General features: G+C 40.1%; 1 protein-coding gene across 2 annotated transcripts; it reads left to right on the top strand.

The window, feature by feature from the left end:
• The first annotated feature begins 24,475 nt into the window (after positions 1–24,475).
• Positions 24,476–31,766, top strand: LOC147612127 (cytokinin hydroxylase-like). Of its 2 annotated transcripts, XM_086783994.1 has the most exons (7): positions 24,476–24,872; positions 25,097–25,326; positions 25,522–25,772; positions 28,865–29,225; positions 29,683–30,014; positions 31,461–31,497; positions 31,614–31,766. In XM_086783994.1, exons 1-7 carry the CDS (start codon positions 24,569–24,571, stop codon positions 31,620–31,622), a joined length of 1,524 nt encoding a protein of 507 aa, XP_086640120.1. In that variant the 5' UTR covers positions 24,476–24,568; the 3' UTR covers positions 31,623–31,766. The 2 variants fall into 2 exon arrangements, with proteins under 2 accessions (XP_086640120.1, XP_086640119.1); XM_086783993.1 differs by lacking the exons at positions 31,461–31,497; positions 31,614–31,766 and having other exon boundaries at positions 24,477–24,872; positions 29,683–30,516.
• The last annotated feature ends 40,323 nt before the right edge of the window (positions 31,767–72,089 follow it).

Raw genomic sequence — 72,089 nt, 5'->3', positions numbered from 1 at the left:
GCTGAAGGTCTTGATCGTCCTCCAAGTTACTAACATCATCACTGGGATTCTCTCCATTCATCAACATCATGACTTAATTCAACATATCTTCTTTCAACCAGAATTCTAAAATCATATCAACCAGCATTCAAAAAATCATCATCTAGGACATCATTTTTGCTTATAACTTCAAGGTCTTAGATTCACTCGTATATATTGTCAGTAAAGAGCTGCAGTATATCCACAGTATATACGGGTGGTCACGGTCCTTGGTGTCATAAGGCAAATGTCATCATATCTAGGCCTCAAGCAAGTCACGGATTCCACACAATTGTGGTACTTCCATCTAAAAACCCAATTTCCAATTTATGAATTTCCATCTTGAATATCAATTAGTACGAGTTTTAACACACAATTATAATCTTTCACTAGTAACTCATAAATTTTTGACATTTCTTGCTTCTTGGTTTATTAACTTCAGCCAATTCACTTTGATACCAGTTGTGGGATCCATGCCCCCTCTCTGTGCATTGAACTCTGGGGTGCTGACAACGGAAGTAGCAACCTCATGCGCAGGGTAGAGCTTCCCACTTGGGGCCTCGCCCACGAATGTCTCCAACAAGAGACTAATCTAGCGGTTTTTCCAAAACCGAACTTAGAAAAAACTTCCCTTGTCCAGAAAGCATAGGCGATTCCTCTAGGAAGAAATCTTCTAACGTAGTCAAGGACCTTAACTAACCTTTGTATTCTAACCGAACCCGCGAGGTCACATGGCTGAATCAAAAGAGAGGAACTTGCACTTGGTTCATAGAGACCAATGCTTTTTTCCCCATCAAAGAGGCACATCCGTTGATTCTTTTCCATAGAACAAGAATTATCATGTGACTTACTTCAACTATGGTCAATTGAACATAATTGAATTTTATTATAGGAATCCATCATTCCAGCCTAACCCCATCCAATCCCATGGGTTAGCCAACCGCCCATTCACCGTATTGATAGGATCCATTATAAATATTTGGTTATGTTTTGTCCCGCGTACCAGGGAAAAGAGTTCCCAGGCCCCCTAGCTGACACCCATACAAAATTTAAATAGATACATCACTTACGCACCCAATAGGAAATTGCCTTTTCTTTGATTCAACTATTTCCAAAACAGCAATGCAATAAAACCACGGTGTTTCCATCCTAATCCTCAGTATTCCATTTCCAGGTCCAATTTCCAACTTTTCTACTTTCCAACCAAAAAAATCCAATTTCAGACATTCCTTCCTCAATGTACCTATGGCATCATCGGTAACCAGAACGCTCATCACACATGCTCACTCAGGGGCCTTTTCAATAGTTCCTAGCCCATAGTACTTAGGAATATAATCACATAAAATCCATATAGACTCTCCATTGAAGATCAACTAGATCAACCAACAAGATCCATGTAAAAGAGCCATGAACTCATCCGTTGAAGACTAGCAAGATCAATCAACCAGATCCATGCCTGTGTTTAGAAAACAAACTCCAACTCATTTTTCTTCCTCGACGGACGCGTGGGTATCCTGGGTGAGCACCGTATGGTCAGCAACCTCTAGGCTCCTTCGCAGGTCACCTAGCACTTCACTCATAGGCTGCTTCCTCGGACCCTCATCCACCATACTGGAAGCTCACCATTTTAACCGAACCGAGGCTGTGCAACATTCCACTTAGGTCCTAACAACCTCATTCCATAAGATAGTCAAAATGCTTCCCCCTAGCATTCTTGACGTGAAACAATCCTTTAAAAACAGGTTTCACATACAAATGCAGTTTCCAAGTAAAATTTCCATCTTTCCACATCATTACTCCTCATCATTACTCATCATTCCTCATTATTTCTTATCATTCTATATCATTTCTCATCATTCCATATCATTATTTCTTATCATTCCATATCATTTCTCATCATTCCTCATTATTTCTTATCATTCTATATCATTTCTCATCATTCCTCATTATTTCTTATCATTCCATATCATTCCACATCAATTCACATCCATTCACATCATCCCACATCCATTCACATCCATTCACATCATCCCACATCAATTCACATCCATTCACATCATCCTACATCAATTCAGATCCATTCACATTATCCCACATCATTCCCACATTCATTCACATCATCCCACATCATTCCCACATTCATTCACATCATCCCACATCATTTTCACATTTGTTCACATCATCATACATCATTTCCACATTCATTCACATCATTCCTCATCATTTCTTATCATTCTATATCATTTCTCATCATTCCATATCATTCCACATCAATTCACATCCCTTCACATCATCCCACATCAATTCACATCCATTCACATCATCCTACATCAATTTAGATCCATTCACATTATCCCACATCATCCCACATCATTTCCACATTTGTTCACATCATCATACATTATTTCCACATTCATTCACGTCATCATTCATCATTTCCACATTCATTCACATCATCCCACATCATTCCCACATTCATTCACATATTCATTCACATCGTCCCACATCATTCCCACATTCTTTCACATCATCCCACATTCATTCACATCATCCCACATCATTCCCACATTTATTCACATCGTCCCACATTCATTCACATCATCCTACATCATTTCCACATTCATTCACATCGTCCCTCATCATTTCCACATCCATCTCTGTATGATAGTTCTTTTGTGGGAATCCCAAGGGACCTAGTTTATGTTAGCCCATTTGGTTAGCCATGCCAATGATAGTTGTGAAGAGTGAGGGTGCATGCTATGGGATGCTTGAGGGTGCGGCCTTCCCAGGATTGTGTTGGTCTCTAGCTTGGGCATGGCTTAGTGCCACCACTGCATATGGCTTGAAGCCTATGGTTGAGTATGGCGAGTGCTAGCTGAACCCTTTTATGTCCCCTTGTTTGCATGTCCATGTGTTGATTGGATGTGCTTCTCATGCATACAATTGTGAGAATTGGTCTTGGGTGGAGACACATGTAAGTGGATTCTCTTGGGGCTCTTGGCCCTTATGATATCTCCACTAGTCTTGATGAGTTATTTCAAGTTAGGTACTTACACTAGGCACTTTCATAGAATTTTTCCCATTAGCACATGATAGGACCATAGATTAAGGTTCAAGTCTTACCACACCATTTCTACTTCACCTTCACTTGGTAACATGGTAGAATCACCTACACCTAAATTTGTGGCTAATTGATTGCTTATCAAAATCATAGGAAGGAGACTTGTGCATTCTAACAAGTTGTAAACTACAACAACATCCACTTTTGAACTGCTAGTATCTCTCAAATGGTGTCAAATTTGAAGAAGTTAAAAACAAGAAAGTTGTAGTCAATCATATGGACTACCATCATACAAAGCCTCATCAGCACCATCAGTATCTCTCAAATGGTGTCAAATTTGAAGAAGTTAAAAACAAGAAAGTTGTAGTCAATCATATGGACTACCATCATACAAAGCCTCATCAGCACCATCATCATAAGTGTGGAGATATTATAGCTGTAAACAACCATAGTTATGTAATAATTTTAGGATCTCACCTACTACTAATCAAGCTCAAAGATCTATATATAGCTAGCGTAATTCATTGTGGTTTAGGGTGTATCAAGGGTTCATCAACAAGCCAGTTAGGTATTGAGGGATTGAGTTAATGCTCCCATGTGTTGAGTTCATCTAGTTCATTCTATTTTGTAGTGCACAAGCATTAATCTTTCATAAGGGGACGAGTAGTTTCTGAGCAAAAAAATACAAACAATCCAAGCGATAAGTTTCAAACTTCATAAAACAGTATTCTTCATATAAATTATGAAAATCATGTATATAAAACCATTATTTGACATTATCCAAATCATGCACATTGAATCACTAAAATTCTTTAAATCAAAGATACATATCTGAATATTACTTCGATCAAAACATTGTTGGAATTTCTCTAATACTTATAATTTCAATATGCAAACATAAAAGCAAGAAAAATGGTTTTGCATATCCAAATGGTATACTCATATCAAGAAAAATGAATGTTAGGATTTCTACATCCAAAATGCTACCCAAATAGCATGGATAAGCAGAAATGCAAAACAAGTCAAGGCAAGGCTCTACTGTCAATGCTATCCACCAAGGGTATGTAATGCCTAGTATAGCTCATGCTTGGTTAAAGCTGCTTGGTGAACAAACATATGTTTCTCTGCATCAAGTCCCAAATATGTGAGGTAGATGTAATAAAGGTGTTTGCATGGCACATATTCTCCTCCAGAGCAGCGTACCTTCTTACAAAGTCGTCACAGTTGCATGATGGAAAAATAGACACCACAAACTTGTACCTCTAACCCTTTTTACGTGACCCAATGGTTGAGAGAGTGAACTCCACATGCTCCTTCTCCACAATCACATTGACATGCTGCACATCACACTCCAAGCCTATGGATGATTTGATCCTTTTTTGTATATCTTTAGTAACTTTTGTAGTCTATTCCACATCCATCATGTAAGTGAGTTCTACACCACTTGCACTTCCATCTCTATTTTTCCCTACATCTGGAAGTACTTCTTGATTACTATTATTCAGCTCAAACCCTCCTACCTTGAGTGTAGAGATTTCGTCATTCCTCAAGAATGTCCCCAACATTATCACCACAAAACTAGATCATTTGTTGGCGTATGCCTACATGTGTATTGATTCTCCCAAAGAAACAAGGTGTGGGCACACCTTGTTTTCCTGACCTTCCCTTAATGTCAATGAGCTTGTTGCATTTGACCCCTTTGTCCTCTTGGTATCCTTGACACTTTACTTCACTGCCAACATTAATTCTTCGAATAGCCCATGCTGTTTTATGGATATTTGCTTCTCCATGGTGTGATTCACTCTTCATAGCTCCGCTTTGTTTCTTTGTTGATCTTGCCACATTCACATATTGGTATTCTAGGTGATGAGAGTCGTTGTCATGTATGCTTCCTTGAAAGGAATGGGGCCTCTTCCTTCTTATAGTTTTCATGTTTCCCATGCAAGCATCCACACCTGTAATGTTCATATCAACAGCCACCTCATTTGTAAGGTCAATGAACTTAGTTGACACAAAGCTACAACCTATAGTCGAATATCTTCTGCCAACCTATCAAGACTGGGACCACTTCCCAAGTGCACTCCCTTCATATATTTCATATACCATGAACTTTGAAGCAACACACTTGTTAAAGTAGTGGTACACACATTCAGAAGTGTGGGTACCTCTAGGAATTAAATATCCATCGAGCATTTCCATACCATAAATAACACAATAAAGATGTCAACGCATGTTGAAAAAGAAAGGGAGGGCAAGCTAACATCATAAGTTGAATATTGATAGAGATTACCTTTAGCATGCATTCACTCCGTGCGCGCAACTCTTGCATGCCACCAAGTAATCCATGTCTCCAACATGGAGATCTCTTTTTTGTTTACATGTCCCTTTTTGAACCGTGCATGAAGGTTATTGAGTTCTATCTATGCTATCTCTTGGGATGGTGCATCTTTCCATTGCCTGCACCTAAATTTGAATTCTTCTTGGTGACAAGGAGGTATGCACTTCTTTGAGTTATTTTCAAGGCTTTGTTCCCAATGGAACAAGAAAGATCTCTCCTTGTCTTTCAAAACTTTGTTTGGGTCTCCACTAAACACAGTTCTAATGGCTCTCCAATTGGCTTGAGCTTCATCAACCACCATGAAGTCTCTAAAATTTGCCTTTGGGTAGCAAATAATCAATCTGCATTGACATTCAAAAACACAAAGAGGTGGCAAACCACAATGCAGACACATTGACCACCAGATGTAAAATTTCTTGCTAGTCTTCCTTCCCAGTGCTTTTCATTACCAGTTTGGGTCCGTTCAACGAAGGGGAAAAAATTGTTGGAGCATTGTAAATGGCCTCCATATCTTCTCATTTTTACAACACCTTAAAACCAATATATATTAATTGTTACCTCATATGTCCATACATGACTATTATACTTACTTTCAATCCCTTCACCCCTACCCCATGCAATTTAGGTGGAAGCTCAAATAGTAGATTCCCTTGTGTTAGTGGATGATGACCTTTCAATAGAGGGAGGAGATCTCTAACAATCCCTTCACCCCTACCCCCATGAAATTTAGGTGGAAGCTCAAACAGTAGATTTTCTTGTGTTAGTGGGACAATGACCTTTCAGCAGGGGGAGGAGCCCTCTCTTCCTCACTTGCGAAGCAGGCCCCCTAGGGATATTCTGCTGGTGGAATACCCTTTGGGCCCACTTGGTTGCCTTTGAGCTGCCTTGTGGGTTTCCAATATAGAGCATGAGAGCGCCAAAAAGTAGCCCACCATGAAGGTAATGTGAGCAGGAGGCAATGGGCACTGGAGCCTAGGCTGTTCGGGTGTCACATTCTTGCATGTAGACTAGACTAAAAGATGTCCATGGGCACCCTTCTCAGGCAGCCATTCCTTAATTTGGATTTTGGGATAAGGTTAGTCCTCTCTCTCTCTCTCTATTTGAACCCCCCAGATACAGAGCATGAGAGAGCCACAAAGGAGCTCAATATGAAGGTAATGTCAGTGGGAGCACTGCAATCTGGGGTTGTTAGGGTGTTGCTTCATCAATCTGGATTTGTTGATAAGGTCAGTCCTCTCTCTCTCTCTCTCTCTCTCTCTCTCTCTCTCTCTCTCTCTATTTGAACCCCCCAAATACAGAGCACGAGAGAGCCACAAAGGAGCTCAATATGACGGTAATGTGAGTGGGAGCATTGCAATCTGGATTTGTTGATAAGGTCAGTCCTCTCTCTCTCTCTCTCTCTCTCTCTCTCTCTCTCTCTCTCTCTCTCTCTCTCTCTCTATTTGAACCCCCCAAATACAGAGCACGAGAGAGCCACAAAGGAGCTCAATATGAAGGTAATGTGAGTGGGAGCATTGCAATCTACGGCTGTTAGGGTGTTGCTTCATTAATCTGGATTTATTAATAAGGTTAGTCCTCCCTCCCTCCCTCCCTCCCCCCCCCCTCTCTCTCTCTCTCTCTCTCTCTCTCTCTCTCTCTCTCTCTCTCTCTCTCTCTCTCCGTCTCTCCGAATAAGGCCATTAGGGTGTTGCTTGTTAACCAAAATATACTACCTTGCACAAGAGAGGGAGAGAAGAAGAGAATGAAACCATGTAAGGGTCGATTCGGAGACTTGCATTTAGCAAACCCTAATGAGGGTTAACTTCCCTATATGTGAGGCCACTAGGGGCTCACTCCACCATCACTTGTGTCACCCAAGTGGAGATCCACAAGCTAGGTAATGAGCAAAGAAGAAGAGAGATATGGAGAGCTCTACCTCCACTCAATGCCAGTGTGCAAGCAAGAGGGTTTAGACATAATCTTCTACAAAAATGACATCCCTACGATTGATAATAGTCCTCTTTTTCAGAGGATTATAGAGACGAGAATCTTTTCTTTCAGCACTATAACCAATAAAAATACATTTCACTGTCAATCAAGCTTAGTTTGTCTCTATGTTGGCATATGTGCATATGCCAAACAACCAAAAATACACGTGTTCAACCTTAGGTTTTCAATTGAACCAAGCCTCATAAGGAGTGATATTCTTCAAAGTTTTAGTGGGTCACCTATTTAGCGCATAGGTAGTGCAAATAACTTCTTCCATCTAAAACTTGTGTGGAAACTGCTACCCTTTAACCATGTATCTAACCAACTCCATAAGAGTCCTATTTCATCTCTCAACAACACCATTTTACTATTGTATATAAGGAATTCCACATTGATGCTTAACGCATATTTATGCCAAAAAATCTTCAAATGCATTAGACATATATTCCCCCTCCCCAGGTCTGAATGGAGAGTTTGAACTTTTAAGATAGTTTTATTTTCAACTAAGTTTCCTCCCCAAAGAAGTAGTCCTCATTGGACCACACACATCACTATGTATGAGATGCAACTTGTGATCAGCTCTATCTACTACATTTTTTAGGAAAGTTTGGTGAGAAAGTTTACCAAAAGGATGCATCCTTCACAAATATACTCTTGGGTACCATGCCAAGTAGGATGCATTTTAAGGCATGTCGATTGAGTAGACTTTTTGGTAGAGGGATATCTTCCTGGGACAGCTTTTGTCCTCAGTTTGTGAGGCCAAAATAGGTGTGCTTGGATGTTGGAAGTTAAGAAAAGATAGTAAGGCATTGTACAAGTTGAAACAATCCCCTTGAGCTTGGTGTATGAGTGGATATACACATATTTTATGAGTATTGGTCTTTTCAAAAGTTTGTCAAATGCAAATTTATACATTGTCTCGTAGGGGGGTTCGCTTAAAAATATGTAAGTCTACTACGTGCGATCACTATTAGGAGGGTTTTTTTAAACCAAGATTTTAAGAAAAGTTTACAAAAATCTACTTACATAAGGGGGTTTTAAATAAGGGGGTTTTGAACCAAGATTTTAAGAAAAGTTTACAAAAATCTACTTACATAAGGGGGTTTTAAATGGCATTTTGAAAAAAACCCCGTAAGTTTATAAATAAAAAAGGAGTCATTTTCTTAAGTCAAAATTCATTAAAAAATGTATTTTTTAATACCCTTTGAATGCACGTTGTACAAAGAAAAAGAAAAAAAAATCACTATGGCCTTATCTAACCTTCCCCCCATTGGATCCCCCCCGCCCCCGCGGCCCTGCCCCAAGTCCACTAGGCATGTCTACCCCAACCACACCTCCATGTGTGTCCCCCACCCCCTACCTAACCACGCCCCACCATAAATCTACACGTGTCAACCACGACGGTTCAACCCCGTCGCTCTACCACACTCGCCTTCACAGTGGCCATCGTGTTTCCTTCTACGCCATGTGCCCATTTTTATTTACACTACCTAGCCTTCTAAGCTGGCCTGTTGAGACTCACATTGCCTTCTTGCTTATGCAAAAATACTCATGTCATTCATAAGCCCACCTTGCTTGCACATGAACCACCCTACTCATCGCCCGCCTATGTTTTCTCATTTCACAAACCTTACACACAAACCACCCTTTACCAAAAAGAAATGTCATGTTTTCCCTTCATATCCACAAGTGGAGAAGTATCTTTTGTTTATAATGCTCCATAGGATTCTCTCTGCACCAAGCATTGCCATGTTTTCCCTTAATATCCACAAGTGGAGAAGTATCTTCTGTTGAATGCCTCCATAAGATTCTCTCTAGGCAATGCTAAAGTTACCTCTTTGGTCTCTTATGGGCCATCATTGGCAACCTCTAAACCATTCTTGTGAGATCTCTTGGCCCTTGGTAAGCCTATTAGAATACTAACTTTAGAAAAAAATTTAAGGTACATTGGAACACATCAAGCTTCTTGGTTCTCTTTCATGATCTTAAAGTCAAAGACCTTGTTGAAGATGATGTCCAAGGACTCCAAGTTATAGCTGATTGGTTCCTTCATTGAGTTCTTGTGTTAACTTCTGGTCCTACGATATTTGGCACAATGTGGTAGAGGCGCCATAATGCACTTAGCTTTCCAATGGCATGTATTGGCCAATTAACACTAACATTTTGATAGCTCCATCTTTATGATAGCACAAATCTTTCCCAAGATTCATGGTCACGAAGGTAGGACTTGAATAAGGTGAAGGGTGCTTCATTGGGCCTATTCATACCTTCCACTTCTAATTATCACGTAGAAATCGTACAAAGAAACGTTGGTGATTCCACGACAAAATTACCTACCGCTAGTCCTAGGGTTCACTTTCTCAATCCTCATCTTCCTCAACTAAGTGATGATTACTTTGTCCATGGGAATCTTTCCACATAAGTGCTCATTCCCACACAAAGTTCCTTGGGGATGTGAGAAGATTATTTTAACTCCTGCGCTTGATTGGGGGTGAAGGAAGAAAAAAAAGGTAACCGGGAGGGATTTGGAGGTAGAACATTAGTTGGTTGGCGAGACTCTCTTCACGATCCTCATTGGGAGACTCAATCTCCTCGAAAGACTCCTGACTGAGAACCTCATTGGGAGACTATGAAGGAATAATTGCACTAATTCATAAACTAACCACAAGCCTTGTGCTTAGGATGTTAGAAGTCAAGCTCAGTTCCCGTGTGTTCCTTCTTTATGTGTTAGATCATGACCGACACCAGCTATAGCTAGATACAACTGGACATGTGTGCCGTAGTTAATAAGCTGGTCTCACAGATAGATATTAGTGAGATTAGGTCTTTTCTATATACATGTGTGTGAGTGTGAAAGTAATGGATAGAACAAAAGGTGAGCCTGTAGGCTCTGGTTTTTGCTGTCTCTCCCTCTCTTCCAATATGGTATCAGAGCCTAACCAATTTGGCCTGCAGCTCCGGTAAAACAAGAACACGGACGGGATCCTTGGCCATGGCGAAGCTCGTAGGAGGTAGAGTTAGGGTTAGATCTTGGCTTGTTTTCTGCTCCTTTGTGTAGTGGAGGGCTGAAAAGATTGGTTATGAAGAAGAAGAAGATGGGGTCATTAGGTTGAGGTCTATGGGGGCCCTTTAAGCTGCCATATTATGCTTTTAAGTACTTTTGCTTAAGGACTCTAAGAAAACTTTGACTAGGCCTGACAAGGGGATCTTCATGCAATCATTATTTGAATTTCTATTTTTTCAAATATATATTTGCTTGAGCTAAATTGGGGGTAACTTTTTGGTTTCCCCAAATTCAAAATGGCTGAAAAGCCTTCCCTCCTCTCTTCCCTCCACTTTTAGGACCCCCCCACTTTCTCTCTCTATATTCTCTCTCTAAGACGCCCTCGTCTCACTACCACTCTCTTTCTCTTCCCCTTTCTCACATTTGGGTGTGCCATGGCTATGCATCTCTGATTAGTAAGCTTCCATAACCTCTGCACTTCCAAATGCAGATATCTCACACTCTCTCATCCTCCATGCCTCATCTTTTTATCATTTTCTGCTCTCTCTCTCTCTCTCTCTCTCTCTCTCTCTCTCTCTCTCTCATGTCTTTCCCACATTGAAGTGCAGAAAATCCCTCTGTCAACCTCCATAGCTTCAGAGCTTACCACTTTCCATTCTTGCATTGTTTACCATACATATCCCCTACTTCCGTCTACAATCTACATCTCTCTCTCTCTCTATTGTATTATGGTGCAAAACCTCAATCTACCATCTTCTATGCCTCTTGCCATCTTCCTTGTCCTTTCTCCTATTACCTAATCAGAAGATCTATGATCTTCTAATATTTTTTACAGCAAAACTTCATTGCACTCTCCTGAGAATACCCTATCCTCACTCTTGCATTGTGTTCTACAAGAAGCTCTTTTCAGCATTGCCTAACCCTAAAGAAAATGCCACTTGAAGATATATCTAACAGAGCAGCAAAGTTCAGGTTACATGTAGATTTGGCTGCTGAGTATGCTACCATCCGCCGCAGCATAAAAACAAGTGGTGTGACCAATGTGCCATTGGGTACTCTTCGATCACAAGGGTGAAAATGTATTGACCTCTGGACGAATGGATTCATATACCCTATTGACCCGCTCACCAATGCTCCACCTCATTTTGTTAATATCACTACATTTCTTAGTTATGTAGGTGATGGAGCTAATGGTCTATTTGGCTATTGTAGGAGGCTTTCTTTTGTTGCAGCTCAGGAATTGCATTCAAGAGTGCATTTTCGAGGCTTATGGCATGAGTTGCAGCAGCAACACAAGGACATTGATAGGCTTGAAGAAGTGGTGAACAACTTGAAAACTCAGAATCAGGAGCTCCAGAAGAACAACTTGTTGCTTAAGCAGGCCTTTGATATTGAACGAGACAAGATGAATGCAGCCAAACAGGATGCACGAAACAAGCAACGACACCTTGCAAGCCTGAAGAAGCTTCCAGTAGGCTTTCGACAACGGAAAAGAAAGCGTCAGTCCCTAGAAACCTTGGCAACCCTAAGTGGAGCAAGAAAACGACGTGTACGAGCAACAAGGTAACTTTTATTCTTGCCATTATTTTGCAGGCCATTCTATTTTGTGAAACATATTGATGTTATTTTGTAGAGATATTGCTGGGGATATGATGGGATATGAAGGTGGTGCTGAGAAATGTAGAGCAGGCATATTGAAACATGTTGTTAAGTTATCAGACATGTCAAAGCTGCTAGAAGATCCCACATGCAAAATATCTAAGCAAATCCGAAACAAAATTTCTAGAGAGCTGCAAAATATGGTAAGCTCCATACAGATTATGGATGCATGTGATAGTGCTGGTGTCAGTAGGAAGGGATATGAAGCCATGTACAGGGTGTTTACACTAGGTCATCGTGCAAAAGGACTTCTTCGACCCATGCTACCAACTCCATACAGTGTAACCATGGCAAGAAAAAGTGCAAACTCAGAAATTGCGAACATGTTAGGTGGCTACCGTCATGTGGAGGATGCTCTGCCTGTATGTACTACAAAGGATGCTCTGCCTCTGTATGTACTACAAAGGTATTTGAGTACAACAAGTACAACAATGTCTTTATTGATTTAAGGACCCTTCAAAGAGCTATGATTTCTTATTATGGTCTAAGCATTGAGGAGTTCCAAGGTCAGGCTGTGTTTGTGTTAAAGCTTGATGAGTGTCAAATTGTAAAAGGACGAAAATTAGAAAGAGTCAGCCTAACACTTATGAACAGGGCTATCAAAGGAAATCTGGAACAGGATGATAATCTTCTTGACTGTAGTGCACAAGCCTCAAATTCCATCACGGGAAGTCAATCTCAGGGAAAAGATTACTATGGAGTGCAATCAGAAAAGAATATATGGTGGTTGTCAGCATTTGAGCTTCCACAGGAGAGACGAATGATATATTGCGATGGTACCTTACCCGAATAGGCATCCCAAATGTCATATCATTGCAATCAAAAGGAGAAACTTTGCATGTGGAAGATGTAGGAACATTTACAGTTGAGTGGCACATGGCAGGTGATTTAAAGACATTGAAGTGTATGCTAGGATGCAAGCTAGGAGCAAATACTTTTTTTCCATGTATTTATTGCTGCCTTCAAAATCAGAGTATATTGAACGCGGCAAAGCTTCAGGCAAGGTTGCAGCCACCAAGACGACCAAATCTCATGCAAAGGGCAAGAAAAATGTACAACCACCTTCAATGAGTACAACGCAAAACAAAGATCCAAAGAAACCTATGCAGCGGGTTAATGGCATTATGAATTATAATACCAATTGTCTGCCTAATCGTGATTAAGAAGATATCTCATGGAGCCCTAAATTAGAGATTCCACTTTCTTGTACTCATATTTGCACGCTTCATGCTAGGTTACGCATAATGGACAAATTACTGAAGTTACATATCAATTATGCATGGAATATGGAGCCTGAACATCTTCGCAACACGAATGCATCAGTAAGCTGGAAGATGTCCTTTCTTTCAAGCGTGGGGCTTCATGGTGGTGCTATAAAGTTAACTAAGGATACTAAAAAGTCAGGACCGGCGGGTCAGGATAATCCAAACAAAATATGCATGGGTGGGTCCAAAACAAGACACCTTCTCTCAAATTACGAGGGGTACAATAGTCACACAAAATATGAGATATGGAAGGCCATTTGTGAATGCACCACTTATCGTGGGAATAATGCAGAGCTTGGTCTCAAGCGGGTAAGGCTGTGGGAGTCACTTGACAAAATGATTCAATTGCTAGAAAAGGCTCCACTTGTTGCTGAGGAGATTGCAAACTTAAAGACTGCAATACATACATTTACTCAGCAAATGGTTGATGCATGGGGAGAAACACATATCACCCACTATATGGTATTTACCTTTCTATCTATTTACTGATATTAATCGCCAAATAGTAAAATTTTGATATGATCTTTGTTGCAGCACATTATATTTGCCCACGCACAGTTTTTTCTCGACCAATATGGTCCAATGGCAATTTGGAGCACCCAAGGAATGGAGCGCTCTCATTATCAAGCTAAGACATCATACTTTAAGAACACGCGACATGGTGGAGGTGGTAAGGAAAAAAGTAATGCCTTGCATGAGATGTTTAATTGGTTTTATTGCAGTTTGGGAGGTCGACGCCGACAGAAACCAAAAGAGCAGGTGTCATTACTACGAAAGGTTGTAAAAAATGTCAATCTGCAACGAGCAATTGCATGGCGAGCATCAAGTGCCATGCATGGGATGCGTGAGTGGTTCGGTGCGCGTAGGCGTATGGGTCGAAAATGGGTTCCATATTAAAAAATTGTAGCCTTTTTTAAGTTAAAGCTTTTTTTTAAAATTTCTAGAGATTTTTTTTATTAATAAGTTTTTTTCAAAAACTATATAAACCTGTAAAAGTGAGTTTTAAAAGTACATTTTCACATTCATTCACTCGTGTAAGTTAATGGATGGCTAGAACTAAGCAAACTGCACGTAAAACTGAGAACCCAAACGTACCGTCTAGTGCACACAATTTGATACAGGCAGTCGCCGCGGCACAGGCATTTCAACAAGTGCAAAAATGCATCAAAAAGAAGCATACAAGCATGGACAGAGAGGTAGCGACTCGATAGGAAGATGTACAGCCGGATGTGTTTTCATCAGGACTGGACAATATTGAGGATGTCTCCAAGCAGCCTGGAGACACCGGCTCATTTAGAGCCACGCGTACACCATTCCCCCAACCTCTCTCAGAGGCTGAGCAGCAGGAACGTGTGCTGGAAGAGCAACAACACCAGATTGATGAGGAGGTGCATAGAAGAAGAGAGCAACAACAAGCCCTACTCCCTCAGCAGCTAGAAGAGGAGCTAAGGGTCGCATTTGAGGAAGACCAGGAAGCACTTCTCTGTACTGAGCAAGAGCAGTATCAACAGGCTGCTAACTTCTATGAAGCAGAGGAAATAAGCCGTCGTGAGGAGCAGGATAGACTCTTAGCACAAACACTACATGAGGAACTTGAGAGGCGTCAGCCCCAGCCTCCACCTAAAAAATAAAGAATAAAGATTTGTGTCAAGAGAAAGAAGGAACGTGCAAACAGGCAGCAAGAGGTGGAGATGGAAGAGGAGGATCGACGACAAGAAGAGGAGCAAAGGGAGAGGGAAAGACAGGAGCAGGAGGAGCAAAGGGAGAGGGAAAGACAGGAGCAGGAGGAGCAAAGGGAGAGGGAAAGACGGGAACAAAGAATTCAAGAAGCACGCAGATTAAAACAAGAACAAGAAAAGAAGAAGGCAGAAGTAAGTAAAAGAAGACTAAATCTAGATCCAGCCGAGCAAGAAAGGGGAAAAAAATTAGAAATGATAGACAACCATGGGAAGAGAGGTCGCATCCACCACCACCCCCTGTAGCCAACAAGAAGAGAAGATGGAAACCGGGGACCGTGGCTTTGCGAGAAATCAGAAAGTACCAAAAGAGCACAGACCCCATCATGGCGAAGGCCCCTTTTGCAAGAGTTGTAAAAGAAGTCATCGACAAGTACAGTTTATTTCAGTTTCTAGGGTTGGGGTGGACACATTTATTGGGCACAATAGTCTTGACAAAGAAAAAGCCCATTAGCGCTATGTAGCCAGATCAGTATGTATAATTTCTATAATTTGTCTCTTTTGAGATATAATTTGTTTAAAAATTGCTATAATAGTTATATTTGGTCAATTGTACAGGACACAGAGGAGAGGTACATAGAGGCTTGGTTATGTCACCCAAGACTCTCAGTAGAGGCGTCAACACACGTATGAAGTATGTTTTGTATGTTATACTACTTATTTCAATGTCTAATAACTATTTGTTTTATTTCCTTATAGGAGTAATGAATGGAGTATCACAGATCTGCTCAAGTAGCCAGTCCCACCACTGTTAGTGCCACAATCTTGTATAGGGATGTGGGCGTAGAGTGCTCCATCGAACAAGTGGAAACACATTGTGGACCGAGACAAAGGCAAGGTTTTTTGTTGTCTGCTCCTCCGACACCTTGTGGACCTCTATATGCCTGAGGTCCACAAGCTATGGGAGTAAGATATCTTTGATTATAATATGATATGGTTGTAAATTACAATTAAATTGATTAATAAGCAAAAGATCAATTCATAAGCATTTGAATAATTTGAAGGCTCGGCAAATCCTATCATAACTGGGCATAGTGGACTGTTCATATATAGTCAAGCTCAAATACTACTTGGGTGAACTTGTATGCAAAGTGTGAGTTTCATTGGAGTGTTTTGAAAAGTGGAGGACTATTTTGGATGTGTTTCTCAGATTTTGTGAGTGGCGCCAAGTTATTTTTACCTTATACAAATAGTGGTTTTAAGTCTTAGATTCTATCGTCCATAAAAATTGTGGAATGTGCGGACAACATTGGTGATGAAGTACATGTATGTAAGTGTGTTTGAGTTGATTATTTGCAATACTTAGTGAACATTGTGCATAGAAAAATGAGTGACAATCCAAACAATATTGTTGGGAAAAAGCTTAATAGACAACTTCTGGATTTGGAAGTACTACATGACAAACTTTCTTTGGTGGACAGAGCCAAGGGTTCCCCCAGTGAATGTAACACCAGCCCAACTTACAACACAAAGGAATTGGATAGAGAGGGATTTCAAAGTGTTACATTATTTCTCAATTTGTGTGACAAATACCATGTTATGCCATATTCAGGACACACATAATCCCAAGGATGCATGGGATACATTGGTGAAGCTGTATGATATAACTACACAACCAAAGAAGATGCAATTGAAGAACAAGATAGATAGTGTGACTTGATGCAACAAGAGCATAAATAAATCATTATGTGCAAGAGATTGATGCACTTTCATCTATTAGTGCTCCCATGAAAGATGATGATTTGGTTACCATTACATTAAATGATTTGGGCAAGGACCACAAAGCATTTAAAACCTCTATTAGGGTTAGAGCTCCCCAGATTTTGATGAGTTGATCTCTTTACTTACTGTGGAGGGGTGGTTGCAAGATCAGGGTGCCCCAATTTTGTCCACTCAGGCACCCTGTAAACAAAATAGGCATTTGTTTACCTTTAGTGGCTAATCTCTCCTAGCTAAGGAAGGAATTTATTTTCAAGTTCTTTTGTTAGAACATCGCGTGAAAAGTTGGGGATATACTTTTATTTGATTAAGCATTAGATAGTCAAAAGTCCTTCTTTTCTTAGGTATAAAGTCAATGTATACATCGTGTCCCAAATTTGGACTAAGTCCATAAGATGCTAATATCTTTTACATATAAACTCATATGAGATTTCCACTTTGGACCTTATATCTTCACATAATATAGAGCTTAACTTTATTTTTTGAGAAAATTTTAAGCTATTTGTCTATTTTCTTTAAATATTTTAAGGTCTTTAAAGTGTTATAATATATGCAACTTTTGGTACTACCCACACAATAACTACCACTCAAAATGCTCAATCTTGTAGATCAAAAGAGTGGTAGATAATGAGACATCAGTAGAATGTGGTGGTTAGCCAAAATTGCAAATCCAATGGTTGGATTTTTAATGATCTCTTTTTCAAAATTCTTCCAAGCTATCAGAAAGATTGCAATTATTAATAATCTATTTAGTAAAATTACATTTTTGATGTAAATCATCTAAAACCTATAGGGACTAGTGTACTTGTAATAGTGCATCTATGGAAAAAAAATTAGATCACTCTAAGTATGAAAATATCATTTTTTAAATCATTTCATCATATTTTTAATTAATTTTGATTAATTAGACTAATTTATATTAATTTAAGTTATATTGGGTTAATTTTAGTGCATGTGTATTTTTCTTTGAGTTTATTGATCTCATTTGAAGTACCTTGCCCCCCTAAATTTACTCTCCTAGCATTATCCCAGTCCAGCATAAACTAGACAAAATTGGACACCCTGATCTTGCAACAACCCGGAGGCAATGAAACTTGGATTCGGTGCTTCATCTAGTACTAGTGAGCATACAAGGAACTAAGAATTCTACACTCATTGAGCTGATCGAGGTAGGGGGAGATCTAGTTTGAGAGGACGAACAGGTGAGCATGGTTGGCATGATAGGCCACCACAACAACGGTAGGATTCACAACCATCATTTGGTGCACGTGGTGGTAGAGGTTGTTACCCTCCTGCTAGAGGGAGGTTTGGATCTTGTGTGGTAGAGGTCTCGTTTGCACCCATAGCAGCAAAATATGCATGGCATTGAGGGTTATTATTGTGGTAAACTTGGACATATGGCTAGATATTGCTACAAAAATAAAAATGATGTTCGTGGTGGTAGAGTACAACATGGAAACTATGCATCATCTAGCAATGAAGGACATATAGATCATTTATTTTCCATGAAGCATGTGATGGGTACTATGACATCTTGCAAAGAGAGTGATAACCCGTGGTATATGGATTCAGGTGCATCAAACCACATGACATGTCATGGAGAGTGGTTTGATAACATGATTCCAACACACAATCAGGGTTGTGATGCTATAGGTTATAGCATCCTATTACACATGTTGGTAGTGTGCCATTGAGGATACATGATGGCAAGGTGAAAACTATATTTGAGGTGTTGTATGTGCCATCTATCACAAAGAGTTTGACATCAGTTTGATAAATGGTTAAATAAGGATTGCAAGTGAGATTTAATGAACATGGTTGTTTTTTTTGATGACTTTAAGCATGCTACAAATTGATTGCAAAAGGTCAAAAAGAAGGAACAATGTTAAAGCTAGATGCAAGCATTCCAGAATTGAAGTCGGCCATGTTTTCTCATAGTCATTGGATAGTGCCAGACATTGATATTTGGCACAAAACGATTGGTCATGTAAACATTCAAAAGCTAAAATCCATCAAACAAAAGGCATTGTTGGTGGTATACCTAGATTCAAATATGATGGGAGTACACATGTTTGTGATGCATGCCAATTTGGAAAATAAGCAAGGTTACCATTTCCTAGGGATAGTCAAAAGAGTATAAGTCCACTTGAGGTTGTGCATAGTGATATATGGGGTCCCACGCAAACCCAACCAATAAATGGGAGAAAGTATTACATAACATTTATTTATGATTTCAGCAAGATGACATGGATTTATTTTCTGCCAAAGACAAGAGTGAAGCCTTGGGAAAGTTCAAAGAATTCAAAGCACTTGTGGAAAAGAAATATGGCCATTGGATTAAATGTTTGAGGACAGATGGTGGTGGTGAGTACATTTCACATGCATTTGATGCATTCTTGAGAGATCATGATATTAGAAGGTAGCTTACATGTAGGTATACTCCTTAGCAAAATGGAGTTATTGAGAGAAAGAATCGTGAGATAGGTGAAGTAGCAAGAGCATTGATGAATGATAAGAGTATGCCTTTGTATTTATGGGAAGAAGCATGTGCCACAACGGTGTACATTTTGAATAAGACACCTACAGAGCTGTCATACATGAGAGTACTCCCTGAGATGAGAATGTTAGGTTTTAGGCCAAATATTGGACATCTCAAAGTTTTTGGATGTATTACCTATGTACATGTGCCAAATGAGAAGAGAAGGAAATTGGTCTCCCAAAGACCGAGAAGTGCATATTCATTGGTTATGCATAAGATAGAAAGGCTTACAAATGTTACAATCTAGAAACTAAATAGGTTCTCATTTCTAGAGATGTGGTGTCTCATGAGTTGCCAAGTTGGTATAAAAGCAAAGATGATGTTATGGTGGCTGACATAGATGCAGATGTGCATATGAACTTGCCAAAAGAGAGCACTACTTCATTATGTGGGTGAGGTAAAACATCAAGTGGAAGTAATAATGTAAGTCCATGGTCAGGAAGGTTGAGACATGGTAGTGTGAGCACAAGTGGAAGTATTGTTGACAAAGAAAAAAAAGAAGGTTGAAGGAATTGGCATAATAGGTTATGAGTCATCTAGCTCGGAAAGCTTAGAAGAAGAACTTGGCATCTCAGAATTATGTACTCTAGGTGTACTTGGTAAGAGAGATATGTTCCTCCACATGCTAGAGCACAGGGTGTACAAAGTGATCCACAGGTTTTGAGAAGGTCACAAAGGATTAGGTATCCAATGGAGAGATTGACATGGGTATGCAATGCATTATGCATACATGACATCAATGATAAAGCATGTGGAACCATCATGTTTTGGAGAAGCTATTGGAAAGCATGTATGGGAGAAAGTAATGGCCAAAGAAATGTATGCCTTGGTACACAATGATACATGGGACTTGGTTGCCTTACCAAGTGGAAATAATGTCATTGGTTGCAAATGGGTGTATAAAGTGAAATGTAAGTCAGATGGATCAATATAAAGGCACAAAGAATGGATGGTCGTGCAAAGGGATATGCACAGACACGTGGTTTGGATTATGATGAAACATTTAGCCTTGTGGATAAGATGGGAATAGTGAGATTTGTGATTACATTGGTTGCAAAAAATGGTTGGGAAATGCATCAAATGGATGTAAATAATGCATTTCTATATGGTGATCACCTCGATCATGGTCCTTGGGTAGAGAGCAATGTGGCACTCCTCTCCACTTACGATGTTGCTTGCTTGGTATTCTTGTTAGAAAGAAGAGGAACATAAAATACATGTGTAGAAGAGGGGGAGAGAAGACAAGAAATCTCAAACATGTACGCAACATATTCCATATCTCAAGCTTGTACACACTAGTAGTAGGATTAAAACTATACAAGGAGAAAGATCGTGTATTTATGCAATTATGGTTGCGTTATTCTTGTCACTCTTGAATTGTATGCATAGCTTCATATTTACACTTAATGTTTTGGGATTGCAAGTCTAGCTTAGTATTACTGTGGCTACTCCTTGGCTATGTACAAACTATTATTGTCTTGTTTACATTAATGTTTACTTTTGATTATTATGCATTTTCCATGAAGCATTTGGCCCATAAACATCTAAAACTTAAATAAAGAACGACCTGTGGAGATAATGTATGGGTGCCTTCTTTTTTTTTAAAGAAAGACCTGTGGAGATAATGTATGGGTGCCTTCTTTTTTTTTTAAGTTGAGAGATAAAAATGACAGTTAATGCATGGCTACACTTTTTAAAATTTTAACCTAAAGAAAAGAGTAGCCCATGCATTAAACATCCTTATTTAGATAAAGTATAAAAGGGTGGAATAAAAAGGGTTGGTCCAAAAAGGCATCCATGGAAGTCATTCTTTCAACTGGCCAAAATATGGTCGAGTAAAAACTTTTTCATTGTGTTTAAAGAAAGAACATTGTGTTTAAAGAAAGAACATACATCTTAGATTGAAAGAAACCACAAAAATAAGAACATAAGTAAGGATAATCTAGAAGCACCACAACTGATTGAAGTAAGAATATCTCACAAAAAATTGACCTCCTCGAGTACAACAATCTAAAGCTAAAAAGGCATCTCCATGTGTACTCTCAGTAAAGTGATGCTCACATGCCCTCTCAACCACCTATTTGGCTTCCTCATATCACTCAAATACAACATGCAAACTTATACCCCTTTCTCATCAAGGCTTTATAGCCCTTTAAACATGTGCAATCGAATAAAGGGGCTATGCTCCCCATTTAAAAAAAAAATCCATAAAAATATAGGGACTATGCTCTACCTAAAACAAACATTGCAACAAAATAAAGAAACTATGCTCCCCTTCAAACATGCAATGGAATGAAGCTTACATTTTCTTAGATGGCTTCTTTGGCTATAATCAATTTCAAATTGACCCTGCCAACCAACACAACATTTTCAACACATTGAAGGAACCCAACTTCTATTTATATGCATGTAGATAAGAATTTCATTTAGACTAGATAGTCAATCTAAATATGCCAAAATTTCTCTCTTTCTCTCTCTCTCTCTCTCTCTCTCTCTATCTCTTTCTCTCTCCCTCTCTCTCTCACACACACACACACACACACACACACACACACACACACACACTCCTTGATAATGAAATAATGAAATTTTAAGGACAATCATTAGTGCATGTGGATGTAGATTGAAAATTGATAATCATTATTTGTTAAAAATACTATGAGTTTCATTATTTGTTAAGAATATTATCACTTTCATTGTTTATTAAAAATACTATGAATTTTATTATTCGTTAAGAATACTATGACATTCATTATTTGTTGAGAATACTTTGCGTATCCTTATTTGTTTCCTTGGTGAACAGCAAGCTCTATACATTTTTGTTATTACTCCCTTCTAAAAAAAAGTAAACGTAAATATTGTTTCTATTTTTGAACTTTCATGTGCGCACACATGCACATATATATACATACAACATATATATACATATACATATATGTATACATGTACATATACATATACATGTACATGTACATGTACATGTATATATATATATATATACATACATACACACATGCATTTGCATGATGTATATATACATATGTATATGTATACCTATATATATATACTTATATAGGTATGTATATATGTGTGTGTGTATATATATACATATATAATATTTATATGTATGTATGTGTATATATGCATGTAGGTATTTTGTGTGTGTGTGTTTATGTGCACACACATACACACAAACATATGCACAGGTTGTTGAATGTATATGCATAGGCATATGCATATGTATGGAAGTATATATGTGTGTATGTAAACCTATGAAAGTAAATTTTCATGCTTACAACATACATTTAGCATTGTTAGTTTCGAGACACTTATGACATTGTGGTGTTTTTTTAAATTTGAAATTTCTAATTTTTACTACACTCTCGAACGTAGATTGATGTTTCATAAAATAAGAGAATACTTGCGCAAGAGGCTAGATAATATTCGTTCCTTAACCTAGTCAACAACTTGTTTGAATTGCTGTTGCTCTATAAATTTAACACACTCACTTGCAAGTTGTGGGCTAGCTCATTCAGTAAAACGGACACTCTCTCTCTCTCTCTCTCACACACACACAACAACAAATTTGGCACATTTGGGCCATTTAGGAAGGCTCTCTCTGTGGGCATAAACGTTTCCTTGTTTACAAATCTCCCACTCTTTGGAGTAGATTCTTGTGCTTTTCATGCTTGTTTAATTTGTAGTTTCTTTATAAAGTGATTTGTTTAATTTATAGCTTCTTTATAAAGTTATAAAGTATCTGCTTTATAGTGGTGAGTGCGCGAGTTCCTAGGACATTTCTCTAACCTTTATAGCATATAATTCTCCCTACTTTGAGCCTTAGCTTCCAAATTCCATTCGAAATCAAAAGTTGGGAGAGGAAGCTCGTACAATGTAGCTGAGCACTAGCACTCACCTGTGAGTCGTGAGTCGTGACCTCGTGATAATGAAACAGTAAGCAGTCGCCATTTTGGAGGCGGTGTTCATACTGCAAATTTCGTGTTTTGACTCACTTCGCCCTGAGCGTGGAATTGGAATTCTTAGCTTGAGGTATATAACTGCGTGCACAAGTTGATAACATGCTGGAGCTACTTCAAGGGGTCCATATATAGGATATGGTTTTTGTGTCGGTGAATCTGATTTTTACTTGACATTGTTGCCAACAAGTGGCGGCCGGCCGAGTGATTAAATTAATATTAGTAATATTAATAATAGGTGGATGAAATATTAATAATACAAGCCGATTCCTGGCCTGAATTAGTTGTCGGTGCGCTACGTGGACCGGAGACCTTTCCGCCCGTATAGACTCTATACAGAAGCTTCAACAAGTGAATATATATTTACCATGTGGTGTACAGTAGTGAAAAAAAATCTGTGACCTCTGGGAAAAGAAGGTGCATATGAATATGTTAATCGGTGACCTTTTCGAAAAAGAAGGTGATATAGCCGCATATGAAAAGTAAGGGTGGCTTTGATGAAAAATCTAGCGCTTTCTGTGGTCTTGTCACATAGAAGGGTGGGCGAAGGGACGAGCCAACGAGCGAGCTTCGACTAGCGACCAACGCTTTGCGTACAAAATGTGAACTGTGATGAGATTGGGGAAGAGAATCCACACAAAACTGGGAGTTATGATGTGATTCTTAAAGAAAATTATCTTAGAGGGGGGGCGGTGATGGGATTGGGGTCTCGAGGTAGGAAACACGTCTCTAGCTCATGAGAGCCAGCCACAACACACACAAACTTCCTGTACTGCAACGAAGCAATCATGAGTAATCAGTGCAGCCTTTAAACTTGTGCAGGGATTATAATTACAGCAAGCTGCAGGATTGCTGCTCTCTTGGCAGCTTCCATAGGTCTCTCTCTCCTCTCCGAATCAGACTTTCTAACCTTTCAAGGATGGTGGACGAAACCCATCCCTAATTGTACCGCCTAGCGGCCCCCTTTCCCTCTTTCTCTCATCTGTCATTTCAGCCTTTGCTCCACAACAGTATTGATCGCGTAAGCCACTCGGACACATGACTCTTTTGATACGTGGATTGTATCTCCTCCTCAAGCTTTGAGTAACCTGTAGATAATAACTTCGCCTACAGTAACGCAGAAAAAGCCCACGCATCACGCCTATCAACCGTCTTTCAAGTTTCAACACGCCGGGTAATTAATGTCATATCCACACCGGCATGATCAGCCCTACATGCGCTTCTATAAAAAAAGTCTTGCAGGAGGTTGTGTATTCAATATAGTTCAAGCAATCTAGGCCAACTATGGTTGATATTGCCAGTGCTGATTCGTGCTTTGCAGCTGCACAGGTGCTTCTAGCAAGCATTTGTGTCTTCTTGGCATGCAAGCTCCTATTGTTTGTTCATACTTATTGTTGGAGGCCTTATCGGATCACGAAGCTGATGCTGAAGCAAGGCGTCACGGGGCCAACGCCTCGCTTTATCGTTGGCAATCTTGCCGAAAGAAACCAGATGAGAAAGGACGCCGTCCAAGACGACATGCATGGCGTTTCCCACGACATTGTGGGTCGCTTGATGCCTGACTACGTTCAATGGTCGCAAAGCTATGGTACTTCCTCTCTTTTGCTAAGGTGTAAGCTAGCTCGTTATAATCCACACGGGAATTGATAAAGGGTTGGGGTAAGTGTGCGGCACCAGTACGTCTTAGCTGACCATAGCGCATCGTAAATGAATGATTCTTTCTCGCTAATATCCATAGAATGCTATTGTAATCACGGCTTAAGTTTGATCAGTGTCATGAATGGCTAATTAGTGGTCCCTCTCTATGTTCAGGAAAGCAATTTTTGTTTTGGTGGGGATCAGAACCTCGGTTGACTCTCTACGATCTGGACCAAATCAAGGATCTGCTGTCGTCGAAGCATGTGCAATGCTTGGGAAGGTCGAAGTTACAAAGAGATGGAGTGAATGATTTCATAGGGAAGGGGCTGTTGATGGCTAACGGAGACGCATGGGCGCATCAGAGGAGGGTAGTTGCTCCCGCGTTTCATCTCGAGAAACTCAAGGTAAAACCTATTAGCCCCTAGATGAACTGAACCAGTTAGTTGAGGACAAGGGATGTTCTAAACTCAAGGTAGAACCTATCAGCGATTAATCTAGAAATGAAGCCCTAGTTGAACTAAACCAGTTAGTTAAGGGATGCTTGGACATTAAGATACCATGATCTAACTTCCCCAAACTAACTTGATGATCATGCATAGGGCCAAGTCGGGCATATGGTAGATTGCATCTCGCAAATGTTGGATCAATGGAATGAGCTTCTCCTCAACGACGGAAGTGGATCGATAGAGATCGAAGTTGGCGAGCACATGAGCCGGCTTGCAGGAGACATAATTGCACGAACCGAGTTTAGTAGTAGCTATGAGAAAGGCAAGATAATCTTCTCCAAGCTCAATGAGCTACAGAAACTCTCCACTCAGTCGGATCGCCGAACACACATGCATGGCCAAAGGTCAATATCATCCTCTAATTATCTAACTTCTTGTATGTATAAATTTTCTGATCAGAACAAACATCTTAAGCTCTTCATTCGCAAGATTGTTAATAACACTTTAGTTCCAATGTCTTTTGTTAGCTTTCCTTTGGAATTTCATAGCACGGATTAATTAAAATGAGATGATAAAGGCCTCGCCATTTCCACCTCATCATCATCAACTATGCCGTAGTGACAACAATGTGTTACGCTTGCCCCTTAAGCCTGACGTTCTAGGTCAAGGACCGTGGCTTCCATGGACATCAAACATTATGACTCGATTATGATGCTAACTTACTAACAACTCTACTATCACTCCAATCGGATGAGTGAATCACTTGCTGGGCTCGTCCCGTAGCTTGTTGAATGCCTTCAAAAGTAGCTTGTCCAATGCCTTCAAAAGTGGCCAATATTTAGAAAGGTAGTATTCCCTTGTGGCATTTGGGTGTGTGCATATGGGTAGAAGATAGGGTAAAATTATGTGTGCCAATAGGATAGAGTTTAGGACCCCATCTCAAAAAGAGAGAAAAAAAAGAGATGATACCAATATTGAAAGGTACCACATAGATGCTTTAGCCTTTAACATTTAGGAGAAGATGTCTTCCACGTGTCTTGTATAGAAGACATCTTTAAGTTGAGCATGCGAGATGGAACACTTCATGTAAAAGTGAGGTGAGGACTCTGGCTGAAGGGTAACTCCAGAGTTCGAGGATGGCAAGCCAAGTGATGCTAACCTATTTTTTCATTAAAGTGGTGGATGCACACATGCATGTTTAACAATTCTTGTGACTTGTGTTGATTCATGCTACTCGGGTATGATATTAGCATATCGAAGTCACTTGAACTACACACACTTCCAAAATCCAATCCTAGAAGTTGGAAGTTTGCGCTAATGGGGGGCTTTTGCTGAGTCAACTATTGTCTACTGTCTCTAATTTAGACTTCAATTATAGTGTTGTGCTAATTGAGGCACTCAAAGTAATTAAAAATATTCACAGATTTGATAAATTAAACTTTGACCTAAGTTTCAAGGCCTTCATTTTGAAGGTTCAGGTGTCTCAAGTCCGTAAAAGATGCATCCAGGCTACAGCTTGACGAAATCCTCCCTACATATCTGCTTATTATTTTAAAGTTCACAAGCAATGCGTAGTCATAGCATAAAAAAATTTGGGTACTTATTTAATGTCACAGGCTGCAAGTGGGTCAAGTGCCTAGGGAGCACTTTTTATAGAAGAAGTTAAGGCTTCAAATCTTGTGTGGGGTAATTTTGTGCATGGTTGCTTAATGTTTGTGGATTTCTTGCTAGTCATCCTTACTACATAAAGTATGTGGTGGTTGGATCCCTACATGTCCAAGCACTTTGTCGTAGACATTTGTGGACCCCCTTGAGCCTTTGAGGTTTTATAGTAGCTAGCTATGATTATAGCTCTCAAATGATGTTACTTGACCAGATAAAGGACTTTTTCGATGCCACACATATGTAGGCTCTACAAGTTGAAAATCAGTAAATGCATGAGAAACCCTTGCATTCCCACGAATTTTGATTATGTCAAGCTAATCATCATAATTGCTGATTTACACATATTTTTTAAGAGAAATTTAGATCCTTAATTGTGTAAGTTTAACATGGTTAGAAAAATCTTGGCAAGGTACATTTTTAATGCAAGTGATCGAGTTAATTATGCTTGTGGAAGATACTATGAAAGCCCATCCCCATACCCTCGCATTGTAGGAATGTGTGGCTCTTGTAGAGCCCTAAGGAGTCTCCATGATTTTTCATAGCTTTTGAGATTTCACCTAGATCTGCATATCAGGAGAAAGGGAAAAGAATAATCAAGAGGCTTCAAAGCTATAGGGTACCCCCATTAATTTCTCACCATGCTTTGTCAACGTGGGTGGCAAGCACCATCCATGAGTAGCTCTCGTGGAGAGCTACCAATCATCTCTATTATATGTAGGCCTACAAACTAGTTATGATCCCTCATATGGTCACCTTTTTTAGCTATGGGGACCTTCTTTTAGCATGGGTGCTACCTAGCATCTCATGAAGCCCCCTCCTCCAAAAGATATCGAGTTTCCTTCTATCAACTTGTTTCTCACCAATCCATGTTGTCTACTTCATGGACCAGTGTTGCCCCATACGTGCTTGTGCACTTATGCTTGACATGCTCACCTGCCTTGTGCTCACTTCACGTTCTGTCTTTGACATCCTAGTGATTGCACGTCAGACCTATTGTAGCTCCTATCCATACTCCATGCTTGCTCGGGAGGAAAGAGAGACATGAGCATCAAAGGAGGCGAGGAGATGGCATGGAGGTGAAAACCATAGGCAACAAGGTGCACATATGATAGACATGGGCAAGAGCATGTGGAGGTGAGGAGCACGAAGATGGAAGGGACATAAAACTTTTTGAATTTCAAAGAAAAAAATTCACACAATTAGTTCACTAATTGCTACGATAAGTGACCCTTCTCAGGTGAGTCGATACTGTTGAGGCTTAACCCCAGTCCTCAACACTATATTATTCCTCATGCTAGCCATGTCACTCACTAAGTAGTCATTGCTTATAGTTTTCCATTGAATAGTTGAATCTTCAAAACATACATGGAGGCACCTATCTAGCATTATGTGAAAATTGTCATGCTAGCCATTTTGGCACAAGTAGACTTTGTTCCTAGCCCTATTTTCCATTGAATATTCGACTCTTAAAAACATGCATGGGGTACATAATTTAGCATCTTTAAGTTAATTAAATAATTCTTAGTGTACTAGCTTCGTTGCCTGGTTTTCAAATTTTCCTAGTCATAATTTCTAGTTTATCTGCTTTCCCTAAGTAGCGTAGGTAACCCTAGTCTACTTTTCATCAGTTTACTACGGTCCAAATATGGCGATGAACAACGGATGTTCTTTTTGAGAACTTCTTGGAGGGTTCTAAAACATACAAAGACTTAAGGCAGAGTAGTTGACCACCAGAGCGAGCTTGCCTTGCTATGGTAGTCCGCCGGCCTTATTTTTCTTATTTTAAGCGTATTTTTTGATGCTAAAATTCTAGTCCCACAAATATGTGCAGCATACAGAAGTTGAAGATGGAAGTGGAGGCGTCGCTCATGGCGATCATTGAAGCTCGCCGAGAAGCGATGAGGATGAGCTGCGATCGGTCATCCGACGGCTACGATTTGTTGGGGTTGATGCTACGGGAAATCGAGGCTGCGAGTAAGGAGCAGTGCGGCTTCCGCTGCACCTCCCAGCAGCTTATGGACGAGTGTAAGACCTTCTTCTTCACGGGCCACGACACCACCTCCCTCCTCCTCACGTGGACCCTCATGCTCCTCGCCTCTAATCCCTCCTGGCAAGATCGAGCTCGCGAAGAAACACTCCACCTGACCCAAGGCAACCCACCCGACTCCGACATCCTAAGCAAGCACAAAGTGGTGGGTGACCATTGAATCCGTTTTCCTACTATCCTTATTTTTCCCTCCTTTTTATGTTACTATATGCCAATTGTATTGTGCAGCTCGACATAATTAATCATCTGATCCTCACAAGTTTAATTCCTGCAAATTGTATACATTACATTACAGGGATAAGTAGCGTTCCGTATCCCTTTATGATAGGTTTATTTGAGAATAACACCTTATTTGATCTGGGCACAAGGCAATGGGCATACTACCTGCAGAAGATAGGACAAATATGCTAAAAAGGAGAGCTGCTGTAAAACAGTGGTCATTGTTATAGGACGTGTACCTGCTGTTTAGATGGTAAATGAATGCTTATAACGTGGTTGAATGGACTCTGGATTCATGTACTGTTACGGTAATCTTTAGCTAGGTTGATCTATTTTTGCTTAATATGGTTAGTTTCCTATTGATATGTGTTTTGTGCGTGCAGCTCGGCATGATATTGCTCGAATCGCTGAGGTTGTACACTCCGGCAACGCTGCTCGCGAGGCAGGCGTTTGCGGACATGAAAGTGGGGGACTTGCACATACCCAAAGGGCTGTCGGTGTGGGTGCCGGTGCTTGCCATCCACCACGACAAGTCCATATGGGGTGAGGATGCAGACGAGTTCAGGCCGGAGCGGTTTGGCGAGGGAGTGGCAAATGCGTGCAAGCATCCCACGGCCTACATGCCCTTCTCCTTCGGCCCGCGCAACTGCGTCGGCCAGAACTTCGCCATCATCGAAGCCAAAGTCGTCCTGTCGATGCTTCTCTCCCGCTTCAGGTTCCGTCTTTCGCCCCATTACAAACACGCTCCTATCTTCGTTCTCACTCTTAAGCCCAAGCATGGCGTCCCCATCATCTTAGAACGCTTGAATCATTCAAAATAAGCACTATGTACTATACATAGATATACATGTTATAGACTCGATTGTATCGTAGCACGTACTGATTCTAATGGAAGAAGATATATCTTGTCGAAACTGTGACTTCCATCCAAGAAGTTGCAGTGATAATTGTTTAATGATTCATTCTCATCTAACAAATCCACATTTTCAGTTCTTTTCGATTAAACAAAGTGATTAGTGTAATCTATTACTTCTTCTCTATTAAACAAAGTTATTAGCGTAATATATCATTGATCACACTCTCGAGTCTCGTGTCTCAATGCAAATGTCACACTTTCGTGTTAGGCATTTATCATGTCATCCATGTCATGTTTTAGTATTTGCTTCGAATCCGCCTCAAGTTCCTTGGGTTTTGAGGCTACTCTTATTGGTCTCCATTGTTCAGGCCAGATATCCACTAGTTCGTCATTGTTGAAGCGCACAATGCCACTAATTAGATGTTCCAATCGCTCCACCGAAAATATTTTCCATTTCTTTATATGATCATTGCAAATTCGTCGACATCGAGCCACTCGGTATTTGCAGCGAGTACATGGGCAAAGTGTCCTCTCCTCTAAATCAACAAAATTTGAGGGTGTGGCCTCGTCCATGGTTTCCATATTGATTTGCAATGGGAATGAATGCTTATTTTTGAGGGGAATCCTCCCTTAAGTATTTGTGGAGGGTGGTGGTAGTCGGTGATAGGTAATTTGAAATGTCGGGGGCGTGCAAGATCTGGAAAGATTTTGAATTTGAATGAAAAGTAGCGATCGTCGAAATAAGCGTCGAAAAGGTCATCGAAATATCTGTCGAAAAGAGCATGGAAATTTTATTTTTTCAATGCTTATTTCCATGCTATTTTCCATGTACTTTTTGACGCTGTTTTCCACCGTGATTTCGATGCTTTTTTCAACGGTTATTTCAACGCATATATCGACTACGCAGGTTTTTACAGTAAAACAAAACCTCTCTTTTTTTACGTTTTTTTTAATGCGCGTGTGTTTTGCTTCCTCGCCAGGTATGCCTCCTTTTTCCTCACTCCCATCTCCTCTTGGTTACATGTACATGTGTTGTAAAATGTATGTGTGTGTAATTATGGGGTAATTTTCTTGTTCTTTTGCTTTCTCATTTATTTTGAAAGTTCCTTCTCTCTCCCAAGCTCTTCTCCACCTTCTTCTTTGCCCTCCCTCCCCTCTCCTCCCCTCTCCTCTTGGTTGTTAAATTGGTGTGTGTGTGTTGAAGGATAAACCTCCTTGTGTATCCATGCTATTCACACTTTTAGGGTTTTGTTTTAGGGTTTTGTATTACTAATTCTTTTCTCAACTTTTTGTTTTGTTTTGTAGGTCTTCTAATCCTGTCTTTCAACTTCACCAAAAAGAGGTAAATTCTTTTCTCTCTTTCCTCTCTTTTCGATTTTGTATGTATGCATTAGGTTCTTAGGGCTTTTGTATGTATGCATTACTAATCCTTTTGTCACCCTTTTGTTGGTTTTATAGGTCTTCTAATCTTCTCTTTCAACATCACCAAAAAGAGGTAAGTGCTTTCCTATCTTTTCTCTCTTTCCTATCTTTTTATCCTCTCTTTCCTCTATTTTTATCTACCAAAAAGAGGGGTTTTGATTTGTAGATAGAGCTTAATCTATGAATAGAGCTCTAATCAAAGAGCTTAATCTATGCATTAAGCTCTATTCCTAGAGCTTAATGCATAGATTAAGCTCTATGCATGCATTCATAATGCATAGATTAATCCCGAATAGGTTATGTGTGTGTAGAACTATGTCTCGCACTCCACATGAGACATCGGCTTACTCTCCATCCTTCTCTTCATATGCCATGTCGCCTGACCAGTTTATAGGTTTTTTAGCACAAGCCACATCTGAGTAAAGAGCAATGGCACAACAATATTTTGGGAGAGGGGTGGGCACTTCGGCCACACCATCGGGCACCACCACCGCTAACCCTAGTTCACCTGTAGTACAAACCCCACAAAGAGCTGCCAGAACCCCTCCCCTCAGGTCGCTTGTCCACTTGCCAGAGGACAACACTCGAGTAGTGGAGGTGGAGGCGGTTGTTGTCCAAGTGGGGGCACGGATGGGTCTACGCCCCCACGTGAGCATCCTTCCCCATCTAGCACACCAGAAGCACTCCACGCTCTCACGATCATCGTGATGTTTCGACACACAGTCCACACCCGCGGATGGGAAAAAATATTACACAATTGTCAATGGCAATGTGGTTTTGGATAATGTCGGGCAAGAGATGAAGAGCTGCATCTGCGAGCTTTGCCACATTATCTTTGCAAATGAGTTTATGACTTTATGGCCAAAGTTGGATAAAGATAAGAAAGATAGAGTCGTAAATCAAATCAAGGATGAGTACAAGCGGACCATCGGTAGTGATGCCGTCCCCATAAGGTGGATAAAGGACCACATGGTGGATGTCATGAAACATTGGCAAGGAGATGTGACTAGGAAAGTGAAGGTAGGGGGTGAGAAGCCTTGGTACATGAGCACCGAGGATTGGAATGAGGAGAAGCGAAAGCATGCAAGAAATCCCCAACGCTACAAGCAACAAGAGGATGCGGCCAAAGCCCGCGAATGAAGAGTATAGGAAGCCCTCACCTTGGAAGTGGTGGTTGGGACACATTCCATGTCTACTTTGTAAATATCAATGCTTATCTTGTATGTTTCATTTGATGTTATGTCTACTTTGTAAGTATCAATGCTTATCTTGTTGTTTTAGTGCTTTTAAATTCAAGTAGTTGGTCGGCCGGCAAACGGGAGAAGAGGAGGACATTGCTCGCCACCATAACACATACTTCCTTTTGGAGAAGCTTGAGCGAGAAGGTGCCAACCTCAATTAGAGGCGCATTGCAAATATGGTAAGTGTGGCAAGCCTTAACCTTATGATTTGTATACTTGCTTTGCCATGTCATGTTAGATCGTTGTTTTGTATACCAAAAAAAGCATCTTGTATGGTTTTCATAGGGACCAATGCCTAACCCTGAGTGAGGGCTCCGCATAGAGTGGCCTTGCCCATGTCTTTCCTCTTGTACATACATATTTTGGTCAGTTCACATCTTTGTTTGAGCTTGTATAGCTTGTATGCAACTACTTTATGTAATTTTGGTCATCAAGTATAGCTTGTAGAGCTTGTATGCAATTTTATGCAACTACTTTATGTAATTTTGGCTTATCTCGTCAGAGCTTCATATGTAAATTTCACATCTTGCAATATAATTTGGCCATTGTTTGCACTTGTGTGAATTGTGTACCTACTTTGTAATGTCGAAAACGTTATGGCACTCTAACTTTTTCAACAAATTCGCTTTGTTCTTCACATCAAAGTACAGTTGCCTTTGGTACTCTATAAGTTTGGCATAATGGTGCATCCAGCTACAAGATTGCAACAGCTGGATGCACCATTATGCCAAAAAAAATTAATACCTGCATGTGTTGAAATAATTGTTGAAAAAAGTGTCAAAAGATTCTTGCATCCGTCGAAACAGGAGTCGAAATGTCAGTCAAAATCAAAGTCAAAAGTCAAAATCAGAGTCGAAATATGAGTGGAAATCAAGGTCAAAATATCAGTCAAAATCAGCGTCGTCGAGAAGTACATCGAGAAAAGCATGGAAAGCATAATTATTTCGATGCATGTATCGGCGCTTATTTTGATGTTTCCATTTTGACACTTTTTTCGACGCGTATTTTGACATTTCGAGGATTTTAAGCTTAGTTCTAAAACATCAAAAAAGCGTGGATAATGGCCTCGCCTCTTGTAGTGATCAAGCATGATTGAGTAATAACGAATCTCTAACAAGGCAGCTACTTGTACCTCAAGAAGTTTCATGGCTATAGCATAGAAAATTAATGTCCAACACATAGACTAGTATATGAAGAGTAGTCGATGGTTTTTGGTATATTTGGAACATTTTGAGACTTGGAAAGAATACATAAAGCCTCAACATGGCTATGGACAAATCTCTATGGGCAATAAAGTACATAAATTTCATTGTGGTGTGATGACTCGGGCCTTGTTTGCATCATCTATCTCAGTACCATGCACAGTGATGGATTTACTTTGCTTGTCAATATCGCTATATCACTGCCATGCAATTCTAAATCTTCATTTGGCTCCTCATTATAGTAAAACTCCCTTTCATTGGTTTCATTTCTAGATGGGGCATTCCATTTAAACATAGCATTGATTGTATTTTGCCCTTTGTTTTTGGGAGCCACGCCTAGTCCAAGTAAAATATAAGTAAAAATAAAAATTTATAAGCAAAACAAGAGATTCGTTTGAATTTACTTTAAATTTTTCATTTAAATTTACTAAAAAAATATAAAATTTACTTAGCAAGAAGAAAAAGAGATATAAAATCAATAATATCCTTAATTTCTTATTTATCAAAGAAGAGCTTGGAAGTTGTAAAATGCATATGCTAGAGAAGATACTAGGTAGCACTAAGGGGAATTTGAAGGCATACATGACTAGGTGGCTGTAAGATCTGGTGTGCTAGCATACTCTATAGAGTATCTAGTTTCTTGGTAGATAGTTTAGTGTCCACCTGGCCATAGAAGAAAGTTGAGCGGTGCGTGATCTCCAGGGGGAGAGAGAGAGAGGGGTTACCTCAGCTCGTAAACATTACACACTTGTGGTGCTTTTTGCAGATGATGAAGTTAAAAGAATGCAAGCCTTTCTCCTTCAAGATCCGTATGAATCTTTTCAACATAATTAGCATTGCCTAAGAGCTTATCTCTATTGTTACCTTGTTGCTTTTGCTTCTCCACACTCTTATGGAAGCTCTATCATTTTTTGCAACCCTATTGGCCAAACGAGTGCTGCTTGCCTCATGTGTCGCTGATGCTTTCCATGATTGCTATGAGCATGCAAGCTACGGTGGGAGCTCCTACCAAGTTCAGCATAGTCTGCTACCCTATAGAGGGAGAGTAGAGACTATTACAAAGGGGGAGTCGAGAGACTATTACAATGGCAAGGATATGTAAACCTGAGACTCTAAAGTCCTTCTCTAGAGTTTGGTGGTGGATAAGGGAGTGTCTAGACTAATACAAAGGGAGAGATATCTAATACAAAGGGAGAGATATCCTCGGGGGGTGCACTATATGGAAGCCCCTCCTACGATGTGCGTTCAAGGGGTATTTAAAAAACCCCTTATCTGTGAATTTTGAGCTGATAAAACTACCCCTTTTTCTTTATAGACTTACGGGTTTTTTTCCAAAGTACAATTAAAATACCCCTCTTGTAATTGTATTTCTGTAAATTTACCCAATATTTTGGATTAAAAAAACCCCACCTAATGATCGCACGTGGTAGACTTACATTTTTTGAGGTGCACCCCCCGAGGAGATATCTAAGCCTTAGACTCCAAATTCTTCTTTGGAGTCTGGTGACTAAGGGAGAATTGAGACTATTACAAAGGAAGCGTTTGGTGACTAAGGGAGAATTGAGACTATTACAAAGGAAGAGTCTCGTAAACCTCAGGCTCCAAAGTCCTTTTCTAGAGTCTAGTGGTGGCTAAGGGATAGTTGAGACTATTACAGAGGCAGAGAGGCAGGCTACAATTGTGTTGCATGCACATTGCACTATTACAACCTGGTTTTAGGTTGGAGCATGTAGGAGCACTACAAGGGATTGGCTCTCTAGCATCGCAAATGGCGTTAGAAATGTGATGCTAGGGAGATATAGCAAGTGATGTTAGAGGTGATGCCCCCTCACATGACGCAAAACGTCACTTTTTATGATGCATAACGTCACTGCATGTCCAAAAATAGAATAATAGCTTGCTTGAAGACATGACACTAAAAGTGAGGCTATGCATCACAAAAGTGAGGCTTTAAGTGAGGCTAAGAATCACAAAAGTGAGGCTAAAAATGAGGCTATGAGTCACCAAAGTGAGGCTATGAGTCACCAAGGTGAGGCTATGCATCACAAAAGTGATGCTTAAAATGTGGCTATGCGTCATAAAAGAAAAATGACGCAAGGTTTTTTTAAATAAAAATTTTCTTGAGTCATAGCGTTGAAATTTAATTTTGATCGTTCATTTTGCAACGTTCACAAACATCACACATATTTCTCATGTTGCCTCCCTTTGCTTAATCCTCTTGCTTCTCTACCTACTTGCTCCTCTCTCTCTCTCTCTCTCTCTCTCTCTCTCTCTCGTACACACACACACACACACACACACACACACACACACACACATACATGCGCGTGCAATTCTCCTTCATCATTGGCAAAGAGAGCGTATACAACTATTATCACATTGGCATTGCATAGACAAGAAATATATGTGACAGAATGACAACATAGACGACTATCATAATGGAGGTATGACATTTCAACTATAAAAATATGTAGGAATTTGAATTAATTCACAAAATCATACAAAATAATATATATTTAAGCATCATAATGGAGGTAAAATCTTTCCATTATAAAGAAAAGGAGTAGAATGAGTATGGATCAAAACACAGAAGGGTAGGATGAGTATGGCTTGAAAAACACAAAAAAAACTCTCTATACAAGAGAGAAAATGACCCTAAACATCTTGATTATGATCACTAGATGCTCTATGAAACTCTCCCTGTCCTTGCCCCTCATCCTCCATATGTGTGGGTTTCTCACCACAAGGAGAGCAACCTTACTCTTATGAAATGCTCAAAACACAAAGGAGTAAGATGAGTATAGCTTCAGAAACACAAAAAATCTCTATACAAGAGAGAAAGTGACCCTAAACATCTTGATTATGATCATTAGATGCTCTATGAAACTCTTCCTCTCCTTGCTTCTCATCCTCCACATGTATGGGTTGTTCACCCACAAGGAGAGCAACCTTACTCATCATGACATGAACCAACAAATTATATAACACTTAGTTTACATATAGAATATCGTATAAACAAAAAAAAAAGTTAATATATAACATGAATCCTAGTTTTTATATGAAATGTGAGTCATACATACCTCTTTCCATTATAAAGAAATGTATTGCTTTTAAAGTTAAAACTAAAATCATACAAAATAGTATTTTATTGATACATAATATAAATGCTAGGTCTAGTTAGGTACAAAGGAGTAGGACAAGGATGGCTCAAAACATAAAAAACTCTCTATATACAAGAGAGAAAATGACCCTAAACGTCTTGATTATGATCACTAGATGCTCTATGAAACTCTTCCTCTCCTTACTCCTCAGCCTCCATATGTGTGGGTTGTTTACTGCGCTGGGAGGAGGAGAGCAACCTTGGTCCTATGACATGAACTAACAAATTATATAGGACTTAGGATACATATAGAATATCATATAAACAAGAAAAAATATAGTTAATATATAACATGAATCCTAGTTTTTATATGAAATGTGACTCATACATACCTCAACTAGTGGATACACCTCACGTGAAGCAAGATGCTCTACTAGCCACTTGTATCCATGCTATGTAGCATCTTTGATCTCGTGTTCAGTGGTCAGGGGCGGCCAAAACTCTCACTCTACAAACAACAAATTCAAATAAGAAATTTAGGCATACAAAAATTAAATATACGAGCTCACAATAAACAAAAGACAAACACTTGCAATTCTTTTACTTACAAATTGTGCTCTAAAACCCACTTTGCCACCTTTTCCAAGTCTAACTTTCATGCATCTATGCAACCGCTCGTATGTGGCATGTTGCTATTTGGGAAATTTTACTTTAGCATGCACCTTATGAGTATATAAGACAAAAACAAGTGTAATCATTATCATTTATAAATTCACCAAGATCGAAAGAGTGCAAAATGCAATTAAATTTATTTAACATACCTTGTCCCTGACATGTCTCCAAGTCTCATGGTGCAAGAGATGTGGTCGTGTAATAGTATTGTCACCCATCTTCTTTTTAGCACTTCTCCTATATTTTTTATCATAGAAATAATACAACCCATAAGAATGAACATGTTGCATGCATGAAATCCTTGCTGTACTAAACCACAACTCTAAGCATACTTGATAACATTGATGTTAATTACCATATGATTAAGACACAGAGAAGAGAGAAGAAGAGAGAGATTAGGTGTCAGGTTTTCTTTATTCAGATGGTACAAAAAGGTGGCTGTGCTTGTACATGGATCATGCTTATGGTCATCCCCATAGGGGTTGACCCTAGCCCTTCTATATGATGTTCTACTAAATGCTAGATGACTTATGAATGAACTAATCACTTGCTGATGTTAATTACCATATGATTAAGATACAGAGAAGAGAGAAGAAGAGAGAGATTAGGTGTCAGGTTTTCTTTATTTAGATGGTACAAAAAGGTGGCTGTGCTTGTATATGGATTAGGCTTATGGTCATCCCCATAGGGATTGACCCTAGTCCTTCTATATGATGTTCTACTAAATGCTAGATGACTTATGAATGAACTAATCACTTGCTGAGTTTTGGTTTATAAGTTATTCTTATATATGGGCGAGGAAAGTTGGTTGTCCAATACATTTTCACATTAGCGGGCATTTGGACATATTTTGGGCCTTTTGCTAATGAAAGTAATTAGCAACGGACCAATATGAATAGACGATTGTGCACATTTGGTCTCGTTTGAATATAGGGGGGGAGACTAGGCTGTAGGAATGGAGACTAGGCTTTCAATACTAATAATTACACTTGTCCCTTTCAAAAAGTAGGGGGGTTAGGGTAGGTATGGTCCCACCATTTTTCGTGGCTCAAAAAATCCTTAAAGTTTTAAAATTTTTGAGATTCCCCCAACAGTCACTTTTTTCCCCAAAAACCCATCTCAAATTTCATTGTAGTCAAAAATTTCATTTTCAAGTCCGCTTTCCCTTTTGAACGTCCAAATTAAACTCTTGTTAACCTTCCTCCCTTCCTCTTCCATCTCTTCAATATCCATCAAGCCCAAAACCCTAGTCTGCATAGCATCGTTGCGTTTTCTTTCTCTATCTCACTCGCCCAACCCTAATCTCACTACTATAGCTTCACAATTGATATGGCTGCACTACGAAGAAGACCAAAAGATTAGATTGAGGAGATCTCATTGTACAAAAAGAGGGACGATGATGGTGCTTGGGTGAGAGAGGCATTTCGCAAGGGTTCTTGGGTTTTCCTACAGCCTACTACTATTGGTCCGCACCGAGTTCGATGACGAGATGTGATGGAGCTTCATTGGAAGGGTAATTTAGAGGGATTCAAAAAATCAAGCAATGGAGACCCGGTGGCCATTGTACAACGTGTACACCGAACGAGACATACATCTTCATAAACAAACTTGATTCCCATGCAACTGTAAGTATCATAGGGAAGAAAGGAGGCATATGATATTACGATAGCTACATCTTTCATGTTTAATGATCTTATTTTTAGGGTACAAATATTTTTCCTTCTAACTTGGCAGAGGAGCAATCATTATGAAGCCTTACCGGAACATTTCAAGCACTCCATGTAGCTATTGTGAGGCACTATTTTCTTGTAAAACTAGTGTAGACCTTCTTAAGGAAAAGATCTTCTTTTACCGGCACTCCTATGTAGTGCCAATGCATGATGGTGGGTTTGGTAAGCTAGAGATAATCACATCTCCCCTCCTCTCCTCTCCTCTCCTCTCCTCTCCTCTCTTGTGTTGAATGGCCAACTCCCGATGCTTGGACGGTTATGGTCATGAAATCAAAGATGCTTTGTGACATACAAGGATCTTTGAAGTTTGTAAAGCCATCTGGATCTGTGGGTCTCAGTTGGGTATGCCCAATTCATCTTTTTGCTAAGACGTTGAATCAATTTACGTTCTCACAAAACACTTACCATGTTTGTGTGCAAGAAAGTACTAGGTGATGACATGGTTGCCTTCTTACTTGGAGAGCAGTGGAACATTGTAGAGGGGAAGCATAAGGATGATATAAATTCAAGTTCAAAATAGTAGAGTCCAATAATACATTTCGGTATCTTAAAGCTCGTGCTACCTTATACATTCGCTTTTATTACGAATGGTGGATGAAGAAAATTAGTAGTTGGGTTCCATTACAAGTGGATGAACAAGTTGTTTTGCCTCTTGACATATGCATTAATGGTGTGGTGAAAATTGTAAGTGCAAGCAGGCATTGGAGCCTCCTAAATATTAGGGAGCACCTCAATATCATGGGAAGTGAGGATATAAGTGGGGCACAGTTCAAGGTGAAGAATAGAAATATTCGAATGCAAATGGAGTCGAAGACCTTGGTAGATGCTGATTGGGAATATGATTGTATTTAAGCATGACTTAATAAGAAAGATTTGGAGTTTTTACTGTTTAGAATTTTAATATTTGCCTTCGACTCTTGGGCCCCTCATACTAATTTTATAAATTTATGCATGTAATTCATCAATGCAAAGTTTTATCTTGTGATTGCTGTTCCTTTGTAAATTTTTATGTTGTTCTTTCAGAATTACAATATTTAGAGCTCTTTTTATGAAGCCCTTTAAGAGTTCTAATATTTTCCTTTTAGATATGTACTCGAGTCACACGAGATAACATTTGAAGGCAATTATGGCACAATATCTCAAAACCATTACAAACTCATGTTTCTACCTTGAAAAACTTAAGTAAAAATGTGTTTTGAGGTAAAAAAACATCATAAAATGAGAAGAGAATTTCTCAATCTTTACAAAAAAGATTATAAAATTAGAAGAAAATTTACAAATATTTATAATGATAAATAGAGAAGAGGATGAAGCTTTCTATTTTGTCTCCATATCCTCTGGTTTTTTGTCCATGTCCCCCTTTGTCTCCTCTCATTTTGTGGCCTCCTTTGTCTCCATGTCCATTTCCTTTGACTATTTCTAGTTATTCTTACCAGCAAACTTGAGTTCCTTCTTAGCTTTCTTGCCGACAGCCTTCTTGGCACCCACTTGAGGACCACCCACTTGACGACCACTTTTCTTTGAGATACTTTTTGATTTAGTACCCTTGGTTTCTTTATGTAGAGTTCCTTGCTTAAACATAAAATGATTCAATGGTGAATTTACATGCATTTTCTTCTTCTTCTTAGATGGAGAGGCTTGCCTTGGGGGGGTGGAGAATCTAGATCATTAGGAGTAATTGAATTATCCAAAAAAATATTGATTGCTCTTGCATGAACACTCCACATCCAAAACTTGTGAGATCCAAGAGTCTGTCAAAGTAATAAAATTTCTCAGATTTAAGAACCTAGAGATTTACTGCAAAAATAGTGGGTTTGTAACCTAACCTACACTGCTATCAATCTCGGTATATTTAGACGAAAGATATTTCCACACATTGGCAATAACATGCCATCCACATGAGGTAGAATATTTTTGTAAAGACATTGGCTAATTCAAAAACCTATACTCTACCTTCTTTTTCAAATTCGGATATTCATCCTTCAATAACTGCAATAGCTCTCTTGCATGTCCTATTAAAAATTAAATTTGAATATAGGGAAAAATAAAGTATGAAGCTTAGAAGGAATATCAATATTCAAGTTATTAAGGAGAACTGCTTACAATTTAATCTGCCCATGCATGCCAGTCAGGCTATTCATGAAAATAACACTTCTTCTCAGAAGATTAATAACACAAGCAATCCAGTTTCCAGTGGAAAAAAGTAAAAGAAATATTTAAGAAAGCGAATATCATATGTCAAATATTTAAACACATAGGAATCATCAGTTAGAGACGAGCCTCTCTACATTGTTGAAATGTCAAGCTCGTATACAGCTGGAGGATAGCACATGGGTGCTGATAGAGTGACAGTATGGTAGATAGATATCGTGTGGTGTGTTTATGACCGCGTCTAGCTGGTCATTCGTATACAGCTGGAGGATAGCACATGGGTGCTGACAGAGTGACAGTATGGTAGATAGATATCATGTGGTGTGTTTATGACCGCGTCCAGCTGGTCATGTGTGGTGTGGACATTACATTAGGTTTACTTTGTAGTGTGGACATAACACTATGTTGTGTTCCCTTTTGTGGGTGTGAGAGAGATGGTGACTATGGCTTCTCTCCTTCTTTATGGTTGATGGATATGGATTAGGGTTTGCTTCCCTTGTGTGTGCTGTCTCCTGCTTCTATTTTTTATCATGGTATCAGAGCCAAGAGCTCATTAGCTATATTGTGAGAGTGAGTGAGAGAAGAGGGAAGAAGAAGGAAAAGCTGTGAAGGAAGCCATTGGAGCTTGGAGCAAAGGAGAAGCTGTGGAGCACACACCGACATCAGATCTGAGAGCTAAGGACCATTGGTAAGTGTAGCAAGAACTCCTCTGCGGATTGCAGGTGCCAAAGAGCAAGTTCAGTGAAGATTGAAGTGCATAAAGCAAGCAGAAAAATTCTGGTTTTGAAGCTTCCATGGAAAGCTTGTGAAGGAATGTATTTTGTCAAAAGTATTGGGGCAAATACAAAGGAAACACAGAGGTTCTCATGTATTGTGAAAGGGCACATGTATTAGCAACACTGGAGCAAACCATTGCATGAAACATTGATGTATTTCAGGTGATTTGTGAAAGAAAAATTCTGTTTTTTTTGACTCCTGCAAATCAGAGAACATATGCCCCGTGGAGGATCAAATGTGGCAATTCTACTCAAAATTGGAGCTAGTCCTTCATACCCATGATAGATTAGGTCATTGCTAAGAGACCTATTAAGTCAATTGTGAAAAACCCTCTCTCCTAGAGCTCCAGGAGCAGGCGGCGCATCCCTCTATAGATTTCTGGACAGTCTCAGTTGATATCAAGCCATTCACTCATTTCTAATCCAATTGATGTCATTCAAAGCTTGGGGAGTTTACAAAAGACATTGCTAAGGCCTTGTGATGCTTGGTTGCAGCTCATTTGATGTATTTGGAGCTCATTGAAGTGATTTATCAGAGGTGTGCAAGTTTGCAGAAAGTCTGTCCAGAAACAGAGCAGTTTTAATCAAGGCATTAATCTTTGTCTATATCAAATTGGCCCAATTCCTTTGATACAAGTAGAGTCCTATGAGTTTCTAAACTTTTGATTCAAAAAGTTTTGAATTTGGATAAGATTTGAAGGAGATAGAGCACTTTTAGTGAGAGGTGGTACCTGACAGATGTAGAAAAAGGCAAACCAGGAGCTACAAAAATTGGTGGTTCTCATTCACCTTGAAGAATTTGATCAAACCCTTCTAGGATATGTTGGAGCAATGTGTTGGGAAGCCAATTCAAGTTGAATCATTGCATTTGGACAAGATTTGAAGGATTTAGAGCAAGATCTTTGACTGGTTCTCTGGCGAGAAAAAAAACCAAAATTTTTTTTGTGAAGGAGTATCATTTGTTTTCAACTTTGATCGAGTGTACATTGTTGATGAATCATTGTGGGATGTAAATGCACACAATTTTCAAGCATTTGATGTGATTTGGAGAGATTTGGAGCATTACAGGTACTTCATACATTGTGATCGACGGGGTACATCTACTACAATTTTTTGCAACAATGGGAGATGGTCCGATACAGATTGTTGGAGAGAAGCTTGACCGCACTAACTTTCAAGTGTGGAAGTTTTGAATGAAGAGTTTTTTGAAAGGAAAAGGTTTATGGAGTCTTGTCTCGGAGGAAGACCCGGAGCCATACCTACCTCCTCAACTAAATAATGCTCAGTTACTGGCTCACAAGCAATGGGTAGAGCGGTCTTCGAAAGTGTTGCATTATTTTTCCATATGTGTAACAGATGCCTTGCTTATTCACATCCAAGATGCAGATACACCGAAAGAAGCATGGGGTATATTGTGCCGAATGTATGAGACAGACACTGGTGCAAGGAAGATACAACTAAAGCAACAGATTCACAGTGTAACATGAAGGAATCGGAGTATACATGAGTATGTTCAGGAAATCAAGGGTTATGCAGATTCCTTGTCATCAATCCATGCCCTGATGGATGATGATGATTTGGTTGCTCTCACATTGCGTGGTTTAGGCAAAGAGTACAAATCTTTTGACACTTCCATCTTAGTAAGGTTGGGAGGAATGCCAAACTTTAATGAGCTTGTGTCATTGCTCATTGTGGAAGAATTGAAGCTTGGCCTTGGTGGTATGAGTGTTACAGGTGGTGCATCCTCGTCAAGCAATGATGAGCATGCAAGGAATAAGGCTTTTTACTCATCTAGAGGCTTTCGAGGCAGGGGGAGATTTACCCCTCGAGGTCGTGGAAGACGTGGTTGGAATGACAGGTCTACTCAACCACAATCAAATCAGAATTTTCAGAATTCACAGTCATCATTTGGATCACGTGGAGTTCGTGGATTTCAATCCCATAGGGGGAGATTTGGAACAGGTGCTCATGGTAGAGGACGATGGCAAGGTCCTCAACAAAATTTGAATGGGATTGAATGTCACTATTGTGGCAAACTTGGACATATGGCAAAAGATTGTTACAAAAAGCAGAATGATATGAGGAATGGAAGACCACAACATGGAAATTATGCATCTACTAGTAACAATGATGGGAGTTCAAATCATCTTTTTGCAATGAAGCACATTATGGGGTCAATGGATTCTCAGAATGCAGGAGATGAGTCATGGTATATGGATTCAGGTGCCTCAAACCACATGACATGTCATGGTGAGTGGTTTGAGAAGATGCAACCATTGGATACAAATGGTTATGTGGTCACAGGAGATGATACTCAGCATCTTATAACACATGTTGGCAGTGTGCCTTTGAGGATGCATGATGGAAATGTGAAAAATATGTCAGAAGTGTTATATGTACCATCCATCACAAAGAATTTGGCATCAGTAGGCCAAATGGTTGAGCAGGGACTACAAGTCAGATTCAATGAGAAAGGCTGTTTTGTGGAAGATTTTAAGCATGGCTGTAGATTGATTGCCAAGGGCAAGAAGGAAGGAAGGTTGTTCAAATTGGATGCAGGCATACCAGAATTGAGCTCAGCCATGTTTTCAAAGAGCAATGGGATTGTGCAGGACATTGACATGTGGCACAAGAGGATTGGACATGTCAATATACAGAGATTAAAGAACATGCAAACAAGAGGCATTGTCAGTGGATTGCCTCGATTTAAATATGATGGACATATGCATGTTTGTGAAGCCTGTCAGTTTGGAAAGCAGGCAAGGTTGAGGTTTCCTAGAGAAGGAAACATGAGTAATAGACCACTTGAGATAGTGCACAGTGATGTATGGGGCCCAGCACAAAACCCATCTATCAAAGGAAGTCTATACTATGTGACATTTATAGATGACTTCAGCAGGATGACATGGATATATTTTTTGAGAGAGAAGAGTGAAGTGCTGGAAAAATTCATGGATTTCAAAGCTCTTGTGAAAAACAATATGGCTGTTGGATTAAGTGTCTGAGAACAGATGGAGGTGGTGAATACACCTCAAAAGCCTTTGAGCATTTCTTGCGGAAGCATGGGATAAGGAGACAGTTGACATGCAGGTATACACCTCAGCAGAATGGTGTGGCTGAGAGAAAGAATCGAGTCATATGTGAAGTGGCAAGGGCAATGCTCAATGAAAAGAGCATGCTAGATTACTATTGGGCAGAAGCATGTGCTACTGCAGTGTATATCCTGAACAAAACACCTACAGCAGCCATTCATGGAAGCATGCCAGAGATGCGGCTTACAGGTTACAGGCCAGACATTGGACATCTCAAAGTCTTTGGATGCGTAGCTTATGTCCATGTGCCTGATGAAAGAAGACGGAAGTTGGATCCTAAGGCAGAGAAATGTGTATTTGTTGGATATGCACAGGATCGAAAGGCTTACAAATGTTATAATCCTCAAACTAGACAAGTAGTCATCTCACAAGATGTGGTGTTCGATGAGCTTGCTAGTTGGTACAAAGCAAAAGATGAGGGAGTCATTGACTCACTTGAGGCTAATGTACATGTGAACTTGCCATCACAAGCAAGTTCTAGCTCTACTACTATGTCTGGGCCAGCAGCAGAAGCTGAGAGTAGTAGTAGTGTACGTCCATGGTCAGGACGTTTGAGGCATGAGAGTGTGAGCACTGGGAGTAGTGCTATGGATAAAGGCAAGAAGAAAGTCGAAGGAATTGGAATCACAGGTTATGAGTCCTCTATAGCTTAGAGAGTTTGGATGAGGAGCTCGGGATACCTGTTTTACGCACACCTGGTGCTAGGCAGGACAGATATGTGCCACCACATGCTAGAGTTACAGGTGTACAGAGTGACCCGCATGCATTGCGGAGATCCCAGAGAGTCAGATATCCAGTGGAAAGATTGACATATAGAGATTTTGCTATGCACTATGCATACATGACATCTATGGTAAAGCATGTGGAACCTACATGCTATACAGAGGCTATTGGAGAGCATGTATGGCAGAAAGCCATGGATGAAGAGATGGATGCTTTGGACAAAAATGATACATGGGAATTGGCTGAGTTACCTCAAGGAAAGAATGCAATTGGTTGCAAATGGGTGTATAAGGTAAAGTGCAAGTCAGATGGCAGCCTAGAGAGACATAAGGCAAGGCTAGTCGCTAAAGGATATGCACAAAATTATGGTCTTGATTATGATGAAACTTTCAGCCCAGTGGCTAAGATGGCTAAGATGGCTACAGTGAGGTCTATCATTGCACTAGCAGCACAAAAAGGTTGGGCTTTACATCAAATGGATGTAAAAAATGCTTTCTTGAATGGTGAACTACAAGAAGAGGTGTACATGGAACAGCCAGAAGGATATGTACATCCAAAATATCCTACTTTCGTTTGCAGGTTAAAGAAAGCACTCTATGGTTTGAAGCAAGCACCTCGTGCTTGGAGTGACAAGATCAGCAGATATCTTGTCAGTATTGGATTTGTGGTTGGAAATGCAGACTCTTCACTTTATGTGAAGAAGCACATGATGGTATCGTGATGATAGTCATTTATGTTGATGATCTGATTATCACAGGTGATTGTGGGAAAGGCATTGATGAGGTTAAGGCCTCTTTATGCAAAGAGTTTGATATGAAAGACCTTGGTGATTTAAGGTTCTTTCTTGGCATTGAGGTGATAAGAACAAGCAAGGGTATATGGTTGGTGCAAAGGCAATATGCACTTGACATGCTGGTAAAGTATGGTATGACAGCATGCAAACCAATGTTGACACCATTAGAGCAAAACATGAAGCTTAGGGCTGATTTGGGTGATGAGCTTGATGATATCACCATGTACAGGAAAATGGTTGGTATCCTTATCTACATGACCATTACGAGGCCAGATCTCAGTTATGCAGTTGGTTTGGTGAGTCAGTTTATGTAGAGTCCTCGTAAACCTCACTTGGATGCTGTGAGACGGATTCTGAGATATGTCAAAACTACCGTGCATTATGGTCTTTTCTATGAGGCAGGAAAAGACATGCATGTCTATGGATATACAGATGCAGATTGGGCCGGTAGTGCATATGACAGGAGGTCTACTAGTGGCTATGTTTTCAGCCTTGGTAGTGGAGTTGTGAGTTGGAGCAGTAAAAAGCAACCTACAGTTGCTTTATCTACCACAGAGGCAGAGTATCGTGGAGCAGCCATAGCTGCATGTGAGGCTATGTGGTTGAAGAAGTTGCTAGATGATGTCAGGTTACAGAGTGATATGAGAGTTGTCATTCATTGTGATAACATGAGTAGTATTCAGCTTGCTAGTAACCCAGTTTATCATGCCAGGACCAAACATATTGAGGTCCACTATCACTTCATCAGAGAGAAGGTGCTAGATGGGCATGTTGATTTGACATATGTGCAGACAGATGAGCAGGTTGTAGATATCTTTACCAAAGCACTTGGTAAGGATAAGTTCGAGTATTTCCGTACTAGATTGGGAGTCCTAGAGTAGATAGATATCGTGTGGTGTGTTTATGACCGCGTCCAGCTGGTCATTCATATACAGCTGGAGGATAGCACATGGGTGCTGACAGAGTGACAGTATGGTAGATAGATATCGTGTGGTGTGTTTATGACCGCGTCCAGCTGGTCATTCATATACAGCTGGAGGATAGCACATGGGTGCTGACAGAGTGACAGTATGGTAGATAGATATCGTGTGGTGTGTTTATGACCGCGTCCAGCTGGTCATGTGTGGTGTGGACATTACATTAGGTTTACTTTGTAGTGTGGACATAACACTATGTTGTGTTCCCTTTTGTGGGTGTGAGAGAGATGGTGACTATGGCTTCTCTCCTTCTTTATGGTTGATGGATATGGATTAGGGTTTGCTTCCCTTGTGTGTGCTGTCTCTTGCTTCTGTTTTTTATCATACATATGGTAAAACAACAAAACAAATGTTCTTATTTTTCATTGGCTTGAAATAGGACACTAGCTCAGAAGTCTTCTTTTTCATATCAATCAATGTAGGCAGCACTAAGGGATCATAAATGAATATTTCGTTGACTTGATTTGGAAGAAATTCCTTCATAACTGTCTTGAAAGAGTTTATAAAGGAAAAATAAACAAAATAGAAAATATTCCTACATTATTAACATATGAGAAAATAAACATATGTAAAAAATGTAGTCATACCTTAAACACATGAGAACAACACTATGAATGATCTCCCTATCCTTATCTACAAGCATGTAAATGTCCCCAGGTGCAATATAGAGGTAGTCTTCTTCCATTGTGCCAACATTGCAGATTTGCCGCCCTGGTACTTGGGCAAGCCTTTGAGAATTGGCCTTCTTCAACTGCACAAGGATCTCTAAGATATCATGCACATGTGAACGTTTCCTTCACCTCCTCCTCCTCCCAGAACTCTTATCGTCTGGCTTAGATTTCCTAACCAACTTTCTTTTCTTCTTGGGAGGAGAAGTGACTTCTTCAACTTTTATATTATTTGCCTTTGATTTCCTTTTCAATGCTGGGGAAATTGCGAGGATCTCAAAGGCTTTCTTATTCCTCGTTGGCAAGGGATGAATAAATTTGTCAAACCTGTACCTCACCCCCTACTAACAAGTGTCATGTCTCTGTTCATCAAAGTGACTCTTCTTACATGGGCAGCACATATGAAGTTATCATTCATTAAGTCTATAAGAAATTCTTCACAAGCTTCTTGAAGACATGCCACTGCACTACTCTACCATCTTTAATGTCCTTGCCCTTTGATACTATCACTTACTGTTCTTACAATTATCAGGAATGGTGCCCTAGGGATGAGAAGATGTGTAGACTCTTGTGCCTGCCTTATCTCAGCAAACAATTTCTTTTTTCTCTAAAGGAAAGTTGTTTCCTTAGATATATTGGTTCTACCCTTTACTTGTTTCTTCTCTAATGGTTTCTTAGAAGTTGTTGCCTCAGCTTCAGTTTGAGGCTCTAGCTCTGAATCTTGCTATTTTGGAAGGGAGGGATCTGGGTAACCATCGTATGAGCCATAGTTCCACGAATCAGTCCACGAGCAATGAAGCAAATCCAACCCTTCAAGAAGAGCTTGATTCGTGCCATGGAGGAATCAGGAAACAAGGGAGGGGATGAGCCGAAGCGTTATCCATGGAGCGATAAGGAAAATTTAAGCCTGACGCAAAGAGTAGACTCATGCCGTGGGAGGAATCAAGCAAGAAGGTAGGCGACAAGCCGACGTTGTCCACGGAGTGATAAGCTAGATCCAAGCCTGATGGAAGTGTGCACTCGCATCATCGATGGAATCGAGCGGGGTGAAGAAGACGTCGCGTTTCGCCCACGAAGCGATAAAGATAATCTGCTAATAAACAATACTCTGAATCGTGCCGTAGAGGGAGGGCCGGGTTGTAACCGTCCACAGAGCAAAAGGAAAATTTCAAAAATAATGACAATAATTCTCATGCCGTCAATGGTACCCGACAAATATTTTTGGAATATTTTCTCCTTTTTATAAAATGTGATATCATCATTGCGAGGATGACATAAACCGTACACGTGGCTCTCCGGTGATGATGTCAGCCCTATACGTGGCTCTCTAGTGATGATGTTAGTCATACACGTTGGAGAATGGCACACTTCGGTGACATCAGCCCTTCGCTTCCATTGTACATGTATGACATCAGCCCTAATAATATCTATATATAGTCATGCCTTGTTTAAATTTAAATTTTTTTATTTCGGTCCCCCTTTCTCGCACTGTAGATTAGTTTTGGTCCCCCTTCACTCACGCCTTCAGTTCACCGTCGTGCGATAAGCAAATTCACTTCTGGTCAATTCTTTGTCCTCACGTCGTGGCTTGGTTTTGGTCCCCCTTCACTCACGCCTTCAGTTCACCATGCGATTTCGCTTCTTGTTAGTTGTTCTTCCTCATATCGTGGCCAATAATTCGAGCATGGAGCAGGTGGTTCACTACTATTTGATCCTTCGGAAGATGTAGAGACACTTGAAGAGGCAACATATGAGCCTAGCGTCAATGAAAACCTATTCAATTTGTTAAGGAGAGTTGGGCGGCACGATGAATGTCTTCCAGATGTTGAGCCTATATTCAATGTGCCCTTTAATTTAGAACATATTGTTAAGGACATGGCAAGCTCTATGTTAGGGGAAGAGTGGGAGGCATATAGTAAATTGGTTAGTACAGAAATCATAAATGAGGGATCATCAAAATATGTTCACATGTCTAGCTTTGCCCTTTCCTCATCTCAAAAGAAGAGCATGTCAGGAAGGTGAGATGCCTATTCAGAAGATAAGAGGATAAAGACTTGTCTTGACAACTACCCTCTGCATAAGAAAAAAGTGCAAGGTTCTTGAGTACTACTTTAGATTTGTTGCTTATCTATTTCTTCATTACAGACAAAGAGGACTACACAAAGGATGAACTGGAAGTTCAGAAGGGTCAAAAGGTTTCACAAGCTTCATTTGTCATAGAGATTGAATTTGATGATGAGGTTATGGACCTAGTTTCTGGTGATGAGGAGTGCCTTCTAAGCACAGGGTTTGATGTGGCAGAGTTTAAGGCATCCACTGTTATTGAGATGAGGGATCATCTATGCATGGAGAACACTTAAAATTAAACTTTGTTATCTCTAGTCTGCCCTCCTTTCTTATAAATGGCAAGAAATTTATTCTTCTCTCCCACATACAAAAGCTTTATAATTTAAGGAAGGATTATCGCCTCGCAATTACAACATGGTTGTGAAGCTGCCAGGAGTATACTAAATGTGGAAAATGAACATAAAGAGGAGTTTCTGAAGTTGGACACTGAGGTGACAGAGAACTTCATTGAAGCCCCTAGAGCCATGTCATTGTGCTTTGACAAATCCAAGGAAATTGAATCTTTCCACAGAGCTAAAATTTCAAAGTCTTCAAGAGAAGTTGGGAACTACTGAAATGGGAAGAGAGCCCTTGCCCGCCCTTGATCAAGGAAATGAAGAAGTCTCCATCAACCTTTGGGATGCATCCAAGTTGGAAGAGGATGAGAACCAGTACAATACACATAAGGTCATGCGGATAGAGAAGTGTGCTGCTATTCGTATCTTTGGATATGGTACAGGATTTTGGCCTTTCAGAACCGGATTCCTACTTGTTATGCTAGCTATGCTCTAGGTGCCATACTAGAAGATGTAAATGTATTCAAGGGTTATAGTTGTAAGAAGTTTTTGCGTTATAGAGGAAAAATGCCTAGTGAAGAGGAAGAGCAAGTAGAGAAGAGACACGAGAGCAATTAATTATCTTGTCATTGTAATTTTTTTGTTATATCTTTTATGTAATGAAATGATGCGATTGAGTTTTAATTACAAGTCTATAGTATTAAGCAAAAAAAATTACAACAATTCAAAATGTTATAAATTTCGCATACAAAATTTCGTTACATTAGATCCAAATTCTTCTTTTTCCTCTTCTTCATGATCTCCATGCCGCATGACGTATTGGTCCTATGTGAGCTTTCCACTTCAGTGATCGCATTTTGGCTTGATTTCATGTAGCCTTTGCTAAATCACTAGTACGGGCCTTTTCCATTGATAGTTTTTGCCCACCAAAAGTATATATGTAGAACCAGTTGAGCATTTCTTTGAGGTAGTTTGTACGAATCTTTCCTCCATGCCGGGTGTTTTTGAAATATACTCCTCTAGCTCGATAGTGAGACTTTTCCATTCCTTGGGTGCTCCACATGTCAAGAGAACCATATTCATTCACGAAGAATGCATCATGAGCATACAAAATGTGCTGCAGAAGAAAATAGGACCAATTCAAAAGCTACACTTCATAATCATTTCAAATTGATGTGAGTAGAAAGAAACTTATGTTTACCATGTAATACGTAATGTTGGTATCACCCCATGTATCGACCATGGATTTTGTAAAATTTTGAAGCTCTTCTTGAAATTTTTGGTGCTTCTCTACAGTCGTCCTACTTTTGGTCATTAATTTAACCATCTTATTGAAGTCTGACCAAATCTTCTCATGTAGAACTACAAGGCTTGGATTGGTGTATTCAAACATTGTACATTTACACAAATCCTTCCAGAGGTCGCAGGACTTTGAGTTCTTTACTTTTTCTAGCCTCCCTAGAAAATGCCTTGTACATTTACACAAATCCTTCCACAAGTCGCAGGACTTTGAGTTCTTTACTTTTTCTAGCCTCTCTAGAAAATGTCTTGCCTTATATATCCACTCATTGACACCTACTGGGCCACTTCATGATTTATGCTAGAGGTCTTCTTATTAGGGTAATTTGCACATTGCCACCATGGCACCCAATTGAGTTGAGTAGCTCCTCTACTTTTTGAAGAGCTTCATGTTGTCTTTCCTTGCCTTCTATAGTAAATGCATAATCAACGTGACACTTGAGCAGACGATCAAAAACATGCATGAATGCATGCAAAGTACAAAAGTGGACATTCTTGAGTTCAAATGGAATAACAGGATTTCATTCGGGGTCTCTCAAATGCTTGTTTGGCTCAACAAGCATGTTAGCCGTCAAGACACCACCAACCCAATTTCTAACATTATCATCCACTCTGTTATTCTCATCATCTTGATTCTCTAGCTCGGGGGGTCCACCACTAAGAAATCATATGTATCACGTGCATTCAAGGGATAATAAAAAACCCCCTCTACCTACATGCTATCAACTAATAAAATTACCCCTCTTTCTTAAGGAACCTACGGGTTTTTTTCAAAAGTGTAATAAAAAACCCCCTCTTGTAGATGTAATCCTGTAGGTTTTGTCAATTAAAAAAACCCTCCTGATGAACTCACGTGCTACACTTACATTTTTTTAGGTGCACCCCCCGGGTTCTCTAGCTTCCTCTTCCTTCATGTGTTCTTTTGTTTCTTTTCTCTCACCATTCTCATGCACCATGGACAAGGATTTGGGGTGGTACCTGGTGGACACCCAAGACGGCACTTTATTATCTTCAAGTCACCTCTCCTAAATGCTAGTCTATTGTATAAGTGCCCTTAACCTCCAGTTCTAATTTTTTCCCCCTGAATCTATGCTTTAATGACATTGGTAATCCACAGTATCCTATCAAACATCCAAGCCAACACTTCATGTGTCTCCTTCGGTACTTCAAACGCCCCAAGCCACCATATCTCTCTCTCTCAGATTGGACACTAAAAGAGGGAAAACTTGACTTGCAAGCCCTCTCCCTATTGCTCATCTGATTGTCTAGGTTTTCATTAGAACCTTCCAAAGGTAACTCACTCTCCTCAGTCATATTGATCTCACTCTTTGCATATGCCATTGCCTCATTCATAAGTGTGATACTCATTTGTTCTAACCTCTTGCCTTTCACAATTTGACACTCATCCACTTTCAACACAAAACTTACCTTGTCACCTTGCATGATGATAAACAAAAGTAGATAAGTTTTAGTACTTAAAACATTTCTCTATTAGCTCGCAAAAAATGTAAAAAATTACCTACATTGTTTAGGCAATCCATAGAATAAGATCATAGCTCTCTAAAGATGTCGTAGATCAACAAATATATTGTTGAACTCGTTGTAGAGATACATGATCTTACCATTTGTGCCTCACTTTTTCTCCCAAGATCTAATGGTGGTTAATCTATCATTGATGCAATAGTATTCTCCAATTATGTGTTGCACATCATCATTGCATGTCCTCTTTGCTAATCTTATCTTTTTGGGGAGGACATGAAAAATATTCCTTGTGATGTCTTGTTTGCAGAGTGTATCTTTTAGCAATTGATGGAGGGCTTGATATCCTTTTGTGCTAATTCCCACCTCATCGCATGAATTTTGAAACTCCTCAATGCTTAGAATATTGGTAATGTCATCCTTTATCTCATTTGTGAGTACCTCACGTATCTTCTTGTGGCGTGGGTCTCACGAATGATGAAAAGAATGTCACACCTCCTCACAACTACGTAATATTTCTCTAAAATATTGAGGACCATTATCACCACATGATTCTTTCAAAATGTTCCTGTCACAAACCAATAAATATTACCAAAAACTCCTTAATCTATTTCTTATAACGACCACAACAACCAAAAATACCTTAATCAAAATTACCTGCAACAATAATAGCTAAAGAACAAAAAAGAAACCTTGCTGCATGGATTGTTTGCTTGCAAGCACCACCACCTACGAGTTTTTGGATGTTATTGATTGTCCTCTTTCACTCTCTTGCTCCCACGGGGGTGCTCTTCATGCAAGAGATTGTGTCTTGTAGCTTCATAATGCGAGCTCTTTCCCTTTGTCTCTTTTCTTTGGCTCTACAATATTATTTTGTGCATCTTATAGTGCATGTTGCACACTACTCAAAGTGCTTTGTAAGCTTTGTGTTTGTGAGTGGAGGAATTGGACTCTCCATGTATCTCTCATGCTTAACCTTCTATAATACCCAAGCAGCCCATTGTGACCCTCTCCAACAAACTAAATAAATGAAGGAAGATCAGTGAAGGGTGGAGAACAATGCAAAGAAGGATCATTAGGATATACATATCCATCAACCCAAAGATCCACATTATTCTGACCCTATTGTCTTCTTGCATGAAGGAAGATCAGTGAAGGGTGGAGAACAATGCAAAGAAGGATCATTAGGATATACATATCCATCAACCCAAAGATCCACATTATTCTGACCCTATTGTCTTTTTGCATGCTTCTCATGTGCATTTAGACGTTCTTTCTTGATTGGTGCATATTCATTCAATATGCAAGTCCACCTTCCGCACTCTTGTTGAATCTGAAATTTTTACCATTCAAAAAATAGAAGAGAATATTTTGAAGTGACTCAGGGACTCAGGGGGGCTGTCCTATTGTATTCACAATCCTATTGTATTCACAATAGGGCTATTCTATTGTGAAGAGGGAGATAGATAGAGAAAGACAGAGAGAGAGGGAGATAGTTCTATTGTATTCACAATAGGAGAAGAGAGCTTGGGAAAAGGGAGAGAGAGAGAGAGAATCTTATTTGCAGAGATTGGTAGGAAACATGACGAGTAATAGAAGAGAAAATGTGGGGAGAATTTCAAATATGACTATTAAAGTGGAGTAAATAAGATTGAGAGCGTAGATATCAGTGATCCTAGTAGGGGGTTTTAATAGCTAGAAAGAGAATCCTAGTCCAAAAATTAGAGAGATCCCCTACTTTAGGCCCAAAAGTAGGCGTCATTATGAGCTTTGTCTCCTTAAGCCTCAATAAAATTAGTCTTAATTCCTTAAAATTAGGAATCCTTACAGGGCCCTTTTTATGCTCAAATGTCCCCTAATGGTTGGCTTGCTGATGTGTGGACAAATAAATGTCAGAAAACATGGGATAAATACTATATATGTTGTATGCGCTCCCACCCTTGCTTCCCAAAAATGATGCTAATGCTGTATGACCTTGTTGATGGTGCTGATGAAGATGATAATTCTATTGCTGATAGTAATACTAATGCTGATGCTTAAGATAATGACTAAGATACTGATTAGGGATTTAGAATATTTATGTTGAAGATTAAGCCATGGCATGGGCATGCACGTGACATTCCCTTCTACTAAACTTGATAACAGGGTGGACACTCTATCATCCTTCCTCCGTGGAGTTGACTTTCAATGGCTACTACTTTACTAACTTTGACTTCTACCGAATGACTAATATTTTTGGTTTAAACACATTCACTCATGATCTCCACTTCTTCCAAGTCTTTGATAAAGAACTAAGCATCTGTTCACTCTTTTGTCCCCATGCCTGCTTTCCCTTTTAATGAGCCCTTAACCTTGACACAGTGTTGGGTCACTTATTGAAAGTGATCATCCCTATTGCTAGGCCTTTGGAAATGATCTAAGAGATTATTGAGGTATTGGGTCTACGTACCCACCCTTAGAGCGACTGCTTCCTCCATGTTACATATTAACTTTTGTTTCTTGTTTATACGATATTCTATATGTAAACTAAGTGTTATATAATTTTTTGGTTCATGTCATAAGAGTAAGGTTGCTCTCCTTGTGCTGAAAAACCCATACATATGGAGGATGAGGAGCAAGGAGAGGAAGAGTTTCATAGAGCATCTAGTGATCATAATCAAGATGTTTAGGGTCGCTTTCTCTCTTGTATAGAGATTTTTTATGTCTTTCAAGCCATACTCATCTTACTCCTTTGTTTTTTGAGCATTTCATAAGAGTAAGGTTGCTCTCCTTGCGGTGAACAACCCACACATATGGAGGATGAGGGGCAAGTGTCTGGGAAATATCTGCATAAGCAGGGCAAAGAGGACAAAACTCGACAACCCCCCCAGATATCCAACAAAGAATGGAGCTAGAATGGAGCTACACTCTCCCAACACCCCAAAGGAGAAGGCACTAGTATAGATAAGATTGTGTGATATGGATCTTTCTGACAAATATGGCGTTGCAATAATGGGGTGCTGATGATGTATGCACACACAAATGTTAAACAAGCTTTGTTCTAAATGACAAAAGAGCGAGATGACACCACGACACCAATGAATGAGGCAAGATATAATGTGCAATGTGCCTTGTATATTGAATTTGATGTGCGCGTGTTTTATTCATAAAGAAAATTTATATAGCTTTTATATGAGAAAAAGAGAAAGATCTTCTCTAGCCACTTCTTGCTTGATGTTGAAGAAGTTTTTGCATGCTTGCCGATGATGCCCTCCACAAAAAACAATGCCCTCACGGCCCTCAAGGATTGAATTTTACAATGCTTTCAATTTTTGAATACAAACAACTTACGAGGCTTGCTAACGTGTGACTATGTGAGTGGGTGAGTGCGAAGCTAGGTTATTGTTTGCCGCCGGGAATCACACCTGCTTCTTTATTACAGATATCTTCTCCTCTTCCGCTTCCTTCTTCTTCACATGCAAAGAAAAGAGATGAATGTTATTATGCTTTTTTCTTTTTTTTAACCCCTTTTTCCCCTTGGCCAAGTGAAAGTGGCGATAGCTTCTTTTTAATGATACTTTTTTTTAATAAAGAAAAGCTTTAAAAAACAACGTATGATACAAAGATTATTTCCCTGCGATGTAGGCGGTTTCATGCGATGTAGATCGTTTCCTTGCGATGCAGTCGGGATGAATCGTTTTCCTTCTCTCCTTCACTCTTCCGCTTTCGGGCATCAGAATGAGCACGATGTCTCTCTCTTTTGTGCATGTGAGGGAGCGTGCGAGTTCATCTCCTTCTCCTTCATAGTCTCTGTGTGACGGACTGCAACGGCGATTAGCAAACCTTGCCTCACTTTTCTTGCTCGTAGCACAACGACCGACAAGAGGAAATGGCTGCACTCTCTCTCTTCAAGCGAACGCTTGCAGGCAAAAAAAAATTGCTTGTGTGCCAAAACAAAATGAGAGTACGAGGTGAAGGCAGGGCGGAAAAAAATGCAAGCCACGCATATGCTCATGCATCAAAACATAGTGGAAGGGCAGAAAAAAATGCAACACCAATGTCAGCGCAGATTGCCTGAGCATTATAGAGAGGGGGTTTACACAGAAATTAAAAAGCTTTTAGAAGCTGGTTTGATTTTTCCTGTCGATAACACTGAATGGGTGTCTCCTATTGTTGTAGTCCCTAAAAAGAATAAGCAGCTTCGCATATGTGTTGATTATAAGCAGCTTAACAAAGCTACCATTAAGGACTACTACCCTTTGCCTTTTATTGACCAAATCCTTGACTCTTTGGTGGGGAGGGAGATATATGCTTTCTTGGATTGCTTTTCTGGGTACAATGAAATGGCTATCGCTGATGAGGATAAGCTCAAAGCCACTTTCACCACTATATTTGGCACATATGCATATCATGTCATGCGGTTTGGGCTTTGCAAAGCGGGTGTTTCATATCAACGCTATAAGCATGAATCCTTTCGTGATGATTTGACCGATTTCTTAAAGATCTTCATGGATGATTTGGGGATTGGGACCACGCATGATAAACTTGTTGCAGCCCTTAGGTATGTCTTTCACAAGTGCCGTGAAAAATGAATAGCTTTGAATGCAAAAAGGTGTGTGTTTGGGGTCACTTATGGCATTTTGTTGGGTCACCTCATTAGCAAGCATGGCATTTCTATGGATCCCCAAAAAGTTGAGGCTAGGGGTTTTCTTGGAGCCACTAAACACTACAGCCGCTTCATTAAAGATATGGCACATCTTATTTTACCACACTAAATACACTTCTGCGACTTGAGCACAAGTTCATTTGTGGGGAACCTCAACAAAATTCTTTCTCTTCTCTTAAAAGTGCATTCACTACCGCCCCTATCCTCAAACCACCTGATGCTTCCAAGCCTTATCGTTTATTTTCTTCTTGTTCTCATTTGGTAATTACAGCCGCAAGCTTAAAGATGCTGAAACGCGCTACACATGGGTTGAGAGAGCTTGTCTAGCTATTGCTGAGAGTGCTAGGACATTTTGCACATATATGGCTACCCACAGCACACCATCATCTATGTCTCTAAAGATTCATTACCCTTTTAATGAATAAGTTAGAGCCCCCTGAGCGTATTATACGATGGATTGTCGAGTTGCAGGCCTTTGACTATGAGCTTAAATCTAAACCTCCTGCATTGCAAAAGTTAGTGGATTGCTTAGCTGATGTAATCCCATGCAAAGATGAGCCTATTGCACCTGCACCTGAGTTGTTTCGCATTGAGTATGTATGTGAGTGGTATGACCACATTACTCATTATTTGTCCACACTTGAGTTTCCTTCTGACATGAGCAAAGCCGCAAAGAAGAGATTAGTTACGCATGCTCAGAAATTCACTATCATTGATGGGTCTTTGTACCACAAGGGGTTTGAGGGCGTTTTATCGCCGATGTGTTGCAACTTGCACGGAGAGGAAATTCCACACATTTTGAAAGAGTGTCATGATAGTGCATGTGGAGGTCATTTCGCTGGGAAACTCACTGCATTGCAAATTTTGAGGGCTGGGTATTGGTGGCCATCTGTTTTTAAAGATTCATTTGAGTGGTGTAAAAGATGTGATGTTTGCCAGAGAGCCACCCGCCTTGAGAATCGTTTGCACCCTAATAGTCCTATTCTAGCTGCCCTTCCTTTCGAGAAGTGGGGGATTGACTATGTAGGCCCTATTACACCAACTTCCAGGCATTAGAAATCTTATATCATTGTTGCTACAGATTACTTAACTAAGTGAGGCTAGAGCTGTGAGGAAAGATGATGCACGCACTACTGCTATATTTTTGACTGAGCACATCATTTGTCATTTTGGGGCACCTGCTGAGTTAGTTTCTAATAGGGGGACCCATTTTCTTAATGATGTCATTGAGGAACTCACTGCTTATTTCAATATCCATCATAATAAAACCACCCCCTATAAACCTTCTACTAATGGGCAAGTTGAGAGCACAAACAAAACTTTGGTCACTATCCTTAGAAAAACTGTGGACACTCATAAAAGGGATTGGGATGTGAAGTTGCTAGCAGTTGTTTGGGCTTATAACACTACTTTCAAGGAAGCCACAGGGTTCACTCCTTTCTCTTTAGTTTATGGGCAAGAATGTGTGTTACCTATTGAGCATGAGTTGGCGAGTTTGAGGTTTTTGCATGAGCACACACTACCTTTGGAGGAGAGTTTGCAAGAGAGATTGGGCACTTTGGAGCATCTAGATGAGTGGAGATTGAGAGCCTATCTACATCAAGAGGTTGCTAAGAAACGTCAAACCAAGCAACGTGATAAGAAAGCTAAAACCTATTCTTTTGACAAAGGGCAATTGGTTCTTCTCTATGATGCACGTCATGAGCTTTTCCCTGGGAAGTTGAGCCATTTATGGTCGGGTCCTTATCGCATTGTTGAGGTTTATCCTCGCAATAAAGTCCAGCTTGCAGAAATGGATGGGACATGGTTCTCTACCAAAACCAATTTTGATAAAATTAAGCCCTATTGGATGTGATTCATTGACTTTTCCGTTATGAGTTGTAGATGACGTTGAATCTACCACGCCTTTTTGAAGTCTATACTTTGATGGAGCATGTAGGGGCAAGGACAAAGGGCAAGGACAAACTTGGTAGTTGCGGCATTGTCATATATCCACCTGAAGGGAATGCTATTCTTTTGCGAGTTCTTTTGAGAGATCATTTGAGCAACATTGCTGAATATCAAGCGCTTTTGATTGGTTTGAGAGCAATACTTCTTTTGGGAGCATCTCATGTTCATATCTATGGAGATTCACAACTCGTGGTCCACCAGTTTCATGGCCAAGCCCGCACCCTTCACCCTTTGATGCACTACTATAGTCTTTCAGCCCGTGACTTCTTCACCCATTTCACCTCTTCTTCCTTGACCCTTTTGCCTCGTCATGAAAATCATGTTGCAGATTCCTTAGCTTTGATGGTCCTTTCTGGTTCCTTTACCCAAAATTTTGATCGTGCCTTGGTAGATACCCATTCCTTTGACATTGATCCTTGGGAAATAGTGCAAGACCTTAAGTGTTTGGGAGTTGAGGAGTTGGGTAGTCTTCTAAGGGTTTTCAAGTCATCCCATCCTTCCACTTAAATTGCTTCTCTCATTCTATCCATGACCCGTCGATTGATTCACTTGTCAGATGTTACCTTTCTCACTATAGATCCTAGCCATTTGCTCATGATCCTGTAGCCCAATGGATAAGGCACTAGTCTAACCGGGGATTCTGGGTTCACACTAGCCAGCTAGCTTTCCCCGCAGGACGCCACTGTTGGATTTTTTTCTGCCCTTCCACTATGTTTTGATGCATGAGCATATGCGTGGCTTGCATTTTTTTTTCCGCCCTACCTTCACCTCGTACTCTCATTTGGTTTTGGCACACAAGCATTTTTTTTTTTTGCATACAAAAACCTCCATCAAGGCACCGCACTCAAGCATGTGTGAGACTAAGTGTTTAAGGCTGAAAATTAGATGCTACTTTTGTCTACTTTTTTGTCTTTCAATTTGTCATAATCGGATGTAGTGTGAAGTGTCTTTTGAGATCTGGATGGAAGTTAGAAATGTCATGCGAAGTAGTAGTGGTTATCCGCAATAGAAGAAGAAGGATTTTTCATTCACAGATATGGAGATTTATGTAATTAAATAGTTGACAATTATTTTGACAATGAAGGTGCAGTGTGTTTTGTCAATCTAGTTGTCAGTGTGGTGTTGTCATTCTGTAGTTTATTTTGAAGATTGATGTGATGAAGATGTTTTGGAAGTATTCTGTGTAATGCAGTTTTGTGTTATGGATTAGTTTGCTGTGTGTTTGGGAAGTGATACATAGTTAAACAGTTTGTCAGTTTGTTTGTCAGAAAGTATGAATTTCCCTTGAAGTTTGTGAAAGATGTGATAAGTAGTAAATACTTGGCGATCACGGTGTTTGTGATGAATTTCATGCGCGGTGATGGCACGGAAGCAGTAAAGCTGTCTACGCCTTTATAGAATGCCACACTTCCACACACGCATGCAAACACACCAGAACACCAGACCAAAGAGCATGAACAAGACTTTTATTTCAGAAAGAACCTTCATCTTTACAGAATTGGATATCCTAGATATCCCAGACACCAGCTTCATCAAGCACCCGCTCGCAATCAGCCCTCTCCAGCTCTTAGTCACTCCTTGTCCGTTCCCTCTTGCTTCTCTGCAGCCGATCTCTTCATTCTCTGCACTGCACCTCAGCTGAAGTCCACTCTCTCCTACATCAGCACATTACCAGTTCCCAAAGCAAAACCCAAAGCAACCTCTTGTCCTCACCAGCCACTAGTTGTATTCAATACGAAGCAAGGCACTACTGTTGCTCACAACAGCCAGCCCAAAACAATCCTTACCCAGGCTTCCTCTCCTCGTCTTCTCTATTTGCCACTGCCAGCCCTTCGATAGCCTCCCTCTTTGTATCTCACCACAAGGTGGCCCACTCTCCCTTTACACCTGCGGGCTGTACTCCAGCACTCCTTTTCTCTGGCTCCCTCTCACTTCAGCAAGACGGTCCACTGATCCCCAGCGCCTCTGCACTTCAGACTCTTCACTTGATGATCCAGGCGCCTTCAACTAGCACCAACACCAGCCTACGCATGTTCCCTTCACACTAGGCGGGTCACCTACGCTGGCTATCTTCACACCTCTGCCCAGCAGCTTGCCTCCACGCACCAGAAAGGTCTCTCCTCCACACGGCAGCAACCACACTCCCAACCCTCTTCGCCAACCTCTAGGTGTTGCGCTGGCAGCTACGCTTGCATCTCCACGCTCACCATGCCTTCGCCCACACGTTGGCGTCCATGGCTGGCGCCCTCTGCACCAGCTACCTTGCTCTTCACCTAGCCTTTCAGCCCACGACGAACTCGCACCAGAGCCGCCAGGCCCGTCAGCCCAGTTGACCAAGGTGGCTTCCCTCACTGCAAACAGCTCTTGCACTAATGCCTCGACACTGGCGCACTCACCTTTTGCCTTGCACCTTGATGCCCTGGCAGCCTTCTGTGCTGTTGCCCAAGAGCCCCCCCTTGGCTTCGTCTTGCAGCTGCCTCCGAGAGTCCCCCTTCTCTCTTTTCTGCAGCGCCTCACACTCGGCAGCTATGAGGCCACCTAAAACTTCGAGAGGGCGGCCATCTTTTCACCTTCCCGCATCTTCACTCACCAGCTTCTGGATGCTGCGCTGGTGAGGGAGATGGTTGCAAAGCACACCTCCACGTGGACTTCAATAAGCTGGCCACGTGGTTGGTGTATTATTTATTTTTTTCTTTTTCTTTTAAGTCTCAAGGATGGCCACGTTGCTTAAAGGCCCCCCTGCTCGTAATTCTTTGCATCCCCCATGCCGTCTGCAATCTACGTTTGCTCTTCCGGCAGAATTCGCCACTTGGTACGAATTCAGTATATTCCCTCCATCAAAAAAAATCCTAGTGCCACCTTCTCACCAGCTTTTCATACATGTGGCCACCTTTCTTTCCAGGATCTTCCAGATCAAGTTTATGCACACATTGAATTGGCCTCCTCAAGAATAAATTGCCCTTATTGCCATGCATACCTTCAAATATAATCTGGTGCTGATTTTATTTAGGTCGCGTACACAAACAAAGCAATCGAATGGCTGACACCATCTCCAGCATAACACGCTCCGGACAAGCCTGTGCTTCCAAGATTTCATCATTTTCCTGCACATACACTTCCATCAAAGCCTAAAGCCTGATTGCCGAATCCATGACGCCCACACTGAGTCAATGGGTCCTCCCATGACTTCACCACAACACGAACAACACTCATGTACACATGTACAGGTTGAGTTTGAGGTTCCCAAAAAACTACACACAGTGGGCTTACATTCTTCTGATAATGGTGAGTGCTGGAAGATGAAGAGATTCATGTAGGCAACGGTTAGAAATTTTTTCATTCATGCATTAATAGCGACGGGGGTTTGAGTTCGCTCTGGAGGATTCAGGGGAATCATCTCATTTCTATTTTACAAGGTCAAGAGCAAGGTGTTTGGGTTTGCAGCATCGAGGAGATGACCAAAAGGACGCGAATAAGGGAGATCTTAAGTAATAAAAGATCTCACCTTAAGAAACTCGCATACGATGATGGGCTAAATGTAGTTGCGGGTGGCTATCCTGTCGAGAAACCTACCACTGCGCACAAACGGGAGTGGAAGGAGGCAGAGAAACGAGCAGAGGGTGGCGTGAAGAGCAGGCAGCATGTGGAGGCACAACGGATCTAGATGGAGACCATTGGAGCTTCGTATTTCGGATCTGGCGGCGTCGAGTCATGGAAGGCAGAGTTCGTATCTTTCCACTTTATTTGATTGTTTACTTAATTCATTAATTCTATGATTATTTTAATCTTACAAATTGTGTTGATTATGATACAGCGACGGGTTATGGGGAGGAAGCCCACAGCCAGGGACTTAATATTCATGTGATCACAAGATTTTTTGTGATAATAACACATGTGAACAAGTTATTCACATGTTCTCATGTTACCGTTCACAAAATAACAGATCACTTGCCATTTGGGAACCCCTTAAAAGCTTGGTTACACATGGGAATAAGCTATTCACATGTTCTCATGTCACCATCTTCACATAATAGTAGGTCAGTGGTGGCCACCTAAGAAGAATTTTTATGCCCGACAAAGATAATTTTTTTAGGCCCTTGTGAAAGCTTTGTGAATATAACATGTGATCACAAGATTTTTTGTGTTATTAACATGTTCACATGTTCTCATTTATGTCAGTGAAATCCCTCCCCACAGCCCATGATACTGGGTATGCTCGTCAGCATAGCAGATGTGACATGTGGGCCCTCTTCAGAGCCGAGGGACGTATTACGGACACGCAGTTTGAGATGGCCATGAGACCATATGGTCGACAGGTACTTAAAAACTCTAAACAAATGATTTTGGTTTATTGTATTACATATATATATACTTATATACTATATATTACTTGAACATGTACAAGCTGCTGTCTGCTACACCTGCTGATGATCTTGCCACCCACTGATGATCCACCCGCCTGCCACTGCAGAGGGTGGACATGAGCACTACTCATTGGACATGAACACTACTCATTGGACATTCCAACCTCATCTGATCATGGAGGGAGTAGCGAGTCATCATCTGGGTCTGAGTAGTACTCAGACTTATAGTATCACATTCCATATTGAGGATGTGGTTGTATATATATTTTTGTAACTGAAGCCATGGGCTACTTCGATATATGGACTCCCTTGTATATATGTGTACACATAAAATTTTGATAGTAATATTGAATCATGAATTGATAGTAATGCATTCATGTCTGTCTTGAATCGTGTATTGACAATGTATGCATTCATGTCGTTCTTGTCTTAAATCTTCCTCGTGGATGGTGCAATGCACCCAACAAAAAAATCCAGAGAGTGCTATTGGGGTGCTGGAATGCTGGAACAGCATTCAGGTACCAAATAGCACTCTCTGGATTTTTTTTTTGCTCTCTGTTCGTGTGTATAGACGCGTCAACTCTGGAAAACTTGCGTGTATATATGCAGATACTCTATGAAATGTGTGTGTATAGACGCGTCAACTCTGGAAAAGTCGTGTGTATATACGCAGATACTCTATGAAATGCGCGTGTATAAGCGCAGCTAAACTGACAAAATGCGTGTATACACTCTCATATCAGCACGTCTAAGCATAGCTAAACTGACAAAACGCGTGTATACACTCTCATATCAGCACGTCTAAGCATAGCTAAACTGACAAAACGCATGTATACGCCTGTGCATCAACGCGTCTGACTGTTTCTATACACGCGCTTTTACACACATATCTCTGGCCGCGATGATACACGCGTTGATACACGGGCCTGTAACTTTTTTTCCACAAGTCATTTTTAGCGGCTAGGAGCACGGGTATGAGCCCGATCCCTTGTAGTGCATCCCTGATCCTAATCCCATGTGAGACTCCCCAACTTCCTCAACTAGTATGTCTTCTTCTTGTTCTTCTTGTTGTTCAATAGGTGCTAGTGGTGTATGCTCAACCATCACATGATCTTGGGAGAGTTCCTCTGCATCTGGCAGACAGTTAACTGTTATTTTCACCTCTGAAAATATTTATTTTCCACGTGGATTTATTTGGATCACAAACAAACATTTATGATTTGTCGGGTCTTCCACAAAGATAACTTGCTCACAGTGCTCTGGTAGCACAAATGTGTCCCTTTGGTCAGTCCATATCTTTGTGCGGTCTACTTGAAGAAATCCACACTTGTCTTTGCGTACAGTTACTTGTGCCCCTTAAGTTACCAACTTGAATCATTTCATATCAAAAATGAATATATCAAACTTTTTGAATCCAACCTTGATAATATCTTGGATTGTTCCACAATAATCTAGCATGCCTACTTCAATATTACCATCACTTGCACTTGAACGACTTTCTTGCATGAAATTAGCCTTCACACCACAATCAAATGTTGTTCTATTTTTATCTATTCCTTCTACTCGAAAGTGACGTCCGCGTAACCAAATTGCCCAAACTTATGATATTGCAAGCACAATAAATAAGTACTTTTATTGTATAAATTTAGGAAAGCACAACATAAAAGACAATGCGTAGATATCTTTAACTCACATACATGGAAATCACAACCATATGAAAGCTCCTCCTCCTGATCACTTATATGATTCACCATTGCATTTAGCTTGTAGTATGGTTTGCTCGAGCCATATATTAGAAGGAAAGTCTGAAAGAAGTGCAAGTTCTATTGGGTACGGTAGTGTGCGGGTTGTTCAACTCCTTCTAAAACTCAAACGAGCTTGGTCCCTTTCAACCTTCACCAAGTTATATCTCTCAATGCATTTCTCCATAGCATGTGAGTTTAAGATGCAAAATTTATTGATCTTCTCATGCAATGCTACATCCATTGTTCTCACAAGGCCTTTTCCTTGTGGCTCTTCCCTAGCTAGTCGATCATCTTCTTCTTGTGTCCATAATCTTGGCATATCGGGATCAGACGTACTGAGAAATTTGGTTATATATATAAGTGATTCTTGAACAAGCCATCCCGCTACCATACTACCTTTAGACGAGCTCGTTGACGAACAAATCCTTTAAGTGTCTTCATAAATATCTCCAAGAAAAACATCCATTGGCTATGGACAACCCCAGCCACAGTAACTTCATCAACCACATGAACTAGCAAGTGCAATTGAATGGTTAAAATACTTGTTGGAAAGTATTTCTCAGCCATTGCAACAACCTTGATGGAGTGTAACCGTGCTGCTTGCAATGTGTCTATCCAACGTACCACTGCACCAATTTTGTAAATTGTTGCTCTAATGTCATCATTGAGGCAATCCTTGATGGCTATAGGAAGCACGAATTGCAAGAATTTATGCCACTAAGCTCATCGTCCTTTGTAAATGCTCCCTTCAAGCAGTGCATGCATCTTGTAGGGGTACGAAACTCACTAATTCACTTCTTTACACGTCGTTGCTCATCCTTTGTTATGATCCAAGGTGCTTTTGGTAGCTTCACCTTTCCATCTGCTCTATTTTGGACCCATAAGTGGTGCATGCATTGAATCTCTTGTAAATCATCTCATTGTGCCTTGCTCTCCTTTGCTCCTGTGATGGTTTTCCAAAGCACCTCAGCTATATTCTTTAAAATGTGCATTGGGTCAAGAAGATGGTTCACTAAAAGGTCATTCCAGTATGAAAGTTGATTGAAAATGGATAGACACTTCATTCCTAAGGTGTACAAGCTGGATCGAGCTCCTATAAGGTCCGCCAATCACTGCTCTTCCATATCTGAAGAGACCTCCCTAGAAATCCCTCTCATGCAAAGGATGGTCCATTGGGAAATACTTCTTGTGGCCCTCATATACTATCTTCTTCATAGACTTTGAGTATCGAGCCTCAAGTTGCAGCCCACATAATGGACATCCATTATACCCTGACACTGAAAGCCTTGTAGAACATTAAAAAAGATTGTATATTAGGTAAGTATAGATGAAAATCATGACTTAACATAATATGTTAACAAGCTACAGTATTACCTGAGCACTCTCCTTAATATGTTAACAAGCTACAGTATTACCTGAGCACTCTCCATAATATGTTAACAAGCTACAGTATTACCTGAGCACTCTCCATAATATGTTAACAAGCTACAGTATTACCTGAGCACTCTCCATAGCCAGGCCAATCATGCATAGTCCACATAAGTATTCCTCTCAATGTTAGTGCGAGTTGTCCAAACCTCTTGGAAGAAATATCATGAACTTCAATGCCCTCCCATATAGAACACGAAGCTCCTCAACTAAAGGGGCTAAATACACATCCACGTTCTTTACCTTGTACTTTCTAGGAACTATCAAAGATAATAAAATATACCCTTTTTTATCTCTAGCCATGGTGGAAGATTACAGTTAACTAGACAAATAGGCCATGTACTCCATGATGAACTTTGTAGACCAAATGGATTCACTCAATCCATCGCTAGTCCGAGTTGAATATGGTGAGCCTCCTCCTGAAAGGCTACCCACCACTTCTCTTAAATGTGCTTCCATGCAAGGGAATCTGTGGTGGGCACACGCATAACCGTGACCATCCGTGGACCTAGTTTTACGGTGCCAAGTAATCAATCTTGCAATGGATTTGCACTTGAACATTGTTTTAATCCGAGGGATGATAGGAAAGTGATGTAAAACTTTTGCTAGTACCCTTTCTCCTTGTACATCTTGTCTACATCTCGATGTACCATAATGCGAACATTGTACTGCGTTGTTATATTCTTGTCCATAAAGAATACAATCATTTGGACAAGCATAGTTTGTGTTGTAGTCCATGCCAATTGAGTGCAACATTGCTTTTGCTCGACTACGGTCCACTAGCATCTCCTTATCTTCTCGTAATATTTGATGTTTCGATAAGCTATTACACAAAATAGTCATGCTAAGAAAATGCATATAAAGGTACATAACTCACTAATTGCATATGATATCATCACTTACGCAAAAAGTTTTGATACGCTCGTATCATAGACCATCCAAAAATCGATTGCAAGTTCAATATGGATACGCAAGCGCGTAAAACAGACACGTGCTCCATGATATAGTGGAAGACGAGCAAGCCTACTTAGCTATTTCTCCTTTCTTAGGAAGTATATTCCACACGTTGTGTGTTTTATTCTACCCCTTCATGTTCCAAACCTCGATCTTCTATTCCATCCTGTAAGGCATTTATCATGTCATCCATGTCATGTTCTAGTATTTTCTCCGAATCCGCCTCAAGTTCCTCGGGTTGTTGGATCACCTCGTTTGTGGCTACTCTGGTTGGTATCCATCGTTCTTAAGGCTGGATATCCACTAGTTCGTCATTGTTGAAGCGCACATTGCCACTATTTAGATGTTCCAATCGCTCCACCGGAAATATTCTCCATTTTTTTGTATGATCATTGCAAATTTGTTGACGTCCAGCCACTTGGTCTTTGTAGCGAGTACATGGGCAAAGTGTCTTCTCCTCTAAATCAACAAAATTTGAGGGTGTGGCGTCGTCCATGCTTTCCATATTGATTTGCAATGGGAACGAATGCTTATTTTTGGAGGGGAATCCTCCCTTAGGTATTTGTGGAGGGTGCTAGTTGATGATAGGTAATTTGAAAGGTTGGGTGCAAGATCTGAAAAGATTTTGAATTTGAATGAAAAGTAGCGATCGTCAAAATAAACGACGAAAAGGTCGTCCGAAAGAATGTCGAAATATCCATCAAAAAGAGCATGGGAAATTTATTTTCTCAACGCTTATTTCCACGTACTTTTTGATGCTTTTTTTAACCTTGATTTCGATGCTTTTTTCCACGGTTATTTCGACGCATATATCAATAGCGTATGTTTTTATAGTAAAATAGAACCTATCTTTTTTCTGTATTTTTTTTTTGTGCACGTGTGTTTTGCTTCCTCGCCAAGTATGCCTCCTTTTCCCTCACTCCCATCTCCTCTTGGTTACATGTACATGTGTTGGTAAATGTCCGTGTGTGTAATCATGGGTAATTTTCTTGTTCTTTTGGTTTCTCATTTGTTTTGCAGGTTCTTTCTCTCTCCTCCCAAGCTCTTCTCCACCTCCTTCTTTGCCCTCCCTCCCTCCCCTCCCCTCCCCTCCCCTCCCCTCTCCTCTCCTCTCCTCTTGGTTGTTAAATTGGTGTGTGTGTTGAAGGGTAAACCTCCTTGTGTGTCCATGATATTCACACTTAGGGTTTTGTATTAGTGATTCTTTTCTCAACTTTTTGTTTTGTTTTGTAGGTCTTCTAATCCTCTCTTTCAACTTCACCAAAAAGAGGTAAATTCTTTTTTCTAAAATGAGGCTATGCATCACAAAAGAAGGCTAACAATGAGGCTATGAGTCACAAAAGAAAAGCAACGCAAGGTTTTTTTAAATAAAAAATTTCTTGATGCATAGCGTCGAAATTTAATTTTGATCGTTCATTGCAACGTTCACAAACATCACACATATTTCTCATGTTTCCTCCCTTCGCTTAATTCTCTTGCTTCTCTAACTACTTGCTCCTCTCTCTCTCTCTCTCTCTCTCTCTCTCTCTCACACACACACACACACACACACACACACATGCGCGTGCAATTCTCCTTCATCATTGGCAAAGAGAGCGTATACAACTATTATCACATTGGCATTGCATAGACAAGAAATACATGTGACATAATGACAACATAGACGACTATCATAATGGAGGTATGACATTTCAACTATAAAAATATGGACGAATTTGAATTAAATCACAAAAGCACACAAAACAATATATATTTGAGCATCATAATGGAGGTAAAATCTTTCCATTATAAAGAAAAGGAGTAGAATGAGTATGGCGCTCAAAACACAAAGGGGTAGGATGAGTATGGCTTGAAAAACACAAAAAACTCTCTATACAAGAGAGAAAATGACCCTAAACATCTTGATTATGATCACTAGATGCTCTATGAAACTCTCCCTCTCCTTGCCCCTCATCCTCCATATGTGTGGGTTGTTCACCCACAAGGAGAGCAACCTTACTCTTATGAAATGCTCAAAACACAAAAGAGTAAGATGAGTATGGCTTGAAAAACACAAAAAAATCTCTATACAAGAGAGAAAGTGACCCTAAACATCTTGATTATGATCACTAGATGCTCTATGATACTCTTCCTCTCCTTGCTCCTCATCCTCCACATGTATGGGTTGTCCACAATGGAGAGCAACCTTACTCTTACGACATGAACCAACAAATTATATAACACTTAGTTTACATATAGAATACCGTACAAAACAAAAAAAATATAGTTAATATATAACATGAATCCTAGTTTTATATGAAATGTGACTCATACATACCTCTTTCCATTATAAAGAAATGTATTGCTTTTAAAGTTAAAACCAAAATCATACAAAATAGTATTTTATTGATACATAATATAAATGCTAGGTGTAGTTAGGTACAAAGGAGTAGGACAAGTATGGCTCAAAACACAAAAAACTCTCTATATACAAGAGAAAAAATGACCCTAAACGTCTTGATTATGATCAGTAGATGCTCTATGAAACTCTTCCTCTCCTTGCTCCTCATCCTCCATATGTGTGGGTTGTTCACTAGGAGGAGAGCAACCTTGCTCCTATGATATGAACTAACAAATTATATAAGACTTAGTATACATATAGAATATCATATAAACAAGAAAAAATATAGTTAATATATAACATGAATCCTAGTTTTTATATGAAATGTGACTCATACAAACCTCAACTAGTGGATACACCTCACGTGAAGCAAGATGCTATACTAGCCACTTGTATCCATGCTGTGAAGCATCTTTGATCTCCTGTTCAGCCGGGGCGGCAAAAACTCTCTCTCTACAAACAACAAATTCAAATAAGAAATTTAGGCATACAAAAATTAAATATACGAGCTCATGTTGCATTTTTTTCTGCCCTTCCACTATGTTTTGATGCATGAGCATATGCGTGGCTTGCATTTTTTTCTGCCCTACCTTCACCTCGTACTCTTATTTGGTTTCGGCACACAAGCATTTTTTTTTTGTGAGAAAAACCTCCATCAAGGCGCCACACTCAAGCATGTGTGAGACTAAGGGCTTGGCCCACTTTAATTTTTAAAGCAATTTTAAAAGCTTGAAACCTTAG

The sequence above is a fragment of the Cibotium barometz genome, chromosome 46, assembly GCF_041138505.1.
Source record: "Cibotium barometz isolate CiBa-2024 chromosome 46, ASM4113850v1, whole genome shotgun sequence".
NCBI lineage: Eukaryota > Viridiplantae > Streptophyta > Polypodiopsida > Cyatheales > Cibotiaceae > Cibotium > Cibotium barometz.
This window is presented reverse-complemented; position numbering and strand designations above follow the sequence as displayed.

What these genes read in the sequence shown, in the direction of transcription:
- LOC147612127 (XM_086783993.1), top strand. Translation starts at nt 24,569, where the DNA reads ATGGTTGATATTGCCAGTGCTGATTCGTGCTTTGCAGCTGCACAGGTG. An exon ending in TCAATGGTCGCAAAGCTATG is followed by an intron (nt 24,873 to 25,096) that starts GTACTTCCTCTC and finishes CTCTATGTTCAG; the next exon opens with GAAAGCAATTTTTGTTTTGG. An exon ending in ACACACATGCATGGCCAAAG is followed by an intron (nt 25,773 to 28,864) that starts GTCAATATCATC and finishes AAATATGTGCAG; the next exon opens with CATACAGAAGTTGAAGATGG.